This window comes from Stenella coeruleoalba (assembly GCF_951394435.1).
Source record: "Stenella coeruleoalba genome assembly, chromosome: 8".
NCBI lineage: Eukaryota > Metazoa > Chordata > Mammalia > Artiodactyla > Delphinidae > Stenella > Stenella coeruleoalba.
In genome coordinates, this window is record NC_137154.1 from 94,177,844 (window position 1) to 94,243,860 (window position 66,017).

The 66,017-nt window shown below is 40.7% G+C and overlaps 3 protein-coding genes across 4 annotated transcripts in view; all 3 read left to right on the forward strand.

The window, feature by feature from the left end:
• CD3G (CD3 gamma subunit of T-cell receptor complex) overlaps window positions 1-6,351 on the forward strand; it is an 8,686-nt gene extending 2,335 nt beyond the window's left edge. Inside the window, exons 2-7 of one of the 2 annotated variants that reach the window (XM_079929998.1) lie at window positions 657-680; window positions 1,163-1,378; window positions 2,156-2,314; window positions 2,968-3,011; window positions 3,762-3,845; window positions 5,580-6,351. In XM_079929998.1, the coding sequence (XP_079786124.1) occupies window positions 657-680; window positions 1,163-1,378; window positions 2,156-2,314; window positions 2,968-3,011; window positions 3,762-3,827 (509 nt within the window). In that variant the 3' untranslated portion in view covers window positions 3,828-3,845; window positions 5,580-6,351. The remainder of the gene's footprint in view (window positions 1-656; window positions 681-1,162; window positions 1,379-2,155; window positions 2,315-2,967; window positions 3,012-3,761; window positions 3,846-5,579) is intronic. The other variant, XM_079929999.1, reaches the window with a different exon arrangement.
• A 2,246-nt stretch (window positions 6,352-8,597) lies between these two features.
• Window positions 8,598-41,013, forward strand: UBE4A (ubiquitination factor E4A). The gene is made up of 20 exons (XM_079929224.1): window positions 8,598-9,112; window positions 14,074-14,235; window positions 19,341-19,514; window positions 20,121-20,233; window positions 21,441-21,593; window positions 22,238-22,397; window positions 22,640-22,842; window positions 23,082-23,273; window positions 24,212-24,545; window positions 25,616-25,736; window positions 27,469-27,773; window positions 29,081-29,213; window positions 30,242-30,429; window positions 31,950-32,050; window positions 32,164-32,277; window positions 33,807-33,981; window positions 36,530-36,710; window positions 37,152-37,299; window positions 38,391-38,548; window positions 39,923-41,013. Exons 2-20 carry the CDS (start codon window positions 14,115-14,117, stop codon window positions 40,050-40,052), a joined length of 3,204 nt encoding a protein of 1,067 aa, XP_079785350.1. The 5' UTR covers window positions 8,598-9,112; window positions 14,074-14,114; the 3' UTR covers window positions 40,053-41,013.
• A 3,769-nt stretch (window positions 41,014-44,782) lies between these two features.
• ATP5MG (ATP synthase membrane subunit g) lies at window positions 44,783-54,165 on the forward strand. The gene is made up of 3 exons (XM_079930149.1): window positions 44,783-44,920; window positions 50,745-50,905; window positions 52,198-54,165. Exons 1-3 carry the CDS (start codon window positions 44,869-44,871, stop codon window positions 52,294-52,296), a joined length of 312 nt encoding a protein of 103 aa, XP_079786275.1. The 5' UTR covers window positions 44,783-44,868; the 3' UTR covers window positions 52,297-54,165.
• Window positions 54,166-66,017: the final 11,852 nt, after the last annotated feature.

Consider the following 66,017-nt stretch of genomic DNA (forward strand, 5'->3'; position numbering starts at 1 on the left):
TATCCTTACTACTACAGTTTTCTTACAAGAAATAAAATCAGATCTATCCAAATGAAGAGACACATAGGGTGAGGTCTGGGAGGGTCCTGAACACAGAGCTTCCATGCCCTCTCCTTCAGGAATTAAAATACATCACCCTCCTGGCACATTGATATATTCACCAACTAGGAAGTATGAATGAGTTTTTATTGGGGTTTCATTACATAGGCATGATTGATTGAATCACTGGTCGTGTGACTGAACTCAATCTCCAGTCCTCCTCCCCCTCCTAGGGCTCAAAGCCCCAATTCTCCAATCACATGTTTGGTCTTGACCAGTCCCCTCCTGAGTCATCTCATTAGCATAAACTCATGTGTGATCCAAGGGCCCACGAAGAATCACAAAGGCAATCCTGTCATTCATGAAATTCCACGGGTTGAGAAACTCCCTCCCAGCAACCCAGGAGAAAGACCAGACAAACTCTTTGCTATACAACACCCTAAATTCGGTTTGGTGATTTAGGCAACAATCCAAAGAAATAGGTATAGATACTGTCACTCGCATGAATTAGGCTCTTGCTCTCCATGTTGGCCTCAAATGACCATGGAAATGATACATCAGGGGATCTGAATGACTCCATGCCCAGCTGATCCTCTGTCTCTCTTCTGTCTCTACAGGTACTATGGCACAGTTGAATGAAGGTAGGGGAAATGGCTTCTTTCTATCATCAACCTCTGAGGAAATTCATGGAAGTATGGCTTCCCACAACAGTAGTCCTATAGGAGCAAGTGAAGAGCTAAGAAGGGATGGGATGATGAAGGATAGACAGCAAACCTCCCCAGTGTCAACCAAATCAGTGGCCAGCCTTGACCTCCCTGGCAGCTTTCCTGTAGCTAAACAATTAGTTTTCTGGTTCTTGGAGGAGAAAGAGGACCCTAGCAACTAGGCACTACTCAAAGCACAACCTATGAACCAACAGCATTGGCATCACCTGGGAGCATGTTAGAAATGCAGAATCTCAGTCCCTCCCCAGAACTATTGAATAAAACCTGAAATTCTAACTAGACCCCATGTGATTCATGTGCACATTAAAGCTTAAGAAGCAGTACTGTCATGGTCTCCTGATGCCCTGGGACAGGGAGAATTTCAGAGGCAAGATCTTAACAGACATTTCCTTTTTCAGTAAAAGTGGATGACAATCAAGAAGATGGTTCAGTAATTCTGACTTGTGACATGAATGAAAATGTTATCAGATGGTTTAAAGATGAGGTGGAAATAAGTCCTGTAAACACAAGTAAAAAGACTTGGAATCTTGGAAGTAGTACCAAGGACCCTCGAGGGATATATTGGTGTCAAGGATCAAAGAACCGTTCAAAACCACTCCAAGTATATTATAGAAGTAAGTATCCCCTTTGGTTTGCTTGTGTGAAATTAACCAGTACTTGCTGCTCTGGTGAGCTTCTTGTCTGGGGTGAGTGTGGAAATAGATGCTAACCAGTGAAGTAAGAGCCAGTTTTCTTAATCTCAACAAAATTTTTTTTTAATTTATTTATTTGGCTGCGCCGGGTCTTAGTTGCGGCACGCGGGATTTTCATTGAGGCATGGGGGATCTTTAGTTGTGGCATGTGGGATCTTTTAGTTGCAGCATGCAGGATCTAATTCCCTGACCAGGGATCAAACTCTGGCCCCCTGAATTGGGAGCATGGAGACTTAACCACTGGACCACCAGGGAAGTCCCTCAACTTACTTCTTTTTGAATTTAACAAAGTAGCTCCCCCAAATTCTTGAAAAAACATAGCCTGTGTTGTAAAGCCTGATTCACTTTTGGGTAGGCCCCACAGATTGGAGCAGTCAGCAGTTTATATAAAGTGAGTTAGGGCAGGTGAGGGAGACAGGGGAGACTACCAGGTAAGTAACAGGAATGTAGAAGGCAGTTGAGCATGGAGAATGGGATCTGGTCTTCCTTACATTTCAATAGTTGCTGGGACTAATACTACATGGGCTCCCCCAGGACTCCTGGGGGACAGAGGAACATCAAAAAGCATTGAGTTCTCAGCCCAAGGATCTTCCCAGGCAATTCCCTTGCCATACCACCCACAGAGAGAACAGTCTTCTGCCCTAGACAGAGGTATTATCTCAGGAGAAAAAAATCCAGAACAACTTTCACACCTCGAAGGAGGCTTATCCTTCCCTTTCCCCACAGTGTGTCAGAACTGCATTGAGCTGAATTTAGCCACTGTGTCTGGCTTTATCTTCGCTGAAATCATCAGCATTTTCCTCCTTGCTGTTGGGGTCTACTACATTGCTGGACAGGAAGGAGTTCGCCAGTCAAGAGGTAAAAGAATGCTCTTAGCTGAGGGGTGAGACCACCTGGGACCCTTAGCCTTCTTCCTACCAAAATAGAACCAATAGAAAAGACTGGGTTGGCACGTGTCACTGATGAGCACGACTGGGTGGGGCTCTGGTTCTGTAGGCAGGAGAAAAGGACACTTGGTGTTTTCACAGCGTATTTGCCTATCTCAAGATCCAACTCTCTCTGATTTGTCCTCTGTGCTTTTTAAAAAACTCTTCCTTGAAGTAAAACCTACATACAGAAAAGGGCATGAATCACATACACACAGCTCAAAAAGTTTTTCTAACAAAGCAAACACACACATGAATCCAGCACCCAGTTTAAGAAAGAGAATTAACACTTGTGGTCACTTCCAGCCTCCGCTTAGTCCCAAAAGCGACCACTATCCTGACTTCTAACAACATTGATTCATTTTGCCTGTTTTTGTTGCCTACGTAAATAGACTCATACAGTAAGTACTCTTGTGTGTGGCTTCTTTTACTCAACAATATGCTTGTGACATCTATCCATAGTGTTATATGTAGATGTATTTCACTAATTCTTATTGCTATTCGGTACTCCATTGGGTGAATATATCCCAGTATATTATTTATTCTATCTTGTGTATATGTACATTTTGTTTATTTTTTGTGCAGCTTCAGACAAGCAGACACTGTTGTCCAATGACCAGCTCTATCAGGTAATGGAATGTGAAGTGAAAGAGACATTGCTAGTTAGTAGTTGTAAAATTTTGGAATGGGGGGGCAAGTTATTTGGAAGAAACTGCTTAGGACATACCAGACGATGGCATCGTTATCCCTTTGGGTAGAATGGACGAAATAAAGAGAAGGGTTGAGAGAGACTGAGATCAGGGTCTAGTGACAAAAAGTTGAAGAACACACAGAGGAACTAGATACAGAGCCTCCATTCTTGTCCTCTCCCACCCCCAGGACCATGAAGAAACCACTCCAAAGCCTTGAACATAAAAAGCACTCAATAAGTATGCATCAATAGAAAACAAACTTATGGTTACCAGGGGGTAAGGGCAGGGAGGGATAAATAGGGAGATTGGGATTGACATATACACACTACTATATATAAAGTAGATAACTAATAAGAACCTGCTGTATAGCACAGGGAATTCTACTCAATACTCTGTAATGATCTATATGGGAAAAGAATCTTAAAAAAAGTTTTTTTTAAAAAAAGAGTGGATATATGTATATGTATAATAGATTCACTTTGCTGTATACCTGAAACGAACACAACATTGTAAATCAACTATACTCCAATAAAAAAATTTTTAAGTATATATATATGAAGAAAGGTGAAAAAAATAAAGACATTTAGAGTGAAAGCTAAAAATTTTTTTTAATTAGAAAATAAATATGCATCAAATTAATTCATAGAGGACGATGGAAAATGATTATGACTGTACTATCCTTTTTAGCCCCTTAAGGAAAGGGAAGATGACCAATACAGCCACCTTCAAGGAAACCATTTGAGGAAGAATTGAGCCCAGAACTCAGAGTAGGTGTGTCTCTCTACACCAATTCTAAGAAAGTGCCTTTGCACTACCTGCCTTCCCAACTACTGCCAAGTTTATCTCCTTTCCCCAAGCAGCTATAAGGATGGGGGGTAGGGAGGATTGATTGATAATTCCTTGGGGGGAGGGGGATGACTCTCCTGTGCATTGTAGGATTTTTAGCAGCATCCCTCGCCTCTGTCCACCAGATGCCAGTAGTACTCCCCAGCTGTGACAACAAAAATATCTCCAGATATTGCAAGTATCCCCACGGGATGCAAAGTCGCCCTTAGTTAAGAATCACTGAACCTATATTAACCTTCTAATCACCCAAGCAATCAATCAGAAGTTCTAATTCAATCAACCAGAAATTTCAGTCAGTAAAACAGGGCCCAAGCATTATTTGGTTTTCTGAACCAGTTACAATTTTTCTTTTTTAATCCAGGTGTTTTCCCTTCTATCCAGTTCTCAGAAACAGAGCAATACATTTTGGAGCAATCCTAGTAGAGGTTTTCAACCCTAAATCTAGACTCAAGATTCCCAAAGGTGGCAAATGGACAGGAAAGGCCATCAGAGCAAATTCGGGTTTTTCTCAAAAAAAAAAAAAGTAAAGTAAAACTTGTATGGTGTTTCAGGAGCGCCACCTATTGGAAGTAATTTTTCTGTAAAAGAAAAACGAAAAGGTCAAATAACCTCCTTTATTTGAATACCATTTTTTTAAGTTTGCATTTTTATTTACTTTCTTTATAAGTCATAATTCACATGGTTCTAATATGCAGTGAAAGGTCGCCCTCCACCTCCCTCTCCAGCCACCCAGTTGCCTTCTACAGAGGCAAACAATAATACTAGTTTCTTACATAGCTTTACAAGATATTTAAAGTATTATATATCGGAGGTATTCTAGGCATACATAAGCAAATTCTTTTTTTTTTTATGGATGATAAATGCATCGTGATTTTTTGTTTGGTTTGGTTTTAGCTGCGTTGGGTCTTCATTGCTGCACGTGGGCTTTCTCTAGTTGCAGCAAGTGGGGGCTACTCTTCACTGCAATGCGCTGGCTTCTCACTGCAGTAGCTTCTCTTGTTGTGGAGCATGAGCTCGAGGCGCACGGGCTTCAGTAGTTGTGGCACATGGGCTCAGCAGTTGTGGCACACGGGCTTAGTTGTTCTGCGGCATGTGGAATCTTCCCGGACCAGGGATGGAACCCATGTCCCCTGCATTGGCAGGCAGATTCTTAACCACTGTGCCACCAGGGAGGTCCCCAAGCAAACTCTTAAGTACACATTATTCTTCCTTCCCCTATTTTTCACACAAATGTTATCATACTATACATCTTGCACTTCTCACCTAATAAAACCTGAAGATCACTTCATACCAATATATAAAGGAGCTCTTTTTTTTTTATGCAGCCACTTTGTACAGATCCCCTATAATTTATTTAACCAGTCCTCTACTGATGGAAATTTAAGTTTGTTCTTTTGCTCTTACAATGCCACAATGACTGTATAAATGTCGTTTTTTAAAATTGTATTGAGGTATAATTTACATAAAATTCACTCATTTTAAGTGACTTCACCTGTTCTCGGTAATTTTTAGCAAATTTACCCAGTTGTACAACCATCACCATAATCCAGATTTAGAATATTTCCATCAGTCTCTTAAGATCTCTTGTGCTCTTTGCAGTCACTCCTTGTTCCCACCCTCAATGCCAGGCAATCACTAATCTCTTTTCTATCTCTTTAGATTTGCCTTTTCTGGATAAATGGAGTCATACAATATGCTGCTCTGGACATTCTCGTACAAGTCTTCGTGTGGACATATGTTTTCATTTGTCTGGGTTGATGTCTAGGAGTGAAGAATTGCTGGGTTGTATGGTAAATTTATGTATAACATTTTAAGAAACTGCCAGTTTGCCAAACTGGCTGTTCCATTTTACATTCCCACCGGCGATGGATGAATGAGGTTCCTGTTTCTCCACAACTTCACAAATATTTGTTACTATCTTTTTTAGTATAGCCATTCTAGTAGATGTAAAATAGTGTCTTATTGTGGCTTTAATTTGCATTCCCTAACGACTAACGATGTTGAACATCTTTTCATGTGCTTATTAGCTATGCTTATCATATCTTTAGTGAAGCGTGTGTTCAAAACTCTTTTTTTTAATTGAGTTGTTTTTCTTCTTACTATTGAACTGTAAAAGTTCTTATATATTTTTGAATACAAGTCTTTTATCAGCTACATGATTTGCAAATATATCTACCAGTCTGTGACTTGTCTTTTCATTTTCTTAGTGGTGTCTTTTGAAGTGCAAGAGTTTTTAATTTTGCTGAAGTCTGTTTTATCCATTTTTTTTAATGGATTGTGCTTTTGGTGTCATGTCTAAGAAATCCTTGCCAAACCCAAGGCCACAAAGATTTCTCATATGTCTTGTTTTTACAGTTTTATTTCTAACAATAAATGTCATTTTGAACATTAAGACTATTTGTAACAAATACAAATAAATGGAATTGTAGGACCATAATGTATTTGCACCTGTAATTTAATTAAATATTGCCAAATTGCACTTCATTGAGGTTGGACCAATACATAATCCTAACAAGAGTGTCTACTGTTCCATACACAATCTAACAGTGTACTATTAAATTTTTTGAACTTTGCCAATCTGATAAGTTAAAAATGGCATCTCAGCTTAATTTTAATCTGCATTTTCCTAACCATTTGTTTTTCCTTCTCATGAAATACAGGCTCATATCCTTTGATTTTTTTTTTTTTTTACTGTTACTCTTGGTGTTTAGAATATAACCCCTTCTCTAAGTGTTATTTATTTATTTATTTATTTATTTATTGGCTGCATTGGGTCTTCGTTGCGGTGCACGTGTTTCTCATTGCAGTGGTTTCTCTTGTTGCGGAGCACAGGCTCTAGGTGCATGGGCTTCAGTAGTTGCAGCACGTGGGCTCAGTAGTTGCAGCATGCGGGCCCTAGAGTGTGCGGGCTTCAGTAGTTGTGGCGAGTGAACTCAGTAATTGTAGCGCACAGGCTCTAGGGTGCACGGGCTTCAGTAGTTGTGGCACACGGACTTAGTTGCTCCGTGGCATGTGGGATCTTCCCAGACCAGGGATTGAACCCAGGTCCCCTGCATTGGCAGGCAGATTCTTAACCACTGCGCCACCAGGGAAGCCCCTGATCTTCTTCTTATTGACTTGCAACAACCCTTTACATATTTGGGAAAATAGATCTTTTGTTTGTGGCATTAGTTGCAAATATTTTTCCAGTGTTGTTATTTAGATTTTGACTTTACTTATGGTTGGTTTTCTATACACATTTTACAAATATTTGACTGTAGTAGAATTCACTGTTCTTTTATGGCTTAGATTATTCTTTTACAAAACTTCTCCCATTAAGTCCTATAGCATTTTCCTGGTTTCACTTTATATATTTAAATCTTTGATCCACCTTGAATTAATTTGAGTGTAAAGGTCTAATACATTGACTAACGTTTAAATCCATAGCTACCCACTTATTCTGGAAGTATTTATTGAATAATCCACCTTGTGCACATTAATTTTAAATGCTACATTACCACTCCACACTCACCAGATTGTAAGCTCCAGGAAAAGTTGTATTTTTTTTCTACTTCTGTAGCTTCAGGAGCTAGAACAATGCTGGAACATAATAGGCACTCTTGAAGATTGCTCAACATTTGGTGTGTGTGTCTGTGTGTGTTACAGTATACTATTCAGTGGCATTAAGTACATTCACAATGTTGTGCAACCATCACCACTCTCATTTTCAGAATTTTTTATTATCCTGAAGAAACACTTTACCCATTAAACAATAACTCCCCATTCCTCCCTCACCCCACCCCTGGTAACCTCTTTTTTACTTTCTGTCTCTGAATTTGCCTACTCTGGGTACCACATATAAGTGAAGTCATACAATATTTGTCCTTTTGTGTCTGGCTTATTTCACTTGGCATAATGTTCTCAGGGTTCATAGCAAGTATCAAAATTTCCTTCCTTTTTAAGGCTTAATAATGATGTGTATGTATATGCCACATTTTGTTTGTCCATTTACCCGTCAATAGACATTCTGGGTTGTTTCCACCTTTCACCTATTACAAACGATACTGCTATGAACAGTGGTGTACAAGTATCTGTTTGAGTCCCTGCTTTCAATTCTTTGGAGTATTTACCCAGAAGTGGAATTGCTGCATCATATGATAATTCTGTTTAACTTTTTGAGGAACCACCAAACTCTTTTCCCAAAGTGCTCCACTATTTTACATTCCCATCAGCAATGCACAAGGGTTCCTATCTCTCCACATCCTCACCAAGACTTATCTTCTATTTTTTTTCATAATCACCTTCCTAATGGGTATGAGGTGGTATTTCACTGTGGTCTTAATTTGCACTTCCCTAATGATTAGTGACATTGAGCTTCTTTTCATGTGCTTATTGGCCATTTGTATATCTTCTATAGAGAAATGCTTATTCAAGCCCATTGTCCATTCTTTAATCAAGCTGTTTAGGTTTTTTGTTGTTGAGTTATAGGCTTTTTATATAACTGAATATTAACTTTTTATCAGATATGTGAGTTACAAATTTTTTCTGTCACTCTATGAATTGTCTTTTCACTTGCATGCTTGAAAAGTATGCTGCTTCCTTTGCCTTTGTGTACCTCAAAGTAACCTTTAGGATGTACTCGTCTTCACTTTACAAATAAGAAAACTGCACTCCAATCAAAGCATATCTTAACACATTTCCGGGTACCTAATAACAGTTCACAAGTTTCAGTTATTGTTAATGCTACTGTTATTGCTTCATAGATAATAATTATCTATGAAGAGTTACAGAAGCTGTTTCAAAAAGGTCTAAGATCGGTGGGACAATCAGCGTAAGTCCACGGAGGCCTTAGCAGTGCCAGGGTTCACCAACTCATACGTGCTGCTGATACATGGGTTTCCGAGAGCCGCGTATGCCACTGAGCTCCACCGCAATCCGCTCCCAACTCAACCTGACCCGCCCCCAATCCAACCCCAAATCCACTTCCGGCCACTTCCGCCCCGCCCAAGCCAGTTAGCGCATGCGCAGTGGGGATGTTTGCGCGCCTTCTTCTAGCGCAGGGCGACACACCCAGCTTCCGGCGCCCAGATGAGATTCCACAAGGCCCGGCGCCTTGTCATGACGTTAGCTCCGGTTGCCGTGCTGAGTCGGAAGTGGGAACGCTTCGGCCGCTGAGATTCTGTCGCGTCGTCGCTGCTGGCCCTCAGGCTCTGGTAAGAGAGGATATAGCTGGAGGGGAGGGGATCGTTGAGTCTCCAATGGGATTTTTTTTCTCCTAGTCGAATGCCAGTCCAAACGTCTGCACTCTTACCTCCTCCAAATGCCCTCTCCTGTGCTTTCCTAAACACTGTCTCTCTCCTTCATGAACTTCGACCCTGTCTGCCTTGGGAACCCCTTACAGTGCTCCAGCTACTGGCATCTCTGCCCCTCTTTGCCATTTCCCTCCTGGAAAAGGCCGAATCCTGGCCTTGCATTATCTTTGGTTTTCTTTCTCTAGAACGTGCCCCGAGTGGGTGGGTCTCCCTCTGTGCCGCGAATCCCTTATGGAACCTGGAGGGACAAAATATAAAGAGTAGACAACAAATAGCTAGGTGCAAAAGAAGAGAAAATTAAGCACGAGTCGCAGTAGTCAAACCAGTCGAATCCGTATGGCAAGGTGTTGATATTTCTAAAGGCAAGTGATCAGTTCACCACTCAAAACTCCCCCGGCACTCTGCTTCTTGCTCCCTCAGCAGTTGGGTTTAGAAGACATTTCTAAAATTGAGTAACCAGAGCTCAGGAGCTTATACTTGATGGGTCTTCTCTTTGGATTCAGTTTTTCACTCCCAGAACAAGGATATGTTTAGTCTCACTGCCTTGGTCTGTTTTGGTCTCACATGGGAGCCGTCCTGAGATAAAATGGGGCCCAGGAAGGGATGCTGTGTGCTTTACGACTTGATGAGATCCTTCTAGCTTGCTGATGTGATGGAAGGATCTGTAGCCACAACGAAGGCGTGAACGTGTAACAATGAAAACATTTTTTAAATTCCTTTTTTTGGTTTGATCTATGTATTACTCACCAGGAAAGAGACCTTATGGAGTATAATTTAATAAAGCTTGATTTTTTAATAGACTTATTTATTTCATTTTGGGCTGCATTGGGTCCTCATTGCTGCACGTGGGCTTCCTCTAGTTGTGGCGAGTGGTGGCTACTCTTCGCTGCAGTGCGCGGGCCTCTCATTGCAGTGGCCTCCCCTGTTGTGGAGCACGGGATCTAGGTGCACGGGCTCAGTAGTTGTGGCTCACGGGCTCTAGAATACAAACTCAGTAGTTGAAGCGCATGGGCTTAGTTGCTCCGTGGCATGTGGGATCCTCCCAGACCAGGGCTCGAACCCATGTCCCCTGCATTGATAGGCAGATTCTCAACCACTGCGCCACCAGGGAAACCCTAAAGCTTGATTTTGACAATCCTAGTTTTGTGAAGTATTCCAAGTATTTCTGTTTAAAAGGAATACCAAATCTGATGTTAAAACGTTTATGTGCTCACCTCTTTAAAAGCTGACAGTGCCCCTTAAGGGATTAGCAGTACTCTTTATAAACAAAAGAGTGAATCAGGGGAGGGTGAGAGGATTTTGTAGGACTGGAGATAGACACCATTTATAAATGTAGAGTCTTGCAGCATACGTATAAGAGGGAAACATGGGGCTTCCCTGGTGGCGCAGTGGTTGAGAGTCCGCCTGCCGATGCAGGGGACACGGGTTCATGCCCCGGTCCGGGAAGATCCCACATGCCGCAGAGTGGCTGGGCCCATGAGCCATGGCCACTGAGCCTGCGCGTCCGGAGCCTGCGCGTCCGGAGCCTGTGCTCCGCGGCGGGAGAGGCCACAGCAGTGAGAGGCCCGCGTACCGCAAAAAAAAAAAAAAAAAAGAGGGAAACGTGTTTTTAAAGGGGACATATTTGGGGAATTCCCTGGCGGTCCAGTGGTTAGGACCACGGTGCTTTCACTGCAGAGGGCTCAGGTTCAATCGCTGGTCGGAGAACTAAGATCCTGTAAGCCGTGCAGCCAAAAGTAAATAAATAAATAAAGAGGACGTCTTTTAAAAATCAAATCCAAAAACATCTAAGGATTGGTGGTTATATTGATTGGTTATTTGCCAAAGGCTGACAACAGGATAGTACTTTATCTTTGTATGGCAGTTGAAAGTAGGAGATTATAAATTCCTGATGACATTGAATACTAAACAAAATATCAAGGTTCCATTTTATCAGACCTTTCTTTTGGAGTGGGTACTTTTTTTACATTTGTGTGATCATTGAACAAATCTAAACTGACATCTCCACAAAGGTTCCCATCAAGTGATCAGTCCTCCTTTTTCCTGTAAAATTTTCCTGGTTGCACAGTGTTAGCTATTTTTCTATGAAAATAGTTTTTGCACTATTACTTCAAATAGATTTTAAGTACATATGAGAAAGTTGAGCTTAGTGAGGTCGGCAAAGCCCTTTTTGTTTTTCAAAAAGACAGCATAGATGACAACAGAGATTCATTTCCATTCTCTATTCTTCACGTTCTGAGATATCAAAGAGCCACAAGTGTCTGGCCCAATAGTTTGACCTTCCACTGCAACCCAGGACAAACAGTAAAACCCTTACCTTGAAGTAGGATTATGGGTGCTGCTATTGATTACAAGAAGGTCAGGAGTAATTACATGTAAGATTGAATCATTCAATACATATTTGTTTGGGATTTTATGATTACGGACTATGCCAGGTACAGAAGAAAAAAATAATCAGATATGAACCTGTGTTCAAATTGCTTACCTTCTAGTAAGATAGAAGATCTACATTAGGAATACAGGGTAGAAAGTTATACATCCTGTTAATATAGGTAAAACGTAGTGGGAAGCTAGCTTTATATACTGCAACAGTATATTATTGAAAGGAGGAAATAATGCCGTTTGTGATGATAAATCCTCTTTATCTCTCTTTGTAGTCTTAAGAGCCTGTGTCCTATGTTCTGATTGTTAGCTTTCAACTCACTTCCTTTCTGCATTGATGGTACAAGTGATGCATTTCCTTTGTACTAATCTGCACTCTTTTCAGTTGTATTGGCTTCCACAATGTAGGGAAATCTGCTGGCTTTTTTATAACTGAGAAGACTCTTTCCATCTCACATCTCTCTTCCTACAAGTTGGCTTAGTTTTAGGCTAGGCCTTCTCTAGATGGTAGAAAGATGGCAACTCCAGTTTCCTATCTTACTAGCCTAACAACCCAAGCAGGAAAAAAGAGTCCCCTTTTCTGTAGATTTAGCCAAAGGCCTGTAGCTGGTGTTCATTGATTCTGTTAGGCCTTGCTAGGGTCTTGTGCCCACTCCTGAATCAGTCACTTTGGGCAGAGAATACTGTATTCTTGTGGGCCAGGCCAGATTCATCTGCCCATTTCTAGAGCTAATGGGTAAGGTCATCCCCTTCTGTACACATGGGCCAGGAATGGGTTGGATCCCCAAAAGAAAAATGTGGGTGTCATGTTGAAAAAAGAGGTTGATATTTTGCAGACAGAAAAATAACTAGAGCTCACTACACTTTTTGCATTTCTCTGGGTACCTTAGAATAGAGGTAGGGTGGTGGTCAGCTAACAGTGACACAATTCTTGTTGCCTCTACATGAATTAGGGGTAATAATTAAGCTTATGCAATGTTTAAATGGGAGGAAAGACCTCTCAAGGATGGTTAATTCCAACACTAAATATGCTGTCTTTCTTTTCTGCATTATTAAGCTCAACTAAACTATACATAGTAGAAAGTAAAATACATAGAGCAACATCTACCAGTTCAGTTCCTTGAAGCAGTAAAGCCCAGCACCATGCTGAGACGAGATTAGACTGTCTGCCTGAGTCATTACAGCTCAGTAGCCATTAGCTCTTATGCAGAAAGCACGACAGAGGAGCATGAAGCAACTGGTAGAGATGCCTCAGAAGTGTCAAAAAGTGATAGTCTCTCTTCCTCCAAAAAATAAGGGTAACTTTTCTGACTTGCATTAGCTTTTGTTAATAGGATTCTGTAAGGAGTCTTAACTCAATTAATTAAAGGTAGACCGAACGTTCTTTTTTTTCTCCCACATTTGTGTCCCTGACCCCAACTCCTTCTAAGGCCTCTGTCCTTGTAGCAGTTCAGCATCCTTGTAAGCAGAATATTCATACCCTTTGTCTCTTCTCACCCTTTTCAGGGTTGTATTTCTGTGCTTTGGCCTTAAAATTTCAGAAAGGGGAGAAAGCCTTTCAGGGAGCTCTGCTCATCCCGTTTTGCCACTGAGTCCCCTTGGCGCTTGGATGAGGAAATGTAATCAGAAGAGTGCAAATGCAGGCTCAGTCAGCTCCTTTAAATACCTTTGAGGTATATATCTATTTCATATTATACATTAGGAATTTGTATTTCTTCAGTATTGTAAAGTCAGATAAATAGGGAAAGTTAAATATAGAATTAAGCAAAGACCATTTAGTTTTTAGAGGAAAAAATATCAGTAGTCATAAGCCTAGAAGTAGAGATAGATTGCTTAATATAGATTTAAAACCCACGATATGCTGCTAATCTGATTCCTGTCCGGGTTTGCAATTCCACATCTGACATACAGACTTACATTTAGTTTCTGTGTAGCTGAGGAATTCCCAGCTCCAACTCTTAAGTCACAGAAGCCTGTGCAAGCACCACCTTATGCTCGTGGTGAATGAGAACTAGTCGACCAGCCTAGGGATTTATGGGAGATCCATAGTTTTTGTCATATTATTTTTAAGTGCCACATTGTTGTTACAATTTGTAGCTGAGTTTCCTCTTTGACTTCAATAATTCTTTCCCCGCGTACCGCAAAAAAAAAAAAAAAAAAAAGTTACACAATAATTCTTTCTATTTAATCTATTTTTTAAAGGTATAGTAAATAGAAACATGTCAATAGATAAATGCATTCCAGCTGAACATTTTTTAAGCTTTTTGGTTTTAGCCACCCCCAAATCAAGTCAACTTGTCCAGTTGGTAGGTTTTTAACCATTTTGCCAAAAATTGTCTTAAATCTTGGAATAGGAGTTGGCAAGTCTTACCCAAACCCTTTTAAAATGTATTCAAGAAATGAGAGAAGAAACAACTATGATAATATCATAACTGTTGCGTTATCTGCCCTTCGGCGTCTAATACCTGTCCTTTCTATAGCCCCTCCCCCTAGGTCTGGATGGAGGATACTTTAAAGTGAAATGACAGACCAGGAGAATAACAACAACATCTCAAGTAACCCCTTTGCTGCTCTTTTTGGCTCCCTGGCTGATGCCAAGCAGTTTGCAGCAATCCAAAAAGAGCAGCTGAAGCAGCAATCTGGTAAGTGGACAAGCCAGTAGCAGCAGATGAGATGACCTAGAATGGGGTCTTCCCAACTTAAGTATTCTTTGGGTCCTTAATTGCAACTAGAATTTAAGTTTAGGGCAGAAGGGTTTTTTTTGTTCACATTTGTTGTTTGTTTTGTTTTGGGTTCTTCTCCCTGTCCTATCCCCTGCATAAAGAAGAGACCAGATGACAGGTGGTTCCAGAGTAACAGATGCCAGTCATGATCCCAAAGCTGTGAAGCTCTTTTATTTTAAACATGACCTAGTGAAAGATACTTAACCAGGATACTAATTTGTTTTAACATAGGAAACTGAGGTTATAGGCGAAGGTGTGGAAAGCAAGTCACATGCAGCTGTAGAAAGCAGATTTGTTGAAGGAAGAATTATAAAAGCTTTTTGGCCTGTAGAGAAATAAATGAGATTTGTTCTTAAGCCAAGTGCTTCAGAGTCTATCTCAAGCAGAACGCTTCTTTCACTCCATAGAGTGGCCAACTTTCATAACTTACTGCTTTCAGAACAGACATCTAGGAAAATCTGATCCTTAACCTTAATGTGAAAAAAATTAGGATAATATCTTACTAATCAGAAAAATGATTTTCCTCATCTGGGACCAAAATTAACATCAAGTCTACCTCTCTCCTATAAGGTTACATATGGACTAAAAGAAGTAGGATGCTGTTTCTCAAATATATTAGTCTTCTGAGGGTATTCACAATCTTACAAGCCAGAAATTGCTCCCCTTCTCCTTCCTCCAAAAAGAATAATAGTGTTATTGTTTTTAGGAAAGGAGAAATGTTTATATTTTCCCTTTATTTTGTTTATTTCAGAAGTATTCAGATATGTAGCTAAGTTGTGGCCTTACTCTTTGATTAGGATTGGATAAAAAGGAGGTCAGGGGACTTCTCTGGTGGCACAGTGGTTAAGAATCTGCCTGCCAATGCAGGGGACACAGGTTCAAGCTCTGGTCCAGGAAGATCCTACATGTCGCGGAGCAACTAAGCCCGTGCACCACAACTACTGAGCCTGTGCTCTGGAGTCTGTGAGCCACAACTACTGAGCCTGCGTGCTGCAACTACTGAAACCTGCACGCCTAGAGCCCATGCTCTGCAACAAGAGAAGCCACCGCGATGAGAAGCCTGCGCACCACAACGAAGAGTAGCCCCTGCTCACCACAGGTAGAGAAAGCCCACGCACAGCAACGAAGACCCAACACAGCCAAAAATAAATCTTAAAAAATTTTTAAAAAAAGAAGAAAAAGAAAAAGGAGGTCAGGGGAAGACACATGAGTAGTAGACAAAGTGATGGATGAAACAAGGGAGAAATACATGTAATGCTGACTTTTTTAATGTGATAGAAATAGGCAGCTCTGAGTCTCCATCTCTGAAAACTTTCCCAGATTTCTAAAATACAGGATGAGAATGGGAAACCCTGGATTAAGAGATTGTAGGAGAGAATGGAGAGTGAGGAGTTGGAAAAATAGGAAATGAGAAAATAAAGTTTTTAAGTATGTGGTTGAGGGAAATTTTGCTAATCAGCACCTATTACTCTTGGAATTCAAAAGGGAATAGAGTGGTATAGGAATAGAGTGACAGAACGCTTATCCTTCTGGCTATAAACAGACATAAGGCTGGCTAGGGTTGGGAGCATTGCAGCCATCAAGCAGTGGGGACAAATCAGGTGCATGCCCTTCTGTTACTATTTTGGCACCTCATCATCTTTGTTTACAGTGAATTTGTCAGGCCACCTGATCTAACCTGTTTTCCACCAGCAGCTAGTACTCTACCAAAACCTTTGGCCTCTTTTATTGAGCTTCACTTTTACAAAAGTCACCACAGTGAAGCAACTCTTGCTTCTTTTTGTTTTTAAGATATTTTATTTTATTTATTATTATTTTTAAAAAATAATTTATTTGGCTGCGTCAGGTCTTAGTTGCGGCATACAGGATCTTCATTGCAGTGTGAGGGCTTCTCTCTAGTTGTGGTACACAGGCTCCAGAGCGCACAGGCCTCAGTAGTTGCGGCACACAGGCTCTCTAGTTGTGGGGCACAGGCTCTAGAGCACGGGCTTAGTTGCCCCGCAGCATGTGGGATCTTAGTTCCCTGAACAGGGATCGAACCAGTGTCCCCTGCATTCAAAGGAGGATTCTTTTTTTTTTTTTTTAAATAAATTTATTTTATTTATTTATTTTTGGCTGCGTTGGGTCTCCGTTGCTGCGCACAGTCTTTCTCTAGTTGTGGCAAGCGGGGGCTACTCTTCATTGCGGTGTGCAGGCTTCTCATTGCAGTGGCTTCCCTTGTTGTGGAGCACGGTCTCTAGGCTCTTGAGCTTCAGTAGTTGCAGCACGCGGGCTCAGTAGTTGTGGCTCACGGGCTTAGTTGCTCCACGGCATGTGGGATCTTCCCGGACCAGGGTTCGAACCCGTGTCCCCTTCATTGGCAGGCAGATTCTCAACCACTGCGCCACCAGGGAAGCCCCTCGAAGGCAGATTCTTAACCACTGGACCACCAGGGATATCCCACAACTCTTGCTTCTGCGAGTTTTGCCTGGACTTTTAGAGTTAACTGCTTTGTCAGTAGAGGAGAAAAGCAGATGCAGACTTGTGTGTAGCTTTTAATGAACAACCTACTTATATACCCCTTTAGCATGAGTGCCATTCTGAGAATCTCTTGTAAGTTGCTTTATAAAAAATAAAAGGATACAATCAATAAGAAAAAAGTAACTCATTGGAAAAACAACAAAAGTTAGGAACAGGGACTTCCCTAGTGGTCCAGTGGTTAAGACTCCACATGCTCCCAGTGCAGGGGGCATGGGTTCAATGCCTGGTTGGGGAACTAAGATCCCACATGCCATGCCACACAGTACAACCAAAAATAAGTTAGAAATGATTTATATATGATAATCAAGTTACTTTAAAAATCCAGTCTCGAGTTTCTCAGGTGGTACAGTGGTTAAGAATCCGCCTGCCAATACAGGGGACACAGGTTCGAGCCCTGGTCTGGGAAGATCCCACATGCTGCAGAGCAACTAAGCCTGTGTGCCACAACTACTGAGCCTGCGCCCTAGAGCCCTTGAGCCACAACTACTAAAGCCCATGCGCCTAGAGCCCGTGCTCCACAACAAGAGAAGCCACCACAGTGAGAAGCCTGTGCACCGCAACGAAGAGTAGCCCCTGCTCGCCTCAACTAGAGAAAAGCCTGCGTGCAGCAACAAAGACCCAATGCAGCCAAAAAAAATAAATCCAGTCTCACTAATAATTAGAGAAATGCTCATTAAAAGAACAATTAGGATAGTTTTTAGTCTATGAAGTTTTGTTTTTTGTTTTTTTGGCTGCATTGGGTCTTCTTCATTGCTGTGCGCAGTCAGTCTTTAGTTGCGGTGAGCGGGGACTACTCTTCATTGCAGTGCGTGGGCTTCTCATCACGGTGGCTTCTCTTGTTGTAGAGCACGGGCTCTAGGCGCACAGGCTTCAGTAGCTGTGGCACACGGGCTCAGTAGTTGTGGCTTGTGGGCTGTAGCGCGCAGGCTCAGTAGTTGTGGGGCACGGACTTAGTTGCTTCGTGGCACGTGGGATCTTCCCAGACCAGGGCTTGAATCCGTGTCCCCTGCATTGGCAGGTGGATTCTTAACCACTGCACCACCAGGGAAGCCCCAAGCCATATTTAATATAATTAAAGGCATACTGATCTATTGGGTAATTCTTTGCCCACTAGAATTCTGTAGGGAAGATAGTGTTGCTACTATTGGCATTTTGGAATACAATTAATTATGAGTACAAAGAATAAAACTTTTGGTTTTTAAAATGTGGTAGATTTTATAGCCAGGGATTTCAGAATTCTGTATTTAAAATGTTTCCTGATATAACTCAATAGCAGAAAATATAAACAGTCCAATTTAAAAATGGGCACAGGATCTGAATAAACATTTTTCCAAAGACAACATACAGATGGCCAACAGGTACATTAAAAGGTGCCCTAATCTATGGGAAAAAAACCATCACTAATTGGGGAAATGTAAATCAAAACCACCTCACACCTCTTAGAATGGCTATTATCAAAAAGACAAGAAATAACAAGTGTTGGCAAGGATGTGGAGAAAAGGGAATTCTTGTGCACTGTTGCTGGGATTGTAAATTGGTGCAGGCACTATGGAAACTAGAATGGAGATTCCTAAAAAAAATAAATACAGAACTACCATATGATTCAGCAATTCCACTTCTGGGTATTTATCCAAAGAAAACAAAAACACTAATTCAAGAAGATATATGCACCCCCATGTTCATTGCATCAGTATACAATAACCAAGATGTGAAAACATCCTAAGTGTCCATCAACGGATGAATAAAGAAAACGATGTAATTACACACAGGCACGCACATACATGCACACACACACGAATATTATTCAGCCATAAATAAAGAAATATTGCCATTTGCAACAACAGGTGGACAGTGGTTGGACCTTGAGGGCGTTATGCTGAGGGATATAAGTCAGAAAGACGAATACCATATGATCTCACTTATGTGGAATATTTAAAAAAAAAAAAAAAAAACAAGCTGATAGATACAGAGAATAGATTGGTGGTTGCCAGAGGCAGGGGGTGGGGGGGATGGACAAAATAGGTGAAGGGTTTCAAAAGGTACAAATTTCCAGTTATAAAATAAAGAATCCATGGGGATGCAATGAACAGCATGGTGACCGTAGTTAACAGTACTGTATTGTGTATTTCAAAGTTGTTAAGAAAGTCGATCTTAATAATTCTTATCACAAGAAAAAAATTTGTAGCTATGTATGGTGACAGACGTTAACTAGATTTATTGTAGTGATCATATAACAATGACAATATATAATATATATATATTGTTATATAACAATAACAATATATATAAATATCGAATCATTATGTTGTGCACCTGAAACTAATATGTCAATGATACCTTAATTTAAAAAAAAAAGATGTTGCCTGACTTGAGATGTTCACTAATTGGATAGTTAACTTGTTTAACACCCCAAATTATCCTCCTCTTGGTTACATTTATCATGTGTACTTGGTTTTCTCTTAAAGAGAGCATTGTAACTGTTAACGACTTACATCTTCTGGCAGATGAACTCCCAGCCAGCCCAGATGACTCAGATAATAGTGTGTCAGAGAGCCTGGATGAATTTGATTACTCTGTGGCTGAGATTAGCCGCTCATTCCGTTCACAGCAGGAAATATGTGAGCAACTCAACATCAATCACATGATCCAAAGGATCTTCCTCATCACTCTGGACAACAGTGAGTTACATCTTTGCAGCTAGTGTATTTATTACTCTGCCCTTCCTGCTTGGGCTAGGGACTTGCTCCTAGAAACTTATTGTATCTGATGGTTAAATAAACCCATCATACTCCCTGGAACACAGGGTTTATATTTCAAGGAAGCTTTTAATGTGACCTAAAGCAGAATTTTGACACAGATACAACTTTCATTTCTATTTTGATACTGACTGGGCCATGTAGCTACTGCCTTTGCTACCTTAAAAGGGAAATGGGAATGGTAGCTAAATCCATTTTCTACTCAGAGGTGACCTAAACATTTAGATGAAAGCCCCAAGAAGGGTCAGATAGTGTTTCCCCTCTGTGCCCTATCTGTAGTTAAACCCCAGAATTAGTGCTGATGTCTGGGATTTACTCTTCAAATGTCATGGTGTTAGGTTTATAACAAAGCACATACTCTTCGAGGGGTAAAAGTGATTTAAATCTTTAGATACTGCTGTGTGTGGCAAGATCATTCTGATATTACCTGAGTCAAACTTGGGGTTCAAGAGAAATGCCATCAAGATCAGTTGTCTGTATAAGACAGAAGCATTATCCTTAACTTACCAGATTAAAACCATTTCCCAGGTGACCCAAGCCTGAAAAGTGGGAATGGCATCCCCAGCCGTTGTGTGTATTTGGAAGAAATGGCAGTAGACCTGGAAGATCAAGACTGGCTTGATATGAACAACGTAGAGCAGGTACCATTCTTACATTCCTTACATGTGGCTTCAGGAAAAATTAGCCTTGCAGCTGAACTCCGCTCACCTTTCTCCAACCATTGCTTTGCTTAGCTCCATCTCTTACATTGTTTGTGGTGTTCCTCTTTTGGAATCTTCTCATCTACCATGGTCCCATGTCCAAATCTACCCATCCTTTAAGACCTAGTTAAAATGCCATCCTGTTTACAAAGTTTTGCCAAGTAGGAGTTATTTTCTCCTCTGGGCTCTGGCAGTAATCTCCATGCATCTCTTATGGGAACTGTCTCTTTCTGTCTCATGTCTTGGCTTCTTTATGAACCTGTCTTCTCTCTCCCGTAGACACTAGTATTTATCAAGGCCAAGGTCCATCTCTTTTTTTATTTCTTTTCCAAAATCAAAACAATGCATTTTACCTTACAGGTGCCTAATTAACATTAAAGGAATAAAAGTTTGATAGGGAAGACCTGACAACTTGTAGTTTAACTTCATAATTGGGTTGGCCAAAAAGTTTATTCGGGTTTTTCTGGACAGTGGTGTGGGAAAACCCAAACGAACTTTTTGGCCAACCCAGTACATTTAAACTGTGTTTATATAAGTCTGAGTGAGGTCAGCAATGATGCAGAGTAGTAGATTTCACATATGAGTTTAATCTCCAATTCTCCACACCATTCAACAAATATTCTTTTAATGCTTACTCTGTGCCAGGGGCTATGCTAGACACTTAAGCTTGCCTTAGGATAACTACATAAACGATTAAATTTGTCTATGTAATATTTTCTAAAGTAATGATACACTGAGCCCTTTTTTCCCCATTTGTTCTACGTTCTGTGATTCTTATAATAACCTGTGTCAAAATTATCTTTTTTATCTTGATGTTGTAAAATAAACTTCGCAGTGGTCAGGGGAGATAAATTAGGAGTTTGGGATTAAGAGATACACACTGCTACATATAAAATAGATAAACAACAGGGACCAACTATATAGCACAGGGAACTATATTCAATGTCTTATAATAACCTATAATGGAAAAGAATCTGAAAAAGAATAGCTATATATGTGTGTGTAACTGAATCACTTTGCTGAACACTTGAAACTAACACAACATTGTAAATCAACTATACTTCAATAAAAAATACATCAAAAAAATTTAAAAATAAATTAACTTTGCAATGATTTAGTATTTTTGTTTATTTGTTTTTCTTAATAGGCCGTCTTCACTCGCTTATTACTTCAAGATCCAGGCAACCACTTGATTAACATGACCTCTTCTACAACGTTGAATCTCTCTGCTGATCGAGATGCAGGGGAGAGGCACATTTTTTGTTACCTTTATTCCTGTTTCCAAAGAGCCAAGGAAGAGGTAAAAGAATAACCCGTATTGGGTACTCTATTGTCCTCTTGGGTATGACTTTAACACATAAGCCAGAGAGTTGGATCAATGTCTTTTTTTTTTTTTTTGGCTGTGCTGTGCAGCATGCGGGATCTTCCCCAACCAAGGATCGAACCCACACCCCCTGCAGTGGAAGCACAGAGTCTTAACCACTGGACCACCTGGGAAGTCCCAAGATCAGTGTCTATTATATCAATTTATATACATCATATTATATCTGGAACTGGATATCAGAGGCACTGTTAGTTTATCTTCTAAAGTTTTAGTCTCTCCTTTCTGTGGCTTGGGGTCTACCCCTTTCCCCAATTAACAAGTGCCTCCTGTTATTCTCTCTACAAACGTCTTAATATATCACACCCTTATTAAAAAAAGGTCTGATAAATTCATTTCCACTAAGGTATATATAACAGTAGATTAAGCTTGATCACTTCCAGCATTAGAATTTCTAACAGGTGATTCCTTAAACCAAAGAATGAACTCTCATGGCTTTTCAAGCATCCACAGGAAAGCACTACTGTTTTGGGACACAATGTCTTTTCCCTTCTATTTGCTATATCTGTCCTTGTGCCAGATCACAGAGCTAGACTCTTCCCTCTCTTCATTGCTGTTTCCAGATTACCAAAGTTCCAGAGAACCTGCTACCCTTTGCAGTGCAGTGCAGGAACCTCACTGTGTCCAATACCCGAACAGTTCTCCTCACCCCCGAGATCTATGTTGACCAAAACATCCACGAGCAACTGGTAGATTTGATGTTGGAAGCCATCCTAGGAGGCCGTGAGTACATAAGCAACATCCGTGAGCTTCTACATTTGATTTCCAAGTGTAACATTCCTCTAATTGTATTAGAAAGCCTCAGAGCCACTATGGTTCCAGCGTAAATTAAGGAAGAGAGCTCACACCTTGACCTTTGAGGTTGAATACCAATAGAATTATCAAAAGTATCAGAAGAGTAAAGAGCTGTGTGTAAAGGCGTCTAAAAATTCTTATGGCCTCCTCTCTCTCTTGTCTTCTGTCAGATTTTGAAGGTGTAGCTGAGTTTCTGGATGAGGTCATCGAAGCCTTGATACTGGATGAGGAAGTTCGAACATTTCCAGAAGTCATGATTCCAGTGTTTGATATTTTATTGGGCCGAATAAAAGATCTAGAACTCTGCCAGATCCTGTTGTACGCGTATCTGGACATTCTTCTGTATTTCACTAGGCAAAAGGATATGGCAAAGGTAGGTCTGAAAGCTCATATATATTCAGTTGAGTTGGAAGCTTAATACTCTATGCTTCCCTATCCTGAGGGCAGTGTAATATTACCTATGGAATAAGAGAAAGATACATTGGTTGTATAATCTTAATTCTTTGAGGCCCTCTCATCCCATCATTTATCTCATCATACAGACATATCTCATCATACATACATCATACAGACATCATCCCATCATTTATCTCATCATGTCTTTTCCTACAGGTTTTTGTAGAATACATTCAGCCCAAGGATCCTAGTAATGGGCAGATGTACCAGAAGACCTTGCTGGGAGTAATCCTGAATATCTCCTGCTTATTAAAGACTCCGGGTGTAGTAGAAAATCATGGCTACTTCCTGAATCCATCTCGTTCCAGTCCCCAGGAGATCAAAGTACAAGAGGCCAACATTCACCAGGTGGAGCTGTTAACCGGTGTATCCCGGCCCCCTGGTCTTAGATTAAGTATCGTTTCCTCAGAAAGCAGATGCAGATAAGGCTGCCTGAGCCTCTTTGGGAAAGCAGATCAATCTGGTTGGCTGTCTACCATAATCATGTACAGAAATGGCCCTCTTTTTAGCAGGCGCTAAGAGCAGAGCACAAACCTTTGTGTGGTTTAAGAGTGAGCTGCTGCTCTTCTTTGCCCTGTGCTGTAGCACAGCTACCTGCTCTCAATCCTCATTTTTCTCACCAAGCTATTTCTTATAACTTTAGCTCCTAAAATCTTCTGACTGAACTCCAGCTTAAAAGCCAAATTATTTTCCTTTTCCTCCTTCTGCTTATGTCCTCTCTTTTTGGGCTTAGCATAAATTATGGTAGAAGTCTGGCCAACATATGACAATAAGTGGTTGAATTGGGGGCAGTTTAAATCTCCCATCATCACAACTTTCTAAAGCAGGGGTTGGCAAATTATACCAGTGGCCAAATCCAGCCTGCCGCCCATTTTTGTAAATAGTTTTATTGAACCCAGCCATGCCCATGTGTATATGTATTGTTCATGGCTTGATTTCATGCCACAGTGGTAGAGTTGAATAGTTGCTACAGAGACCATATGGCATGCAAAGCCAAAAATATTTATCATCTGGCCCTCTGCAGAAAAAGTTTACCATCCCCTACTCTAAAGCTATGTGAATGCTACCTGCAGTTTGGCAGCTCATCAGGAAATCTCTTAAAAGTTCCCAGAAAAAAAAAAAATTTTTTTTTTAATCAGAAATGGTGGCGTAAGGCACAGGGAAAGTGAGGGAGAAGATTAGGATTCATGTATTTTTGGAAATTGCCAGTGGCTAAGATTTGAGAGTAACAAATATTAGGATTGTGAAACTGGAATGTTCTGTGGTTGTGTTTTCTGGTTAAACAGTTCATGGCTCGGTTCCATGAAAAGATCTACCAGATGTTGAAGAACTTACTCCAGCTCTCTCCAGAAACCAAACACTGTATCTTGTCCTGGCTTGGAAACTGTTTGCATGCAAATGCAGGCCGCACCAAGATTTGGGCCAATCAGATGCCAGAAATCTTCTTCCAAATGTATGCCTCGGATGCCTTCTTTCTGAATTTGGGTGCTGCTCTCCTGAAGTTATGCCAGCCATTTTGCAAACCCAGATCCTCTCGGCTCCTCACCTTTAATCCCACTTACTGTGCCCTGAAGGAGTTGAATGATGAAGAACGAAAAATAAAAAATGTACACATGAGAGGTAAGGGGGAGCTGGTCTTCTCAAAACTGTGTGCGTAACATCTAAGCCATTCACTTCTATATCCTTTTTCACAGAGGTCCCTCTTTCTCAAAGAAGATGAGGCAAAAAGAAAAGCTATTATGAGTTTTAAAAAGGCAAGCTTTTTAAAACTGTTATTTTTTAGATGTTGTCCTTTAATGAGACCTTCTCTCTGAATTTGGCAGACTTGGATATTCGCTCATTCATTCATTCATTATGAAAATGAATAAAGTACATTCCCTGTCCTTTTTGAACTCAAAGTCTCCACAGGAAGGCAGATATGTTAACAGATGATCATAATATGGTCTAGGGCTAATCTACAGGAGCACAGAGGAGGGAGTAAATGATTAATTCTACAGAAGCTGGAGGTCTCCGTAGCTGAGTCCTGAAAAATGAGCTGGGTTTATCAAGCAAAGGAGCAAAGGAGGCCCTTTATATAGAGGGAAAAACAAGTATGAAGGTACACAGCTGTGAAATGTCTTAACTAAGGAACAGTGAGAAGCTCAATGTGGCTGGAACAAGGGGTAGATGGGGGAAGGGGTATGGGAATTGGCAGGAAATATTAGCCTAGGGAGGAAGAATATTGGGGAAAACTCAAATAATACAGAGAAGTGAAAAGAAGAAGATAAATCACTCTTAATTCTACCACTCAAAATGAATCGCTCAATCTTGATGTATTTCCTCCCAGTTGTATAACTCTTCTAATTATAAAAGTAACATGCTCAAAATCAAATAATCTTAAATACAGAAAAGCACAGAATAGATACAAATGATCCATTATCTATCCCCTGGAAAAATCTACAGTGCTATCATTCCTTTTAATTGTTGGTGATTTCATGATCAAGCTAAAGAGATTTAACTGCATTTCTATAGACTGAGAAGCCAAATTACATTTTTAGACAAGAGATTAGGAATGTGAGAAGATGTGTTTTTAAGAAGATATTACTTAATTCACTAATAGCAGGATGGAAGTTGAACTAGAATAAGGGGACACTGGAGCCAAGATAGATGTCTGTGGCAAGCCATTTACTCTTCCTTTTAATTTCTTTGAGGTTTGGACAAAGAAACCTGTTTGATCCCAGCTGTACAGGAGCCAAAGTTTCCCCAGAACTACAACCTTGTAACAGAAAACCTTGTCCTGACAGAGTACACCTTGTACTTGGGATTTCACAGGTAACTCCTCTGATGTCATTAGGAAAGAACTGCTTGGTTGTGTTGATAACCAGAAGGTTGAAAGTGCGTCTTACAGATAACAATCTCACTTTATTCTGAAGGCTGACATTAGGATCTAGTAGGAAAAGGGCATTATATGCATTTATTTGTGTCTACATGAAGTGGCTTTATCCATATAACTTGAATTTATTTTTAATTTTTGACCTGTTAAACTTTTTAAAATTAAAGATACACCTAGTATTTTTCTCTAAACTTGCAAATTTTTAAATCACTATCTTCCTTTTGTCATCTGCTAAAGTGGAATTGTTTTCATTTAACATTTCACATTCTGCTCTTGAATTTTCATTACTTATTACTCCTGATGAAAAAAGAGAAAGCTTTATTCTATGGTTTAGAGACAAAATTGACAAAATTAAATGTTTATAAGGTATTTCAATAAGATCAGTAGGAACATAAAAATCTATGTATCAAAGATAAGGAGGATTCTGGAAGTGTGAAGATTTGAGAGCTAAAGTGTATGACTTCCAAAAATTGTCTGGTTCTGGCTAACCGTATGTTATTCTATGATTTTTTTTTCCCTCTGATTTAGCTGACTGTGACAAGTATAAATAAGGGGAGCAAATAGCTACTCACTCACAGTCTATAGGAAGGCATATTGAGGACAGCAGTTTTTAATGCCTTTTCAGGATACTTAAACGGACACAGCATTTTTCAAAACTCAGCAGATTTTTGGAAAAATGAAATTATATCTTTATTAGAGGCATTTTCTATCCCTATCATTGACATTTTAAGTGAGACAATAGATAACAATTTAGCATGTGTTTAACCTGTTCAACCACCTAGATTTAAACACAAAAATGAACGTCATCTAGTTTCCCAGTATTGGCTAGCTAACCCTAGACGTTATCCACAAGGCCAAGAATGACTTTGGACTGTACACATAGACACAACTATCTATAACATTGAATTATGGGTCTTCCTTTCATTAGAGAACATTTGGCTGACCCTTTGTGAAGAATCATTTAATTTTATATTGAGCATCAGAGGACTGGAAGCTGCTCTTAGGCTGCATCATAGGTGGCTACTGGTTGATATGTGGTCATTAGTAATCTAGACTCCTTTCTCACCAGCTTTAGTTCTCTACTAACCATGGAAAGACTGTCCATATAACCACATCCAGGTACAATCATTGCACTTGTGTGGTGTCAAACTACCCTGCTGGGCTTCTTGTACTTTGCCTGATCGTTATATATTGTACATAATAAAAGCCCAATCTACACCCTGCTCAACCGAGCCATTCTATGGATGGTGCATTTCAGCCGAAGACAACTAATCTATGTAATTAGATTCAATTCTTGAATACTTGGTAACATTTTCCCGGTGCTATGCTCCCACCTCTGTCCTGTCAGTAACTTTTGTGATTGCTTTCTGTGTCATCACAACTGCAGCTCCCTACATCCTAAAAGGGAATAATAGAATAAATAAGTGAGGATTTGGTTTTCAAAAATGGTCTGTAAGGAAGGATGGGAGGGAGGTGCAAGAGGGAGGGGTTATGGGGATATATGTATACGTATAGCTGATTCACTTTGCTATACAGCAGAAATTAACACAACGTTGTAAAGCAATTATACTCCAATAAAGATGTTAAAATTTTTTTTTAAAAAAATGGTCTGTACTCAACTGTCCCTATATGAGCCTCCTGACCCAGTCTTTTCTGCTTTCTTGGGGGCAGGTTGCATGATCAGATGGTAAAAATCAACCAAAATCTGCATCGGCTGCAGGTAGCCTGGCGGGATGCTCAGCAAAGTTCTAGCCCAGCTGCTGACAACCTCCGTGAGCAGTTTGAACGACTGATGACCATCTATCTTTCTACTAAGACTGCCATGACTGAGCCGCAAATGCTGCAAAACTGCCTAAATTTGCAGGTGTCCATGGCTGTCCTCCTAGTTCAACTGGCCATAGGCAATGAAGGCTCACAGCCGATAGAGCTAACTTTTCCTTTGCCAGATGGCTACAGTTCTTTGGCTTACGTGCCAGGTAAGCAGGCTCTCCCTTGGGAGCTTCCTATTTATAGCCATCTTAAGTTTAACTGGGTCACGTTGGAAGTTTAATCCTCAAAATATCCTTCCTTAGTTATCATTCAGCTGTTTTTGGAGAAACAACTCAAACTTGTAGGTAATGTCTGTTGGCTGAAGCCTGGGGGAACTGATAGCTTGTTCCTCAGCATTGTGTCGCCACTGCTGTGCAGATAAGAAAATAGTCTTCAAAGGACGAAGTGCAGTCAGGGTTTTCAGAGCTGTTAGTTTCTATCATTACTGTTGTTTGTCATTCAACTTACAAATTTATTTGTCTAACCCACCCCACTGTGCTATTCTTTAGGAAAAAAAAAATCGTCTCCTCTTGGTTAACCCAGAAGTGAGAGTGTGTGTGTATGTATGTTGGTGAGGGGCCGGCAGAAACTGTCCATCAAAATCAAGTTACATGTTCTTGATCACTGTACTGGTCATCTATTGTTGAGTCACAAATTACCCCAAAACATAGCAACTTAACACAACAGACATTATCACACACAGTTTCCACGGGTCAGTGATCCAGGAGTAGCTTAGCTGCATGGTTCTGACTCTGGTCCTTCGTGAGGTTGCAGCCAGACTGTCCACCAGTGCCATGGGAATCTGAAGGCTCGATCAGAGCTGGAGGATCTGCTTACAAGCCTAGTCGTGTGGTTGTGGCAAACCTCAGTTGCTTACTGGCTTCTTTTCCAGGCCACACAGGACTCTCCTTAGTACTGCTAATGGTATGGCAGGTGGCTTCCCTCAGAGCAGGGAACCAAAATGGAAGCTGTAGGCTTCTATAACCTAATTATGGAAATGACATGCCATCACTTCTATGTGCCCCATAGTGTGTCTTCTACCGTGGAATAGTGTAGGAGGAGATATACAAGGGCATAAATACTAGAAGGCAAAGACCAGTGGAGGACCCCAGAGAGTGAAGACCATAGTCATCTAATGTATTCATTTCTATTCAAGATTCTTTTTCATCTAAAGGGTTATTTTAACACACTGTTAACCTTGAGTGTGGAAGTATATGTCTATCAGTATACTTTCTTAAACTGCACTGGTGTGTTAACATTTTATGTCTCTACTATTCTGTTTACTTGGATAAAAATAAAAATTGACTTACATTCAAAGGAGATTCTGTATTAATTTATCGTCATTTCTAGTACCTACAAGACATTTGGGGTTTTTTTAACCTTCACTAAGTAGAGTAAAAGGGAGGAATTTAAATATTGCATAATACAAAGAGTCAGATGTTTGGCTAATTCCAGTGAATATTTTCTTTCTCAGAATTTTTTGCAGATAACTTGGGTGATTTCCTCATTTTTCTCCGCCGCTTTGCCGATGACATCTTGGAGACATCAGCAGATTCCCTGGAACATGTCCTTCATTTTATCACCATTTTCACTGGAAGCATAGAAAGGTGAAGTGCTGAAAGCGTGGCTCTGTCACAGTTTAGAGCTGCAAAACATTCAGAAGACTTCTAAACCAAGAAATAAACAAGCCTGAATCATAAGGGGTTGCCTTCAGAAGTTGTGTTAACATTAATGAATCACCTGACTATCCTTATGGGTAGCCCAAAATCCCACACTTGAGAGGCATAATAAACAAAGGACTTTGCCCACAGAGAATTTGAACCTGCATATAAGGTACCTGATGGGAATTTCACTGCTAGTCCCTGGTTAAAATAGTTACCTTAATGCCAGAGACCTTGCCAGGTGCTAATGATCTTCTAATGTATGATAACAAAGTTTGCTCTTAAAATTCTGAGTTGGATGAGCAGTAAACTTGGGTAAATGCTCTCTGATCTCAAGTCTTAGCATTCATAGCTTCTAGTCCTCCTTCCCAAAGGAAGATGCTCATTGACCTGTAGAGTTGCTTCTCTGATTTTTTGTGGTAGGCCAAAGGGAACAGTATGTATGTAAGTGAGAATTTGCTGCACAAAGAAGAGATCCACAATCCCCTGAGCCGTGTCAGTGAGACATAGGTAGAAGCCAGTCCTTCACTGAACTGAGCAGACCTAATGAAAAATCATAAGTCAACAAGTATTAGGCGCACATGGTATGCATTATAAGTAACGTGGAATAATTATATCCTGGCCCTTAGCCTCAGAAAGCTTGGAAAGGCAAGTTTATCCCAGATGAAGCTGTCAGAGAATAGTAAATAGTAAGTCGTGCATTGTTATAGTGAAGTAAACAGAATGGCAGAGCATTAAATAGAAACTTAAGTACTCATCCTCGTAATTGGTAAGCTGTGATCTTAAAGAGCTGAATGGTACACTCTGCATATCCCCCAGAAATTGACCGACTTAAAACTGTGGAGTCGTGTTTTCTCCTGTAATTCTCTGTACAGATGATATGTGATGTTTTGACTCCTCGTATGGAGAGAATAGTTATAAATTTGGGAGTTAAATTTTCTGCCTGCTCAGTTTGATTTCTGCCCTATTCATAGGATGAAGAATCCCCACCTAAGGGCCAAACTCGCTGAGGTGTTGGAAGCAGTGATGCCCCACATGGATCAGACCCCAAATCCCTTGGTATCCAGTGTGTTCCACCGGAAACGTGTGTTCTGCAACTTTCCCTATGCATCGCACCTTGCAGAAGCTCTAATCAAGGTCTTTGTGGACATTGAGTTTACAGGTAAAGCAGTCTAGAACCAAGAAACTGATCGCTGATCAGTTTTTAAATGTCAGGAAAATAATCATAAGCCATTATTTATTGAATACCTACCATGTGCTACCCTTGATGCTAAGTGCTTTTTTCACATTGTTTCCTTAATCTGTCACCATCTGGAAAGTTTTACTCTATTATCCCCATTTACCTATGAAGACATGGATGCTCAAAAAGATTAAATTATTTGTTTATGTCATACAATTAAGTGGTAGAATCAGGTCTCTCTCACCTTAAAAAAGAAAAATGCATACTGTTAACAACTTTACTATAATTTTTGATAGAATCATACTCAAATAAATTAGGCTGTCCAGTTAAAACCCCAGGTCTTTATTTTTCTCTGCCTCAAAATTACAGAATGGTGGATAATGAGACAGTGTGCTGATTGAGATATTCTTTTGTCTTATCCAGACGGTCTAACTCTCATACAGTTTCATTGTTAGATTAAGAATAACAGCAGGCAACATTCCCTTTCTCTCATGCCCTTTTGAGCTGTAACCCTGAGATGCTATGTCTGAGTAAACAGTACCCCCTCTCAACCAGTAAACAAGATCAGTTACTTAAGACCCCTTTTAAAGGGGATGTCCTACCAGCCAGTGATAAATACAATTAACATTAAAGAGACATTTAACACTTTACTGACTGTTTTTCCATATTTGAATTTTGACTTTGTTACTTGCTTACCTCTGAGACTTAGTTTCCTCATTTGTAAAAGGGGTTGAAGTGATGGTTGAGGCAGTGTATGTAAATCTTTATAATATATAAGAAGTTGCACAATAAATCATTGCAGTTATCTCATTATACAGCCACTATGACCCTCTGGTTGTAATATTAGAGGGTGTATTATAATTCCTGTTTTATTTTCTGAGGAAGTGGGAGTTGAGAAAGAGTAAGAGACTTGCATTAAGTGGAGCCAGAAGGAAAACCTAAGTCTCCTGACTCCAAATCCCATGCCCCTCCCTTATTATATGACCCAACCTGTAGAGCTCTGGTGGTACCTGTGGCATGTCAAAAGCAGTATAAGCCTCAGATTTTTAGCTCCTGGCCTGATTTTTCAGAGTAATCAAGAACCAGTTAGCCACACAGTTGGGATGTTATCCATGAAGAATGTGGGGATTACTTTTTAGTAGCCCATCCTGCACGTGGCTGGCACTGCCACAATGGCCAGCTCAGAGGCCTCATTCAAAGTCTGATAAGTAGTCTACGTTTGGATGTGGAAGCATTTGTTTCCCTTGGCTTTTATTTTGCAGCTCAGTCCTTGTCCTTTTCTGAGTACTGTATCGTTTATATGTCCCCCTCTTGTTCTGTCGGTAAGGAGATAAACAAACACTTGATTATGACTCTAGGCCTTCATAAACTCCCGCGGCAGGTCTTGCCGGTAGCCTTGACACATTCAGAATTTTTATAAAATGGCTACACATAAACATAAGCCCTTGCCTTTTCTCTGATAGCACCACCTTTGTTGATGTTTTGCTCTTGCCTTACTCCAGGAGACCCCCATCAGTTTGAGCAGAAGTTTAATTACCGCCGCCCCATGTATCCCATCCTCAGGTACATGTGGGGAACAGATACCTATCGAGAGAGCATTAAGGTGAGAATGTTTTTGGTGAAACCAAAATTGAGTTATCTGAGTTTTGCTCCACATAAGCCCCAATGGGTTGTGATTCAGTACTAAAATGTTTTTTTCTTGGGCTGGACTTACAGGATTTGGCTGACTATGCCTCTAAGAATTTAGAAGCCATGAATCCCCCACTTTTCCTCCGCTTTCTTAACCTGCTAATGAACGATGCCATCTTCCTTTTGGATGAAGCCATACAGGTAAAAAAAACAAACAAACAAACAGATTTAACTGCCCTTATACCATCATACATACTTTTTACCTCTTAGCCATAATAGAGCAATCCTTATGCTAGCAATCCCCTAGTACCAGTCTTGGACACCAAAAATTTGCAAGTAGTAATGTACCACCAACCTTGCCCTTGTAGAGTTTGATAGGTATTGTTCCATTAGAGACCAAGACCAAGGGCCTTATGAGCTAGGATGATATTCTGGCAGACAGTGGAAAAGAAAGTGTGAAAGGCCAAACTAAGGTACCCTGGCAGAACTAATCAGTCTAGCACTACAGAAAGAAATCAGAGGATCTTCGTTCAGTTAGTGACTTTCAGCTTTCTTCCATCCCTAGACATCAGTAACAGTGACTGACCAAGGCAATGATTCTTAGCCCTCTTTCCTAAAAGATTCTGACTTTTATACCACTATTTGGAAAAAAATCTCTGGTTTGGGTTATTTTTTCACATAAAGACTCCAAGTCATCAGTACTCTTCATCTGTCCACTGCCTCCCAAATCTTTAGCTATATCTGAAACATGAGTTTTACAAAGTATACACCTGGGGGTCTCTCAGTTCCTTCAGCTTAACCCTCCCTTGTGGAGCTGCTTATTGCTGCTATAAAAACTTCCCTTATCTGCGACAGGTGTAAGATAGGGCAGTGACCCAAAGGGAGACAAAGCAGGTAAATCATGAGGGTAGCCTGTTGGATAACCCACACACTCCTCGTATTGATTAGCAATCTCCCAGTAACTTGTATTTAATTTGTGAGCAAATGTTCCTGCTTTGTTCATAATCCCATACTTGAAGATTTTAGATCTGTTGCCTTAGAAAACAAGTCCTGTAATAAATAGACGTTTCTAAGGAACAGTTATGTGACAGAATGACACAGACGGCGTTTTCATGGGACTGTAAGTTTAACATGCTTGCTACAACAGCAAGAGTGGTGAGAGGCAGAGGGTTTTAAATATTTATGGTTCTCCTTCCAGACATTTTGCATATGTGATAGAGCTTTGTTTTTTGATAAGCAGTTTCCCATCTTTCATCTTTTTTTTCCCTGTAGCCTGTTTGCTTTTACCAATATTTCATATACTATTTATCCTCGTTTCTATTTCATAGACTATAATATTTCCAGGGGAATTACCCATAAGTCTACCCAGGCTGAAACAATTTTTCCCACAATTTCTTTTTTATCTTTTTTTGTCTTTTTTTCATCTTTTTTTTTTTTTTTTTTTAAGTCTGTGCCTTGTGGCATGCAGGATTCTTAGTTCCCCGACCAGGGATCGAACCCATGTCCCCTGCTTTGGGAGCATGGAGTCTTAGCCACTGGACCGCCAGGGAAATCTCCCCACAGTTTCTTTTTAAACTTCAGCCCTGTGCTGAGAAATAAAGCCTCATGTCTCTTAGGTAATCTGTGGTTTTCCCAGCTTAGTAGACTAGATTTTAAATAGGACCTCTTAAATATCATCTTCCCTTCAATACACTTTGTTCTCTGATATCTTCCACCTCTGGTTTCTATAGTATTTGAGCAAGATAAAAATTCAACAAATTGAGAAGGACCGAGGTGAATGGGACAGTCTGACTCCAGAAGCCCGCCGAGAGAAGGAGGCTGGCCTACAGATGTTTGGACAGCTGGCACGTTTCCATAACATCATGTCCAATGAAACAATTGGTACCCTTGCCTTTCTGACATCAGGTAAGGATACAACACACTGCTTTCCCAAAACATGCAGTGGTTAAGATCTGCTTCATTTGAGGGATCAGCCCACTGAGACTCTGGTGACAGTATCCTCCTCCACAGTCTGAGAGGAACTGAATCACTAGAAAAGCTTCAAAAAGAATGATGTTGTCCATTCTTGACATGGGAATGAGGAAATGGTCATCCTCACACAGCTGCCAGAAAGCATAAGTTAGTATCATTTTTCTTGAGGACACAACTTACCCATATCAGTATAGCTGGGGGTGTTTGTGTTACCTGAAAAAAATATTCTTGAATCTGGTTAAATGTGGTAGATCAAACAGAGATATTTATCTCTACTCCCTCTAGAGCTGCACTGTCCAGTTCAGTAGTCACTCGCCACATGTGGCTCTCAAGCATTTAAACTTTGGCTAGTCGGAATTGAGATGTGATATAAGTAGAAAATACACACTGCAGGACTTGGTATTTAAAAACAAAGTAAAACCTTTCATTAATAATTTTTATATTGATTATATATGAAATGACAACCAAGGATCACCAGACATTTGAGGAAATCCTGTAATGTGAAACACAGATAATAGATGAAAACTCTTTGAAACAGGGGTCCCCAACCCCCAGGCCGCGGACCAGTATCGGTCCACAGCCTGTTAGGAACAGGGCCGCACAGCAGGAGGTGAGCGGCGGGCGAGTGAGTGAAGCGTCATCTGCCTCTCCCCATTGCTCCCCATCACTCGCATTACCACCTGAACCATCACCCCACCCCCACCCCCGGTCCGTGGAAAAATTGTCTTACACTAAACTGGTCCCTAGTGCCAAAAATGTTGGGGACTGCTGCTTTAAAATATCTTTATAAACTCAGAGGTATGAGAGAAGATACAGCATACATAAAACAGAAACAAAGAGGCAACACAAGGGATTATGCAAAGAACAAGAAGGAGCTCTTGGATATTGAAAATGTAACTTCAGAAATTTTGAAAAGTCAGTAGAAGGGTTAGAAGATAAATTCAAGGAACTCTTCCATGAAAGTAGAACAGAAAAAGAGATAGAAATTAGAAGAGAAAACAAGAAAATAAAGGATCAATCTAGGAAGTATCAAAAGAGAAAAATGAAAGGACGTTATCAAAGAAATAATACCCCCCAAATTCCCCAAAACTAAGTCTAAATTAAAAGGAGCCACCAAGTACCCAGTGCAGGGAATTGTTAAACCCCCACACTAAGGTATATCATTGTGGCATTTCAGAAAATCAGGGTACCTAAAAGGTTCCAGAGAAAGATCAGGTCATGTACAATGGTTTAAACATCTTTGAATTTCACAGCACTGACGTTTGAAGCTGGAACACAGTCCTGATGGAAAATATCTTTTCAGCCTAGAATCTTATTGCCCACCAAACCATTTTACCCTGTTTGAGGGTAAAATGTAAGGACATCTTCAGACATGAAGGTATCAGATTTACTTCTGGTGTACCCTTTTTTGAGAAGCTACAAAAGGATAAATATACTCCATCAAAATGAAGGAGGAAAGTGGAATCCTGTAAGAGAGATGCAAAGGAAGTTCCCAGGCTGATGATAGAGGTAGCTTGTATGACCACCACACCATAGGCCTATAAAACAAGGAGTCCAGATTGGAGTGAGGAATGGAAGCTTCCAGAAAGAACATCTCCAAAAACTATTTTTGAGAGTTTTACATTTCTGGTGGAGAGTTTAGAAAGATTTAATGATAGGTACTCTGAAAATAAGCAGGAAAAAAAAGTATTAAAAAGTATATATAGGGGCTTCCCTGGTGGCACAGTGGTTGAGAGTCTGCCTGCCGATGCAGGGGATGTGGGTTCGTGCCCCGGTCCGGGAGGATCCCACATGCCGTGGAGCGGCTGAGCCCGTGAGCCATGGCCGCTGAGCCTGTGTGTCCGGAGCCTGTGCTCCGCAACGGGAGAGGCCACAACAGTGAGAGGCCCACGTACCGCAAAAAAAAAATAAATAAATAAAAGGTAGGAATCATCACTATCCTATAGAACTTTATTTGATGGACATGTTCTATAAATCTAGACTGTCCAATACTATAGATACTAGCCACATGTGGCCATTGAACACTTGAAATGTGCGTAGTGTATCTGAAAAACTGAATTTTTTACTTAATTTTAATTAATTTAAATAGTCACATGTAGCCAGTGGCTACCATGTTGGACAGCACAGGAACCTATATTTACTGAAATGGTAAGGTATTTACGATATCATTAATGAAAAAAGTAAGTTACAGAATATGTACAACATGATAATCATTTTGTTTTATAAATGTATATGTATGTAAATATGGACAGGAAAACTAGAAGGATATATTAGCAAAATGTTAACAGTGTTTACATCTGAGTAGTAGTTTTTATATTTTGTTTGTTTGCTGTTCCTTGTCTAATATTTTCTAATATTACTGCAATGAAAATGTATTTTAAAAAATAGCAGTCCCCAGAGGTCTCCAAGTAAAACTCTAAGACATTGTAAGTTGAAGATTGCTAATGGATTGAGTTTTCACAGACTTTGGCTTTTTTTCCAGAGATCAAATCCCTCTTTGTGCATCCTTTCCTGGCTGAGCGCATCATCTCCATGTTGAACTACTTCCTGCAGCACCTGGTTGGCCCCAAGATGGGGGCCTTAAAAGTCAAGGACTTCAGTGAATTTGACTTCAAACCCCAGCAGCTCGTTTCAGATATCTGCACCATCTACTTAAATCTTGGGTACCTGAGATTTAATTGGGCAGGCCAGAGGCCTTGCTCGTGTTTTAACTGGGGGTTTTGACAATGGAATGACTAGCTGGTAATTATGTGGAAATAGAAAGGAAATGGTTTGTTTCTAGTTGGCTGATGACGGAATCTTCTATAGTTTTAAATAATGAGATTTTGTACGACCTGTGGGACGTTATTTGGAATTTCCAACATTCTGCCTTGATCTGTGCAAAGATAAACTTTACTGATCCATTGTTTGGAAAAGCAGTATATTTTTAAAGTCATGGGATAGTTCATAAGACTTCCTTCCTAAAAATTAGAAGAAATCATTCTATATCAAAAGAACATTCATGGTATATAAGTGATGGGGAACTTTGTTCCTCAACCCATCCGTTATTGCCCTCTTTGACCTATCCTCTGATGCTCAGTTTCTTTCTGATGCTGACCTTCTAGGGATGAGGAGAATTTCTGTGCCACTGTGCCCAAGGATGGACGTTCCTATTCCCCAACTCTCTTTGCACAGACAGTCCGAGTCCTGAAGAAAATAAATAAGCCTGGGAATATGATTGTGGCTTTCAGCAACTTAGCGGAGAGAATCAAGGTAAGGAGGAGGATAATTTGCTTATTAACATGTTCAATAAAAACTATGTCAACTCAGCCGTTCTGCTTTTTTACCCGATTTGAGGGGGGTAAAGAGTATTGCATTGAGAAAATATAAATAGCTGATTCTTCCTGATTAGTCAATAGCTAAAACTACCATATTCTTTAATAGTACTACTCTTTTCAATATGAGGGTGAGAACAGAAAAATAATTTAAGAAGCTTCTACTAAAAAGAATTTACAGATTTTTAATAGGCCGTTTTTATGAAAACTTCTCTGTACAGTGTTACCAATAGACTTGAAAATCTACGATATTTATACAGAACTTTTTAGAATACAATTCAAGATTAGTAGCTTTTAGTCATTGATTTTAATTGATTTTTCTCTGTTCTCTCTATTTGTAGTTGGTAGTTGGCTTATATAGGAATGGCCATACATTTTAAAGATTAAAATACTGTATTGTACTCAGCTAATCCCTTTCGTTGGAGCAGCTGCATTTGCATTTATGAAGAAGGAAAAATTATGGCACGGAGTCTAATGGAAAACCTTCCTAATTGATAACAGTCTTCCCTTCATTGAGTTATTTATTGAATTGGGCTTCATCTTTGCCTAGAGCTTAGGCAGATGGATCGCTGAGGAACTAAAGTTCAAGCAGATGTTGAAGCCACTTTTAAATTCCCATACCTGTTTGTTCCTAAAACCGGAAACTGCTTTTCATACACAGACTGCATGGGTAACTCTGTAATTATACAAATAATAACCCCCTCCAACCCCCACCCCTTACAGCCGGGTTGTTGTCAGAAGGATGGATGTTGAGTGTGGTGTGGTTTTTTTCCCCTGTTAACATTTAGATCCATTTCTGGTCATGGCTGCTAGCAGCTGAGCCAAACTGAAGATTCAGAGTTGGGGCTGAATGTTAAATTTGCTCCTATAGTATCCATATTGGCTTGTTTAGAACATAAAGCTGAGAATTGTTACTGTCGCCATAAAGGTTACTAACAATAACCCTTGACGGTTAAGGTATAGTCATTGAGCATTTTGAGTTCAGCTGCTTCTGTGATTTCCCCGTAACTGCCCGGTATTTGTGCTCAGTCTCTAGCAGACCTCCAGCAACAGGAAGAGGAGACCTATGCAGATGCCTGTGATGAGTTTCTGGATCCCATCATGAGCACACTGATGTCTGACCCTGTGGTGCTGCCGTCTTCCAGAGTCACTGTGGATAGATCCACCATTGCCAGACATTTGCTCAGGTAAGCCAGCCCCCAAAAGCAGCCTCAAGAGTGCAGGTGTACATTTGTCTGCTATCATCTTTTTCTCCCAGTACAGTGCACCCAATAGGTACTCCACATTGTTGATTTATTAACGTATTGTGTTGAGGAGGCATTTTGGTAGAAGTATATCACTTGATTGTTAAGGATTTCAACATCCAAAACAAGACACCTGTTGAGAAATGCTGGAGCTAACTTTACCTCTTCCTTCCTCAAGGAAATAATTTCTATCAATTATAAAATATGTCAACCTTGGGCTTCCCTGGTGGCATAGTGGTTGAGAGTCTGCCTGCCGATGCAGGGGACACGGGTTCATGCCCCGGTCCGGGAAGATCCCACATGCTGCGGGGCGGCTGGGCCCGTGAGCCATGGCCGCTGAGCCTGCGCGTCCGGAGCCTGTGCTCCGCAACGGGAGAGGCCACAACAGTGAGAGGCCCGCGTGCCGCAAAAAAAAAAAAAAAAAGTCAACCTGGAGTATAAGTTGACTTGACATTGTCTTAATTTTACTTTAGTTGTAAAAATATAAAAGACAGATTGAAAAAAAAAATTCAGGTTTTACACTCATCGTATGGGTTTACCCACATTCTGTTGCAGCTGTTGCACTCAGCCATGGTGACTACAAGTTTTCCCCAGCCTGCCTACTCTAAGTGCAGCATTAGAAAGAAATGGGTACTGAGAAACTCTGCCTATTTAAAATGAAGTTATATAAGTTGACCCAGATCTACGGAAATAATGTTTTTTAAATATTGGAAAAAAGGATGTTCTACCTGATGGTATTTGGTATTAAGCACTCGCTATATGCATGATGCTGTGCTGGGTAGTATGTCTTTTCCAAAGTGTCAGTGAGAGTTTATATTTTTATCGTGGCTTGAGAGTACAGAGAGAAGGTATATCATTTTACCTATGAGGAAGCCATAATCTGCATTTATTTGAAGAGCAATCAGCTAGCTAAATCGAGTGTCAGCCTACAAAGCTTTATCCCTTAACACCTTATACTGTTTCAAGAGTCTGTCACTAAAACTACAAACAGCTCTTTATGCCGACATGATTGTTACAGGGTCTCTGTCTTGGGGAAATGGAATCAAATACCATCTGAAGAGCAATGTTGAGATAAAGTTTGTTAAGCGGAGAGACAAAGTAGCTAAAAAATCTGCAAAAACAAAAAACAAAAAAAAAAAAACCTCCCAAATCACTCTCTGTCATCCCATTCTTTCTAACCTCAAGTCAGCACTTGATTCAGAATCATAATACACTCTAGCTTCAGTCTCAAGGTGGGATGCCTAGGTATTCTCTTTTTGGCTGAAGATGTTAGAACTTACGGAAATAACCCCATTTCTCTTCTTCTCTTTGTCTCAGTGACCAAACAGATCCCTTTAACCGTAGTCCCCTCACCATGGACCAGATCCGGCCAAACACAGAACTAAAAGAAAAAATCCAACGGTGGCTTGCAGAGAGGAAACAACAACAAAAGGAGCAACTTGAATAAATACTGTGACCTAAACAAACCAAAAACCAACCCCAGAGTGTAGATAAACAATTGTTTGTGGTTTCTCTCTTTCTGGTTCTGTTCCTTTCCTTTTCCTTGCTTTCTTTTTTATTCTTCACCCTTTACTAAATTAGAGAACTGCTCTTTCTCAAATTATGATAATTAAAATTCCTAAGAACTTTACAGTGCTCCTGGCTTGCAGGAAATTATACTTATAGCATCACCATGTTTGGAAATCATCACTAATTTTTACCCTTTGTTATATCTCTTCCTGTTCGTTCTTCTTCCTTTTCTTACCTTAAATTACATTAACTTCAACTACTAAAACCTCCTGCCACCCTACTATTTCTCTTCCAAGAACTGCTCAGACATCTTTGGTGAGCACTGCTTTTAAGTATATGATGTCACGTATTGACAGCTGATATCAGAAAGTCCTGTGTTATCAAGGTATTTACTAGACTTTATGACCCAGACTTCAGCCCTTTTCCTTGTTACAGCTCTGCAATGTTACAGAATAACATTTTGTATAAAAGCAGATACCTTGATGTTTGAGTAGATTTTTGAATAAGATGAAAGATGACATGAAAAAAAGGAATCTTATGCAACTTCAGTTGGTAGCTCTTAGTTTTGTGTTACATTGTAACTCAAAGATATCTTGGAGGCCAAACACTCCCCCATGGAGTTGTCATTACCACAGAAAATTTAGCCCTATAATATTTTTAGGAGGATTGGTAGAACAAATTTGCAGTTTTGACACTTTATTCAGAAAATTCTGAGGTGAAAAAAGAAGGTTGTTGGGCCCTTTTCATCTGCTGGAAATCAAGGATTAGGCTTGAGTAGAAAAGTTAGGCAACAAATATTGTAACTATGAAAAATGTCATTTTAAGGCACTAATATCAGCAGTATATCTCAGTGTATATATATATATATATATATATATATACACACCTACATACACACACCATGTACATTTTTATATTGGTCTAGTGTAAACAGAGTACCAATTTATATTGTCTCTTCCATGGTAAGATGTATGCAGTGTGTGGCCATGTTTACTAACATTATTCTAGACAAAATTCTGAGACTGTAAAATGTATATAGTTAACGTTTGTCTGGGCTTAAGACCTGACTTCTAAGAGCTGCTTCTAACTCAGCCTTAGGTCATCAATTACCAGAGCAGGAATTTGAGCACAACCTTGTCCACAAACCATTTTAAATACCCACTTAGGCCTATGTAGTTAGTAGATGGATGGGCCCCACTTTTACAGGTTGAGCTTGAGTTCCCTACTCAGTTGTGCAGCTTAACATGCTGAGTGAGGCACATTCCCCTATGGACTGTCTATATCACTATCCCTCTAAGCCCAAAAATATAACTAACAAGAAAAGTGGTATGATCTAGAAACAGGGGTCATTGCTTCATTTAGAGGATATTATTGTTAACCACGGCCTCTTTCAAATAAGATGGTAGTTTTACGGTAATCCAACACAAGTTGTTATAAGCAGTCCTTGATGTGTTTTTGATGGTATCAGCTGGAAACCCTCAAGTCAGAGGGCATCCCACACTAGATATAAAGTAGATGTTGCCTGTTGCTGTGCTTATAAATGAAAAAGGCAGTCTAGGACTCTCGCAAATGCCAGAATGTAAGATAGTAATTCAGTATGCTCCCTGGGTCTTTAAGGCATGGGTTGACAGGATGTGTTTATTTTCTTAAAATGAGCTTCTTTTCATATTTATTATCCTCCTTTACTTCTCTGAGAATGAGCTGTATAAAATAAGCTTCAATTTATTTGCATTTATCTTCCAAACCCAATGTAGAAGGATATTTTCATTTTTAAAAGAAGTGGGGAAAAGACCAGAGTTTTATAGGAGAAAATTGGAGGAAAAAACGGGCACAAAACCTCAGAAGGCAGCTGTTCCCAGCAGCTTTCTAGTTAACAACCTCTATGCTGCCTCTTGTATCTGTGTCTGTATTCTACTTCTGTATTAAGTCTTCAGATTGTAAGCCTTTTCTGGCAAGGTTTTTTGTTTTTGTTTTTGTTTTTTAAAAATCTCTTTTCCTGAAACTTTTTATGAATGGCTATGGCACCATTAATGCTGCTGAATATCTATAAACATCACAAAGGCAAGTGCGTAGCTTAAGGCCACTATTGGTAAGGAAACCAAGTGTCCTCTGTGCCTTTTTCCTTTCCTTGAAGTAATTTAAGACATCCCAAAAATGCGACTAAAAAATTATGATCGTGGTACAACATGGTGCGTATGTGCACTCAGAAGCTTAAAGAGGGCTTGTGTTTTCTGGAACTCAGCAAGCTCTAAATCTATCAGAGCAGACTTTCTGACATACCTAGTTTTATGTGTTGGCTTTGCTAGCGTATGATAGGAAAGTGAAGACTCTAATCAGCTCTAGTATTGCTTACTAAGAGGGTAATACTAAACTTGGAAAATTAAGTAGGTTTTATCAAGCAATCTGGGTTTGTTTGTTTTTAATATAGTTTTTAATGGATATGTGAAAACTGAAAGAAATGTCGAAGGTTTTTTAATGGTGCAGGTGAAGGTGCCAGTTGCTATTTGGTATCACACTCTACAAAAGCTTCATTACTTTATTTGATGCTGGTTACTAAGCAGCCATTGCACAGAGCATAAGTCTACTGGGTGCCTTTACAAGCCAGAGGCTGATGCTGCACTGTTGATGTCATGTGAGGAAATAATGCACATGCTCTAACTGCTTGGAAAAGAAAAAGAACCTAGAAACAAAGAAAATGAAGAACAAAACGACAAAAAGTTTGATTGAAATAAAACTTGATCAACGTAACTGTATTTTGGAACATTCCAGGAAGGTTACTTCTTGTCATACTTGCCTGGGGGTGTTTGTTCAAAGCTTGTATTTAATAAATGAACATCTGACTTAACCTTTGTTATCACTGCTTTATTACAGTATCAAAAGCTAGTGGCAGTTCCAGAAATCCCTCTGAAAACTTAGAGGGCTCTGAACTTTACTTTTTTTTTAAGGTCGTATCAAATGTGTGGCCTGGCTGACCTAACCTGCCTTACCAGGCTTTTGGACCCTGGAGTTATCTTCAGATGAGTCTCAGGGCATGTTTCTTCCTAAGCAGTTCACTTTTGGCTTCACTTTTCTTCATCTGGCCTAAACCCCAGGTCTTTCACTTTAATCATTCACTATCAAGTTCCCCTTTCTTGCCCCTTGTTTCTGTACCTCTGCTATGCAAAACCTCAGCCCAGATTAACCCAACCATTTCCCTCTGCTCCAATATCCCAGCTACAGGCTACTGTTGGAGAAAAATGACACAAACTTTAGAGTGGTGTGACGAACAACCCTTCTGTGTGTCCTTAACTTCCACAGCTACTCCAAACTTTAACTTCTTTCCTTAGATTTTCTCCCACCCTCCCACTTAACCCTCACACTCAGATGACCTTGCCTTCTACTTCACAGATTTCAGAATTTCCACTTTCAAACTTCTCTTCCATCATCGCATCTGTGGAAAAGGCCCCACAGCTTCAAGGCTAATTCCTCCAACCTTATTTCCAGCCTCATCAGGAATCTTGTCAATCCCGCTTCTCGATCTTCAATCTCCCCCTTGAGTTTCGTATCTCACATTTGGTTTTCTGGCTGGTCTTCCTTTATAGCCATATTTCTTCACTCTGGCTTCTATCCTAATTGAAACTGCTCTAGCTAATGTTTCTATATTGCTACATTAACTTCCTCATCCTTAATTTTACTTCTCTGGAGTATCAGGCAACTGAATCACTCCTTCACTGAAGCGCTGTTATTGACTCCTTGATATCACTCCTAGTTTTTCATTCCACCTCTAACCATTCCATCAATCAGAGTTTTACTTCTACTCAGGCTTCCCCGGGTCCATTACTTATTGTTTTTTCTCATCAAATGCCACATCCCTACGTATATCTTTCCTTCCAGTCATATTAACTATAAAGTTCAACTCCGTAGGACACAGCTGTTCTGTTTTGTATCAACCCAAGGATCTCCTTCTCTAGGAAGTCTTCCCAGATCAGCACCACGCCTAATCCGATACTAATGCCTCTTCTCTGTTTACATTGCAACCTCATCAGATCCCAACTCTGCCACTCACTAGCCACTGTGGCCATTTACCAATGCCAGTCTTAAATGGGCACACTACCTAACAAAGGCTTTCTTTAAATTCCAAAATGCCTGACAGACTGAAGGCCCTCAGTAAATGTGATTTTGTTCCTTATATCCCCATAGTTCCTTGCGGCTGGATAGGGAATTAGGGGAATTGGATTCCAATCCTAATACAGGATGCGGGGGAGACCAGGATTACACCTAACTGTCCGTGTTTGGCCTAGGACCCACCCTCTCTGCCTTTGTAAGGCCATCGTGTTGGCCTAGAAAAGTCGCAGCGGTGCCTTCCAGCCCTAACTTGCCTCGTTCTCTCTGAAAAGCTGCAAAATCACCCTGCGCAAAAAATAAAAAAGTGGAGGTCTGCGCCACCACAGAACGCATGCGCCATCCATCCTCGCGCCGGCCTTTCGGACTTCCCTGAGCGGCTGCCCCAAGAAATGCCTGTTTCTCTGCGGAATTCCGTTGTATTTTACGTGATCTCTGGTCTCATCTTCTCGTACCCACTTTCTCATCTGTGACTGAAGAAAATGAATTGGCCCACTGAATTCCGGAAAAATACTAGGACACCTAAATATCTTGGACCGGCGCGGAAAGGAGAGGCCTGACCTTGGAGGCGGAACGGGGTCCTGCGGCAGGTCCTTCCGGGAGGGTGACATTCAGCCGGCCGGTCGGCGCGACGGGCTTTCCGTCCTAGAACCATGGCCCAGTTTGTCCGTAACCTCGCGGAGAAGGCCCCGGCGCTGGTCACCGGTGAGCGCGGCATCAGCCCGGCTACGCGGGTAGCCGGGCGGGCGGAAAGGCCTGCGAGGGCCCGAGGGGAGGACACGGGAGGCGGTCACCCGAGCGGCCGGCGGGAGCCGCGGCGGGCACGGCCTGAACGTGGAGGCGGGGGTGGGGGGAGGAGGCGGATTGGCGGCTCTTCTCTAGCTTTTCGCTGGCCAGGCCTGCGGCTTGGGTTCTGTCTACAACATAGAGATTCTGAATTCTGACTGCAACAGCGAGCGGAGGGAGTGTGTAGGCAGCCGGGGTTGCCCAGCAGCCGCCGCCATGACGCCCTTCGACCTCCAGGAGGAGGAATAGAGAGGGGATGGCTCCGCTAGGAGAGCGTGGGAGACGGCAGGCAGAGGTACATGAAAGCACAGAAATGCGGCCGCATCAGCTTGTCTGCTTCTCAGTGGAGTATGTGGAAGTCTGCAGAATTTTTAAGGATGGGTGACCTTTGGAACGTTGTCTTTGTATTTTATCCTGGTCAGATCCTGAGATACTTCGCCTTTAATTTAAGGGAATTTTTAGGTGAAATTGAGCTTTACGAACGAATATTCCTGCCCCGGTAAGCATAGGAAGGGATATTGGTAAGCAGCAATGTTTATTACCATAGGTTAGCGTTCGTGGGGATTTTCTGTTCGAAAAAGCTGGCTGTATCCTTACTGGTAGAACGCTGTATTTCAGAACAACCCTGAGTAGTCACAGCCCAGGGTAGTAATTTTATGTCAGTAAATATTTCATTTGTCTCCTGTAGCAAGCTATTCATTTTATCCCCATAGTGAGATCAGTTAAGTAGACGGAAGCTTCTTCGCTAGATGTGCTATATTCTAGTAAAGTGGTTGAAGCACAGGTCTCTGTACGGCTTTCGCTCAAATTTTGTTCGTTGTCTCCTCCCTTTTCTCCATCAGTAGTCGAACAGTGAGTTACTAAATGCCTGACAGTGTCAGATACTTTAAATACTTGATCCTCTTCTCCTACAGAACCCCACAGTCCACTACTATTATAAGTTTACACACTTTACCAAAGAACTTAAGTTTACAGCTTGAGTAAGATAAAGCTCTACATTTTTACATAATGCAAGGAGAAGGAATAGTGGCTTGATTATTTGGACTTTGTGGATGATTTGAGGCAAATTTTTTTAAATTTCAGGTGGATTTTTTTTCTCCTACCAGGGCTTTCACATCTTTTCGGTGATGCATCTTGGGGAATTGCAAACTAATTTTAATGATAATTTACAAAAAGAAAAGTAATGTGAAAATAATTATGAAATATATCAACCATTTCCTCTGTTACTATGAATAATTAAAAGATACAGGTTGTTATTCTTCCAGAAGTATTCAGAAAGGAGAACTCAACTGGGGCCAGAATGTTAAAATGGAGCTGTATTTTGCTTCGTAGCTTAACTCGGTGTATTAAATGTTAATGTTAAATATCTAAAATATTGCTAACTGTATCTGTTAATTCTCCTGGAGGACAAAGACACTTACAGAAATAAGTAATTTTAATTTATCAAACTTCCTCGGAAACGTCATAGAGTCTGGGGGTTTTTTTGGTTTTTGTTTTTTTTCCTATTAACTAAACTTGAGACTTTATTTGGATGTCACCAGCTTTTTGAGTTAATCTCTGTCTGTTCCAGGAACCAATCCAGGGTACCACAGTGCAATGAGTTGTCTATCTCTCTAGTCTCCTGTGTGACAGTTTCCCAACCTTTCCTTACCTTTCATGACTTTTACAGTCTCAAGATGTCTGTGTAGGTATCTGTCTAGGTATCCTTTAGATGTTCCCCATTTTGGATTTGTCTGGTGTCTTTGTCATGATTAGTCTGGAGCTATGGGGCTGTTGTTGTTGTTTTTTCTTTTTTTTTTCTTTGGCCGCACCTAGCGGCATGGGGGTTTGAACCCGTGCCCCCTGCAGTGCAAGTGCAGGGTCTTAACCACTGGACCGCCAGGGAAGTCCCTGGAGCTATGGATTTTGAGAAAGAATACCACAAAAGTGAAGTCCCCTAATCACATATCATGATGTAAGTGATATCCATATAACATCACTAGTGAAGTTAGCTTTCATCACTTGGTTAAGGTAGTTTCTCTAGGTTTCTCCTAAAGTTACTGTTCTTTCCTTTCCATACTGTATTCTTTAGAAGCAAGTAACTAAATTGGGGGAGGCAGGGGCAGGATTCTTATTTCCTGTAAGAGGGAATATTTACATATATTTAAATAGAATTCTTCTGTGAGAAAGATTTGTCTCTCCTTCCCCATTTTTTTATTCAGTCATTTATTGTATGGACTCACGTACATTCATTTCAAACTTTGTACCTCCAGTAGTACAGTAGTATGTTATTTATTTTGTTGCTCACATTGTTCCAGCTTTGGTCATTGAGAACTGTCACTTTGGCACCTCTGTCCCTTCGACATTCCCCTTTACTTTCTGGTACTACAAGATGCTTCAGACTTTTTTTTTTCTTCCCCTGCCATGCCACATGGCTTGCAGGATCTTAGTTCCCTGACCAGGGATTGAACCCGGGCCCCGGCAGCGAAAACGCTGAGTCCTAACCACTGGACCGCCAGGGAATTCTCCAGATTCATCTTATGTATCCTCTGCCCCAGCCTTAGAATTAGCCATTTCTCCAAGGAACCCTAGTTCCTTTTATTGGACAATTGTATTTTGAAACTAAGATCTAGGTACTGGATATGTTCCTTGCCACTAAACTATGCTGACCCCTTATTCATGGAACGTAAGTTCCAAGACCTCCAGTGGATGCCTGAAACCACAGATAGTATTGAATCCTATATATGCTGTTTTTTTCCTATACATACATACCTATGATAAAGTTTAATCTATAGATTAGGCACAGTGGGCTTCCCTGGTGGCGCAGTGGTTGAGAGTCTGCCTGCCAATGCAGGGGACGTGGGTTCGTGCCCCAGTCCAGGAAGATCCCCCATGCCGCGGAGCAGCAGGGCCCATGAGTCATGACCGCTGGGCCTGCGCGTCCGGAGCCTGTGCTCCGCAACGGGAGAGGCCACAACAGTGAGAGGCCCGCATACCGCAAAAAAAAAAAAAAAAATTAGGCACAGTAAAAGATTAACGACAATAACTAATAAAACAGAACAATTAAAATACTGCAGTAAAAGTTATGGGGGGGGGCTCTCTCAGAATATCTTATTGTACTGTACTCACCCTTCTGATGAGTGAGATGTTATAATGCCTACATGGTAGGATAAGGTGGGGCAGATGTTGTAGGCATTGTGACACAGCATTAGGATGGAACAGGGACAGCACGAAATTTCATCACACTACTCAGAAAGGCACACAATTTAAAACTTACGGATTGTTTAGTTCTGGAATTTTCCATTTAATATTTTCGGACAGTGGTTGACTGCAGGTAACTGAAACTATGGAAAGCAAAATCAGATATGGGGAGACTGTCGTACTAGAATATCATTGCCTCTAGGCCCTCTCAGTGGACAAGGAGGTGTGTGCGTATAGGTATTCCTCTACTTAGAATAAAATTACGTACCAGTAAACCTATCACAAGTTGAGAATATTGTAAGTCGAAAATGCATTTATTACACCTAGCCTACCAACATCATAACTTAGCCTAGCCTACCTTAATCGTGCTCAGAATACTTACATTAGCCTACAGGTTGGGCAGAATCACCTACCACAAAGCCTATTTTAGAAAACAGTGTTGAATATCTCACGTAATTTATTGACTACTGTACTGAAAGTGAAAAACAGAATGGTTGTGTGTTGGTTGTTTACCCTCATATCACATGATAGACCAACTGCAGCTTGCTGGCACTGCCCAGCATTACAAAAAAGTATGGTACCCACTATCGCTAGCCTGGGAAAAGATCAAAGTTCAAAGTATCATTTTTATTGAATGTATGTCACTTTCACCCTGTAAAGTTGAAAAATTATAAGTTGAACCATCAAAAATTGGGGACCATGGGGCTTCCCTGGTGGTGCAGTGGTTGAGAGTCTGCCTGCTGATGCAGGGGACGTGGGTTCGTGCCCCGGTCCGGGAAGATCCCACATGCCGTGGAGCGGCTGGGCCCGTGAGCCATGGCCGCTGAGCCTGCGCGTCTGGAGCCTGTGCTCCGCAACGGGAGAGGCCACAACAGTGAGAGGCCCGCGCACCGCCAAAAAAAAAAAAAAAAAAATTGGGGACCATCTGTATATTCACCCATGGGTGTGTACACACACACACACACACACACACACACACACACACACACACGACCATTGGACAATGTGGGGATTAAGGACGCTGACCCCCATGCAGCTGAAAATCCAAATATAACTTTACAGTTGGCCCTCCATATCCACAGTTACACGTCCACGCATGCAACCAGCCTCAGATCGTGAAGTACCATAGTACATATTTATTGAAAAACCTCCACATATAAGTGGGCCTGTGCAGTTCAAAGGTCAACTATAATTGTTTCTTATTGATCAATCTGTATATAAAACTAAACATGGGTTCATAATGAATGTCTCCAACTCTAATCCAGTACCACAAGGTTTGTTCTTTTCTTCCACATCTATAACTTCCCTCTCTTACAGTGAGAAACCTGGCTCCCATCATCCACCATTCATTTACTTATATTTTGTTCATCCCTTGTATACATGTAAAGCAGTTTCAAACTTTTTAACCTAAACTCCCTGAGAAACAAATTTACCAACTAAAGTACAGTGTTTGTGTACATTGTACTGATTTGTTTGTTTATAAAGAAGAACATATCTGTATGTTGAAGATAATTTTAAAGACTGTTGACTGTTAAACAAGACTTTGTTCTCTTTGATGGCGCCGTCTTACAGGCGTTGGCAGTTCTATTTAGAACTATCTGGTAGAGCTTTGGGTCTGCTTAAAGATTTACCCATGGCCCTAAGCCAGAGGATGATGGAGATAGTAACTTTAAGAGTAGTGAAATACCTAAATACAGGCAGTTAATAATAGGGAAAGTACCAGGAGCTTTGGGTTATCTGTCTTTAAGCAGTAGACACTTTATGGATGTTCATGCATTTGTGCTGTTTTTGTCATGCTGTCTTGTAATTTTTTATATAAAATACCTTTTCTTTTGCTGAAATCACTACCATAGACTCACATCTACCCTGGTCGTTAAAAATTTTTTTTCCTGAAATAGTAAATACCTTGAGGAATTTCAGCTTAATAACAGTTAAGTTTTGGCTGCTCTTAACAATACATGTAGGCTTTATTTTTATTATTTGTGGTATTTTGAAGGAGGAGCAGCTGTGCTTTTGTTAATCCAGCACATATTGATGAGGATACCAAAAATGGGTACTAATTGGTATAATTCTATCTGGATTTGTGGCCAATATAGTGACAAGTTTTAATCTTATTCTTAAGGATGCCATTCTACAGAGCTCCTTCCCTCCCCTTCTGCACCTCTTCCCTCCAAATTTTTTGGTCTCTACAAGACAATATGATTACATTGCTGCTGTTTTCTTGTTTTTGAACACAATTTCTGGTAACTTTATAGTTAACTAGATTTGCCATTCATAAATGAAGTACTAGTACTCTGGTACTGGCCACTAGTGAAGTCCTGGCATAATTGAATGTGCTTATAGCTTCCTGCCTGATTGAACTGCCCTGTGACACAGGTGTTCTGCATCTTTAAAAGCCTCTGGTTTCCAGGGAGCTGCTTTGACTTTTCACACCGGGTGCACATTTGGTACAAGCATTGAATGAATGTGATGCATGAATAAATATTTGTGTCCAGCCCACACATCTGCTTCTTTCGGTCTCTAGTGAGTTCATCCTGGTTTTTTGTTTTGTTTTGTTTTCCAGCTGCTGTGACTTACTCGAAGCCTCGATTGGCCACATTTTGGCACTATGCCAAGGTTGAGCTGGTTCCTCCAACCCCTGCTGAGATCCCTACAGCTATTCAGAGCTTGAAAAAAATTATCAATAGTGCTCAAACTGGTAGCTTCAAACAGCTTACAGTTAAGGTAACTATGGGCTAAATGAAAACGTATGTGCATAAAAGAAAATGTCTCCCCTTGGGATTTTTCTGGTTGTTTTGATTAATATATGTATTTTTCAGTGAGGCTGAAACCAACATAATGAGAGATAATCTCTTTTTTGACTGTGGAGAAAGATACTTTGTAATTTTGTCATCTGGGTTGAAATAATTGGGCTGTTTTATGTCTTAGTTTCCTATTAATCTTATAACAAAGAAGTGATCACTTTTACTGGGCAGCTTTTTTTTTTCCTTTCCTATTTGTTTAGTGTACTAAATAGAATGGCTTGCTTTGCTGATTCTGTACTTTTTTTGTCTGTAGTCCTAAAACTATCCCCGATTTGGCTAAAAGCTCTTGGTCTATATCACAGTCAAGCAGCTAACACTCATGGAGGGTAAAAATACCAAAACCTAGAAGCATGTAATATGATGTGAAGGGTGGAGATAAAATCTAAAGACTTAAGAATTCTAAGGAATTGGAACTTGAGGACTTCCCTGGTGGTCCAGTGGTTAAGACTTCTCTGTGCCCCCAGTACAGGGGGCACAGGTTCTGTCCCTGGTCAGGGAACTAAGATCCCACATGCCGCTCAGCACATCCAAAAAAAAAAAGGAAAAAGAATTGGAACAAATTCACTTCCAGGTGCTAAAAGGAAAAGGCCCAGTTTTGTTGTGGAAAGGTATTTTTTTCAACTGGAGTTTCAAGATCCATATTTGTGCTTGTGTGAACGCTGTTTTCTGGAACTGCTGTGTGTACTTTTTAGGGCAATAAAACATTGATCTGTGAAACTAATTACTGAATACTTGGAAAGAATTAAACCAAATAATAAATGATTAAAAATTATGTCTAAAGGGAATGATAGAGCCCTTCAACTTTCAACAGATTTTCTTTGGCCAGACAGAAATGTCTGTTCAGAGACTTGCCTTCCTGTAGCCATCCTTTCATATGGATGCCCTGTCTAAATGTGGCAGCTATTTCCAGGATGTGGGTTGTTTTAGGGCTCATAAAGTGTCTCATAAACTAATAATGAAAGGGTTAAGTCAGTTCAGGTCTTTAAAGAATGCTTTGAAAGAATTTATAAGCTCTGGCCTACTTACCTTACATAATTGAAAGTTCAAGGGTTCTCAGCAGTTAAAGTTAACATCAGTAATTCTTCACTTTGACTAAAACTCCCCTTTAATTTGAATAGCATCCTTATATTCTCTGTCACTTAATCCTGGAAAAGAATAGTTTTAAATATATAAGAAAAAAATGTACATTAAAATTTGTGCTTCTTTTTTCAGGAAGCTCTACTGAATGGTTTGGTGGCCACTGAGGTGTGGATGTGGTTTTATGTTGGCGAGATCATAGGCAAGCGTGGCATCATTGGCTATAATGTTTGAAGACCAGTCTTTGCTTTATTATTTGGGTGTTCTTGGACCATGTGTGAGCAGACTGCTATTTGAATAAAATAAGACAATGTGTCAAAATCAGTGTTTTCTCTGTCAAGCACTACATGGAAGGTCACAATTTCTCTTGATATTAAGTTGGGTTGTCTTTTGCTTTAATACATTAATACATCTCTAAATGCATGTCTTTGCTTAGCCTGAAATTGGAAAGGTTAGATATGAATATACCAACCTGGTACATGTATATATGAGGATAGCATTTTACTTTGAAGTCTTGAAATAAATGATATTTAAGCTTAATTTTAGAAAAGTTGGGGAAAGGCTTTGAGAAAACAAGAACTTGTTCCAGTAGGAGAAAAATAATACCGTGTGCCAAACATGGTATATACTAGTTAAATCACCTAGTATAAAGAATACAATTTGGACTGTTTTTCTTTGCTAAAATCAGAGAAAGACCCCTTTGACAACAGCTGTGTCTGTAAATGTAGGGGTACTTTTTGTCAATTTGAATATAGCTTCCCCAAAAGAGACCAGCTGGGTGATATTCTGTGTGTCTTTGTAACATCTTTAACACTAGGACAGAGAATGAAAGCAATGACCTATGTTTTCAGTTTAATTTTGATATGTTATTAACCTGTCTTTTTTTTTTAAAGACCTACCTTTACAAAAATAAAATATCCTATAGATATTTAACAGGATTATAGTTTAGTATCGTCCATGGGTCAAAATAATATATTATGTCCTGAAATAAATACAAGTGATTGGTATCAGTCTGTCATCTTGAGCCACTTTATTGAGGATTTGGGAGCGACTTAATCACTCATTGGCCTTTCCTGGGGTTCTTACCGTCTATGAATGTCTCGTTGGTATGTTTCTAAATCTGTTGTAACTCTCTTTGCAGCCACTGCACAACATGGAATCCCAGCTGATGATAAGCAAAAGATGATTGCATATTGGAAAAGCATCATGGCTCACAATATAGTATTAATCCTTTAATAGTATTGAACCTTTATCCAGTCAATCCCAAATTTACCAACTGGTTTTGAACACTGCTGCTTTAGCCAATAAAGGGCACAGCTTTTCTTTGTGATAGGCAAGAACTCACCAAGGAGAGACTGCTACTCTCTGAACTGTGAAGTAATGCCTAACTTACTGCAGGTGGTCAAAACTGAAACTACCTCTTTTCAGAAGGCATTCAGTAACTTAAAATATGCATAGCAACAGACAGAAAAGACACTACTACAATAATGGTGATTTTCATGAATTTTTCTATTGCATATGTGAGTTAGCAGTGCAATTAATTTTTTAAAAATTTAAAGGTATGAGAGAGCTAGCACTAGTAAGAACCTACAGAGGCCAAGTTGATTCATGATATGTAATGTGATTTTACTTTAACTACATGGTCACAACAGAAAGTCCTCAAAATAAATGTTTACTACTCACTCCACTGCTACTTCCTCCTCCTTTGCCATATGGCACACCTCTGGTGTAGGGTGGCTAATAGTGTATGTACAGAATTTCCTTGATTAAAATAGCAGTGGACTCTGAAGCGGCCACTTGACTTCTGCAGGCCTGTTACTTTTTGTCCTCCTAAACCCCAAATGTCTTGCCTCCTAGCAGAGAACTGTTCAGACTGTCTTTCACTGAATTTTTGCGTGCCAGGTGTTTGCCACTAGCAACATAAGTGAAGTTAAGTTTGAAGTCAGATATTTTTGGTGCACCTTCTAAATCCAGGTATGCTAAATGGTAGAAACATTCATGAACAAGACTGTTACCTGTTTCACAGAGCTTGATCTGGTGAGACGGGTAACTAAGCATGCAGCTAGAGTACCATGTGGCTTGTGAATGGAAACCCATTGAAGGACTTAGACAAGGCACAATCCCTGCCTTCACTTTGTATAGTCTAGCAGCAGCGGGCAATTTCAAATCCATTAACAAAAGCTAGGGTAGAAATATGCATGGGGTGCATGTGGTCTTAAAGTTATTATACATAAATTGTCAATAACAGCAAAGCCTTCCTGAGGCTTGCATTTCAAGACCACATTGAATGTGATTCTGTCCATGTTGCATACTTAATCCTCTGTTGTATATGCCTCAGCATTACTCTCCTTGGATAAGCTTCTTTTTTCTTTTCCACTTATCTTTTATATACCTAAGTACATATTCTGCCCTGATTTCTAAGGATAGCTCAATATAATTTACTTTTTTAACATCTCATGTTTGTTTAGCACTTTACATTTTCACTATCTCATTTAGCGCTCAACTTCCCTCTGAGGCATGTGGCACAAATGATAGACCCACTTAAGACATTTTTGGTCAGAGGCATACTACAGCCACAGGAGTTAGTTTCTGCAAAAAATCCCCTGGTCAGTAATGTGTTAAGAAGTCAGGAACTAAGCTGCAGAAACACTCAGTGATTTGGCTAGGATCCCATGAGTAATCCGTAGAATCGCAAGTTGGGCCCAGGTCATGATCCCATGTGTAGCCTCTGCCCTGCCTTCACTCCTTGTAGACTCCCTCACGTTTTTCTTGGTTCCATTCTGCAGTGCTTTCTGTATATCCTCAGTCCTTTGCCCTACTGTCAAGCTGTTTAAGCTTTCTTGGCAAATCAGATGTCAGCCTACCTAATCTTATATAAAGTGATATCTAGCTTTGTGAGACTTAAGTATTTCCTAATTAATATGGTTTTCATTTCTACTGGAATACGAATTGGTATGATCAGGATGACTCTTGAGATAAATACAGTAGCAATTCCACCAGAGATTCCCTTACCAGGGAACTTAACAGTAGGCCTGCTTACCAAATGAAAGGCCCCGATACTATTAAAATACTGATAAATACATGCAAGGCCCTTGACAACATGCCTTCGGCCTTGGTGTAATCACATTTTGCTACCAACCAGGGTTTCAGCCACACAGCTTCTAACCAGTCCCCGTAAAAACTCAAAAGCTTTAAACCTAGTTTTCAGATTATGTACCCACTGCCCCTGATGGTTGCAGTTTTTTACCAGTCACCAGGCCACTCTTCTTTATTTCTTGATAAATATTTTTTCTCCTGGCTTTCTGTCAGTCTACAAAACGGGTTCCGTCTTAATTCTTGGCCATTTCAACATACACGTGGATCAGTAGTTTTCAAAGTAAGGAAACTTAGTAATGAAAATTCTCAGGTTCTACCTAGGAACGGGGGGTGGGATCTGGCAATCTCTGTTTGAATTGGCTCTCCGTTTAATTCTGATGCATGCTAAAGTTTGAGAACTATTGACATAAATTGTCCTTCCAACAGACTGGGCTCAGTTCCCTTAAAAAGTCCAATGATTATGTCGCACCTTCCCTGGGCATTCATTCCTGTCGTTACCAAGGAATTTCAGCCACTCCATAGTTTCAGTTTCACGCATCCCTCTCTCTGACCACCTATAATCTTTCCAGCCCATTCCCTGTAATATCCCAGCTATATTAATTTGGAGTCACCATGACCATCAATAAATTGATGCTGCCATCTCCTTCACCACCTCGATGTCCCCTCTTCTCCCGGCTTATTTATATTCCATGGTCAATCGGGATCACTCTTTTGAATAAACCCTGAACTTCTTTACCTCTCACTCATTTTGTTGTCCTCATTTGCGAAAACCACATCCTCGGCTAAGTCTGTGCAGTCTGTACTTGCACCCGTGTAGCTGAATGTAGCTGGGGGAAACAGCCAAGGTGGCTAATCTCACTTTATATTCATGATCAGAATCTTCAGATGGTACCTAGTACTACCTGACAACCACACTGTGTTTCCTTGGGCCACGATTATTTCTGTGAGCAGGTGACCTTGCTTACTACTTAACTAAGAAAACTAAAGCAATTGGAGAACTTCCATGGGCTCCCACAGCATCATTCTCACAAACTGTCTGCACCCATAAATATTCTCCACCTTGCCTATACTAGATAGTTCATGTGCCTTTTTTTTTTTTTCTCTTTCCTTTTGTTTGTTTTGGCCCTGCGGCTTGTGGGATCTTAGTTCCCTGACCAGGGATCGGACTCAGCCCCTCGGCAGTGAAAGTGCAGAGTCCTAACCGTCGGACCACCAGGGAATTCCCAATTCATGCTCCTTTTTAAAGCCAATCCCTCCATTCAATGTCTTTGTGCTATCATTTCTCCCCTTTTCCTGTTGTTTTGTCTGTTGTTCCTGTGAGTGTATACACATCCCGTCTTTTACAAAATTAGCCCCCTTTTGCACCAAAACACCTCAAAAGTTGTCAATATTCAGGGCCTTCCCTGGTGGTCCAGTGGTTAAGACTCCACGCTCCCAATGCAGGGGGCCCGGGTTTGATCCCTGGTCGGGAACTAGATCCCACATGCCACAACTAAAGATCCCTCATGCTGCAACTAAAGATCCCACATGCCACAGCGAAGATCCCGCGTGCAGCAACTAAGACCTGGTGCAGCCTAAATAAATAAAATATTTTTTGAAAGTTACCGATATTCAGTGTCTCCAAATCTGTTCTCCCTTCAACCCATTCCAATCCAGCATTCATTCCTACCACTCCACTGAAACTGCTCTCTGACACTTTAAATGGGTCACTTCTCAATCTTCATTTTACTTGCTCTTTCAGCAATATTTGACTCAGCTGACTCTTTCCTCCTGCTTGATGCACTTTCTGATAGACTTGACTTCCAGAACTTTCCTTTGGCCTTACTTCTTCCTTACCTTTTGTTCACTTCTCAGTTTCCTTTTCTGGTTCCTCCTTTCCCTGGCAGCCTGTCTTTGGAATATCCCAAACATAAGGCTCAGCTCTCTTGCTCTCTTTCTCCCTCTCTCTCTCATCATTCCACTGGAGATCTCATCCAGTCTCCTGTTTAAATGACGCCTCTTAACTGATGACTCTCAAATTTATAGCTGTAGTCCCTACCTCGCCTCTGAACTCTAGGCTTATATACCACTACACCTCCACTTGGGTGTTTAATAGACATCTCAAACAGTATATCCAAAGTGAACTCCTGATTTCCTTCCCCACCCCCATCCCAAACCTGTTCCATAGTTTTCTCCCTCTCAGCTGATGGCAACTCTATCCTTCCAGTTGCTCAGGCTAAAAACCTTTGGAGTCATCCTTGACTCCCTGTCTTTCATGTTCTATATCAATCCTTCAAAAAGTCCTATTGGTTCTACCTTCAAAATACGTCTATTTCTTACCACCTCCACCACTAACACCAAGGCGCTATCATCTCTCACTGGGATTGCTGAAATGCCCTCTTAAATGGCCTCCTGCTGCCAAGCTTGCCTGTCTACAGTCTATTTACATCAGTCAGAGTGATTGTATCAAAGTGTAAGTCATAACCATGTCACTCCTCTGCTCAGAACCCTCAATGGCTCCCGCCTCACTCAGATTTGAAGCTAAAGTCCTTACTGTGGGCCACAAGGCCCACCCAACAAGATCTGGCTTTCCATTATATCTCCGACTTCATCCCCCTCTACCCTTCTTTCTCACCCTGCCCCACTGGCCCCCTTGCTGTTTCTCAAACTCACCAGGCAACTCCTGCCTTAGCACTGACTGGTTCCGCAGTTTGGAATACTCTACCCCAAGATCTTCCCAGGGCTGGCTCCCTCACCTCATTCAGTATTTTCAGTGTGGGCTTCCCCAAACATCCTAATTATAATTGCGAGAAACCTTCCTCCAAATACTCTTTTCTCCTAGCCTGCTTTTTTATCCAAAAATTTCAACTTCTAATATTCCACATGATTTACTGGATTATTATGTTTATTGTTTTACCTTGCTAAAATAAATGCAAGCCCCACAAAGGCAGAAATGTTTAAAAATCTATTTTGTTCACTGATACTATCCCAAGCTCCAAGCACATAATCACTCAATACAGATATGATGAATAAATTAACTTATCCATTAATGAATCTATACCTTTATAAATGCTGTTCTCTCGGCCCTTACCCTGTCTCTTTCTACCTGTACATCTCTGTTCCACTTTGAGAAGTCTTTTCTGATTTTCCCAAACGCTTCCCTTTCCCCTCCTGTTGGGCCTCTTCTAGCACACATCACTGTACCCTAATGACACATTTGCATTTGTTTATTCCCCTTGCTAAGCTTTTTAAGGAAGGTACAGTATCTAATTCACCTTTGTAATCCTAGCCTATCCCATTATCTATCTGACTTGTCTATAGTAGGTTTTCAAACAGTAAAACAGCCAACTCTAGCTTACCGTGTTTGGTGCTAGGTTGATAAAACAGTTTAGTGGCAGTTTGCCACAGAGGGAGATGCAGGCCTAGGGGACTCATTTCCTGAAGGCCTGCAGTCTGAGACTGCTACAAAGCTGATGCCAGCTGAGTCACTCCTGCATCTCAACCTCTAACTCTGAAACTCAGAGATCTCGATCCCTGATTATCAGCCCTTCTCTACTAAGCAAGGTTAGTGCAGTGCTACCTTCACATAAGGCCTAGGAGGGAAGAATGAGAGGGTGGGCAGCAGAAGATCCTTGACAGAAGACCTAGCCTGAAATCTGAAAATCCCAGAAATCCCTTAGGAACTGATCATCTTAGCTTCCTCTTTCTTTGCCACACCTGCCTTTCAGGAATTATACCCTTCAGAGAGATGAAAGAAGCACATCATATATAAGTTTATAGCACCACGCTATTCCTCATAGGATTTACACATGCAGCCTATGGGTGGATTTTTTTTTTAACATTTTTATTGGAGTATAAGTGCTTTACAATGGTGTGTTAGTTTCTGCTTTATAACAAAGTGAATCAGCTATACATTTACATATATCCCCATATCTCCTCCCTCTTGTGTCTCCCTCCCACCCTCCCTATCCCACCACTCTAGGTGGTCACAAAGCACCGAGCTGATCACCCTATGCTATGCTTCCCACTAGCTATCTATTTTACATTTGGTAGTATATATAAGTCCATGCCACTCTTTCACTTCGTCCCAGCTTACCCTTCCCCCTCACCGTGTCCTCAAGTCCCTTCTCTACATCTGCGTCTGCGTCTTTATTCCTGTCCTGCCCCTAGGTTCTTCAGAACCATTTTTTTTTTTAGATTCCACATATATGTGTTAGCATACAGCATTTGTTTTTCTCTTTCTGATTTACTTCACTTTGACTCTAGGTCCACCCACCTCACTACAAATAACTTAATTTCGTTTCTTTTTATGGCTGAGTAATATTCCATTGTATATGTGTGCCACATCTTCTTTATCCATTCATCTGTCGATGAACACTTAGGTTGCTTCCATGTCCTGGCTATTGTAAATAGATATGAATTTATATAAGAATTATATAAATTTTTTATAAGAATTATAAAAAGAATTCTTATAAGAATTATATGAATTTTTATAAGAATTTTTTTATAAGAATTATATGTTGTACTTCTTGCACAAAGTAAAAAAGGTTATCTTTAGAGCCTCGAAGTTTTAATGCATTCCAGTGTTGTCAAATCCAAAAGCAATTCGAACACTGTTGTGTGGTTTTGAATTATAGACTACTTGTTAAAATAGCTATTGTTTCCCCTAAGGATTGCCCGCATTTTTACCTTGATGTCATCTCACTTTGGGTCTCAAGAGTTTAGGGAAGTTAATAGAACAAGTGAATAACTATAGTTCTGAGATAACAGTGAATTCTAACATGATGGTAGAAAAGTGATTACCACTTTTTTTTAAAGTGATTACCACTTTTGATGACCTTCAGGTGGAGTAATGGAAAGAAAACCATGTAAGCCCAGGATTGTTGTTTTGGGGAGTTTTTTTAAAGTAATGTGAGCCAAATAAATATTGTCAGGAGTGATATTTTGATCATCATTACTTTGCTTTGTTTGTTCGTTTTTTAATATTTAGTTAGTTAGTTGCACTGGGTCTTAGCTGCAGCACGTGGGCTCCTTAGTTGTGGCATGCAAGCTCTTAGTTGCAGCATACACGTGGGATCTAGTTCCCCGACCAGGGATTGAACCCGGGCCCTCTGCATTGCCAGTGTTGAGTCTTATCCACTGCGCCACCAGGGAAGTCCCTGCTTTACTTTGAATTCTGTTATGGTTTCATCTGCCTTGAATATTGAGAGCAGAAGAATGCTTTATTATGTGATACCCACGTTACTGCTACATTAGGGAAACTGATTTCCACTTCTGTGCAGGCTCCAAATTTCACCCCCACTGCACTAAGGGTAAACACTGAAGCCAAATGGCCCTGGATTTGAGACCCTTGAGTTTGTTTGCTCTACCTTCACCGTCTGACACCACCCCCCCCCCCACCGCCTGCCACCGCGAGCCACCCATCCCAGAAGAAGGCTGCCTCTAAACACTGAGTAGCAAGCCTCTCAAAGTTGTCTGTGGAAAGGCCCACCTAAAGAACACATCAGCAACGAAACCCTTTTTCTTTTTTCTCCTAAAATGGTATCCGTAGCTGCATGTTTTCCTTATTGCCAGTCTCAGCTAAGGCAAAGGCCTGGTGCAGGTTAGCAGAAGCCACTCCGCTTAGACGTTTTGAAACAAAATGTTACTCTCCTCACTGTTCAGTGCAGAATGAAATGATGTGGAACCATTCGCGGTGAGGTGAGTGAGTCAGGGTTGAAGGACTGGAATGCAGGACTTGATTCCTGGTTTCCTAATTCTAACTACATCCTCTATATGCTTGGATATTTAACCTGGTCATTGCACCGTTAGGGGCAGGAATGGGGAAGGGGGATGGTTTGCTTTTTATGTGTTTATTCAGAAACTTACATCTGAACTCTAACCTAACCCACATGTAAGACACTTCATTTCAACTCTAGCAGGAGCAAGTGATGATTCATAACGTATTCTTTGTGTCTGAGTCCCATGATTTTTCCTGGGTCTTAAGCAATAGGATTGTCTAGATGTTAATAGAGAGGACTCAGAACAGAGAAGAGAATGCGGCTGAAAAGGCTAAACCCTAATTCTAATTATCTTAAAAGTCAAGTTAACCAGTGATCCTTTAACAACCTAGTCTCTACCCATAATGTTTCAAAATAAATTCTCAGTTTTTAAACTTGGTATCAGAAGCTCATGTAACTTCACCTGTTAGAGACATTAATAAGCGTAGCTTTTAAAACAGGTTTACTTTTTTTTTTTTTTTTTTTTTTTTTTGCGGTACGCAGGCCTCTCACTGTTGTGGCCTCTCCCGTTGCGGAGCACAGGCTCCGGACGCACAGGCTCAGCGGCCATGGCTCACGGGCCCAGCCGCTCTGCGGCATGTGGGATCTTCCCGGACCGGGGCACGAACCCGTGTCCCATGCATCGGCAGGCGGACTCTCAACCACTGCGCCACCAGGGAAGCCCTGGGCTTACATTTTTGTATCAGATTATGAGGTCTGCCTTGTGCAATGATGGCCATGCTCTCATGGTTTTGTTTGTTTGGTTTTTTACTTCAGTTATCTTCCAAAAGATATACAGTATTTTTTTTTTTAAAGATGTTGGGGGCAGGAGTTTATTAATTTATTTATTTTTACTGTGTTGCGTGCGTCTTCGTTTCTGTGCGACGGCTTTCTCTCGTTGTGGCAAGCGGGAGCCACTCTTCATCGCGGTGCGCGGGCCTCTCATTATGGCGGCCTCTCTTGTTGCGGAGCACAGGCTCCAGCCGCGCAGGCTCAGTAGTTGTGGCTCACGGGCCTAGTTGCTCCGCGGCATGTGTGATCCTCCCAGACCAGGGCTCGAACCCGTGTCCCCTGCATCGGCAGGCAGATTCTCAACCACTGCGCCACCAGGGAAGCCCCTACAGTGCGTTTTTTTAAGTCTAGGAATAAACTAAACACAATGCATGCGTTGTATTATAGATTCAAAAACATGTCAAAACAAGCTTATTCATCTAGCCTTGAAAAAGATAACCTTTAGGAAAACTTCCAGGCCAGTCATGATTGCTGGAGAGAAAATAACCAAATGCTTATTACTCAAAAGGCTTCTTCAAGTGACCATAAAGTCTAGTCTTTCAATGCTAACACCTTCACTTGTGGAAATTCATCTCAGAATCAGGAATTGGTAGCTTCCAGTTCCTCTGAGAATATTCCTCAATCAACAAGTTGTCCATCTAGCTAAGGGACAGCTTCCTGGAATTAAGACTGAAGAACCTAGGTTATAATTAACTCAGACTTCCTCCTCCTCTTGTACCTTGGCCATGACCTTAATCCTCACCTAGAGTTTCCACCCCATCTATGGATAAAAATTTGTTCTAATTTAGACCAACTGAACTCTAGTCTTGTTAGCCTAAGGTGAGTTAGCATTGGTGGCTGAAAGGAATCCTAAACCAATTTCAGACCATTTAGTTAGACTTTAAGCATGACTCAAGAAAATCTAGACATATCGGTGGGAGGATAACATTGCTCAGTATTACCCTTTTTCTGTCTGTAGTTAAAAAAATTATTTTTATTTGGTAATGTTAGGTCTAGTGAATTTTTTCAAAGTAATTTGGAGGCAAACAAAATGTTTCCAGTTCTAGGAACTGCAGCATTGACAATACACAGAAGTAATTAAAAGGAGTGTTAAAATGGGAAGGGCTTTGGAATTTAGCAGCTTTCAGCGACATGGATTTAAAGTCATATTTAAGTGAGAATCAGTAGGTCCATTGACTTATCTAAAGATCCCAAAGCCTTATATTATATGATCTCCTTGGCTCTTAAAGTTTCACAAGAGATAAGGTTTATGGGATAAAGAATATAGAATCAAGTGTTTGGCAGGCATGGAATTTGAGATTCAAAGAAGCCATTATACACCTTCGTTCACATGACAGTCTTTGAGAAAAGAGGAGTGCCTTACCTATTACATTAAGGAAAAATAGAAACTATCTAGCAAGGACTCCTTCAATTTCCTCCCCGACCTCAAACTGATCTATTTCTTCCCTCCTTTCTCCTGTCCTAGAGGAAAACATTTAGAACACTCTTTCCGAAATTATCCTTCTACATTTGCTCTTGCTTCTCTGCCTTTCCACTCTTCAGTGATCTGAAGACACCTACCCATTCCCCATTTTCCTTTGTTCATTTATTTATTTGTTCAACAAACATGTATTACACTCTTGTTATAGGGCATATTAAGTGCTTGGGATACTGAAAATAAAAGACACATATCCTACCTTCAAAGGGCTCAAAGGGAAGGGGTAGCAAAATAAACAATTACAAATCACACAATTATGATACATCATGTAAAGATCAACAAGAGAAGTCTGCATATTATGCTATGGCTGTATACACAGGAGAGGTTGAAGAATGCTGGGGTAGAGGGGCTGGGGCCTGAGATGGGTCTAGAAGTTAGCCAAGAGAACAAAAGGGGAAAGAAGGACTTTTTAGACGGAGGGAATAGCATATGCACCAAAGCAGGACCGTAGGAGAGAATTCAAATTTAATAAGGCAGGAACACAAGGAATAGATGTGTGTTGGAGGAAGGGGTGAGGGAGAGTTAGACCAAATAACACAGGATCTTCAAGATGATAAGGAATTATTAAAGTATTTTAAGGATGGAAGTAATATGGTCAGATTTGCATTTTAGGAAGATCAGTCTTCTATCAGAGGATGATTAGACTGGGAACTATAGCAGTTATCCTGAAAAGAAATGAGCAATTGGAAGTGCACAGTGGTGTAATTAGAGGAGGCTGTACAGAAAGAGGCAAACTTTGGTGTAAACAGGAATTTAGTTTAAGGACATACAAGTGAAGATGCCCAACAAAGTGTTGGTTCTGTGTGTCTGAAATTGGAAAGAGCGGTTAGTGCTGAAGATGTAAATTTGGAAGTAACAAGCACACTGCAGGGACTGGGGCCTGGCTTCTGAGATGAGATTGCTTAGGAAGAATGGGAAAGCTCCAGGAGGGGACAGTAGGTGTTTCTGTAGGTTTTGTTTATTGCTGTATCCCCAGCACCTACAGCTGTGCCTGGTATATAGTCAGCACTCAGTAAGTATTTGAATACATGAATGAAATAATGAAAAGAAAAGAGGATTAAGAACATAACTCTGAGAAACATCAACATTTAGGGATGGACACAGAAAAGAAGCCACTGAAGGGATCTGAGAAAGATTAGAGAGGTGGGTAGAAAAGCAAGAAGGAGAGAGTGGGGTCATGGAAACCAAGGGAAGAGAGCTTCCAGAAGTTCAACCATGCTGCAAAAAGACTAGGTATAACAAGAACTAAAAAGTCTCCATTAGTTTTAGCAACTAGAAAGTCATGGGAGTTTTTTAGTGGAAGCAGTTTCAGTCGGGGTAGTGGGTGGCCGGATGATAGTGTTTGAAGAGTATGTGGAAAATGGGAAGGAAGTGGAGGCTCTGAAGGTAGATGATTCTTTTCAGAAACTTGGCTGCATCTTCATTAAGCAATTTTTTCTTTCCTTTTTCATTGATACTTTCCCTGAAGCTATAGATAGGCTCAAGTCTCCCTCTCTTAAAAACAAACAAAAACACCACCTTCCCTTTAATTCATTCTCAAGCTATTGACCTATCTTTCATTACCCTTCTTCTCAAGCGAATGGAAGTATGTGAGTGTATCTTGAATCCTCTTTCTTCTGTTAACTTTCCCTTTCATTTATTTTCTGACCTAGGCAGCCCTTGTAATGTATCACTCTGTAATGACTATATATATACCATTAACTTGTTCATTTACTTATCCATTCATCCTTGCCTCTTTTCTTTCTCTCCCTACATTTAGTACATCAACAAATCCTTACTCTATCTTCAAAATATATCCTGAATCTGTCCATTTCTCATCACCTCCGCATTACCACCCAAGGCCAGGACATCCTCATCTCTCACCTGGACCACAGCAGTCACCTGCCAACAGATCTCCCCACCTTCATCCTTGCCTCTCTATTATCTATTCTTATACTAGCAGCCAAAGTTATCCTTTCAAGTATTAAGTATTTTGTCAGTCTTCTATTCAGAACCCTCCAGTGGCTCTTCATCTCATTTTAAGTCTCTGTATGAGCTGAAGCACCCCCTCCCCCATTGCTTGGCTCAACACATTTCTACCACTGTTCCCGCCATTGACCTGACTGCAGCCACACTGGCCTCTTTGTTGTCCCCTAAACACACTCTGTCTCAGCCCATCTGCATTTGGTTTACTCTCTCACTTCCTCAGCACTCTGTTCAAATAGCCCCTTAACCCAAAGGTCTCCCCTGGCCAGCCTTCAAAAACAATTGCACCTTAGCCTCTCCCAGCTCTCTACCCTCTTCATCGTACCTACATAGCACTTGTCACCAGCTGACTTATAATAGTAACTTATTTGCTGTCTGTTTCCCTTCACTAGACTCTGAGCACCTACAAAGTGTTCCTACCAAGAGCACCTCCCTTGGAGAAGCAGAGACAAAGATAACTGAGGAACTATTCCTGCCCTTGAGGAACCCACACTTCAGTGAGTCATACAACCTAACAAGTAATTAGAATGGAAATGCTCAAAGCTGTCTGAATGCAAGAGTCAGGCCCCGGGGAACAGTGTGGTTTGGGGCAGCAGTTCGGGCACTCTTCCGCCTGGGTAGTAGTTACAACCATGAGTTCACTCTAAGAGAATGTGAGAAACGAAAAGCACTCGGGAGGCATCAGTGTCTAAGGGGTGAAGGACAGAGAAAGCAGCCAAGAAGAATCAAAGAGGTGAAGAAGGGCTGGAAGAATGGAAGAAAGACAAGACAGAAGCTCACTGAGGTTGAAGCTACTATATTGTCTTTCTAGAATATTACTACTAATCATTGCAATGAAAACATTTATTAACAGTTGGCTACGTGCTGTTACTGTTCTAAGCATGTTC

What these genes read in the sequence shown, in the direction of transcription:
- UBE4A (XM_079929224.1), top strand. Translation starts at nt 14,115, where the DNA reads ATGACAGACCAGGAGAATAACAACAACATCTCAAGTAACCCCTTTGCT. An exon ending in GGAAGCCATCCTAGGAGGCC is followed by an intron (nt 22,398 to 22,639) that starts GTGAGTACATAA and finishes GTCTTCTGTCAG; the next exon opens with ATTTTGAAGGTGTAGCTGAG. An exon ending in TTCTTTGGCTTACGTGCCAG is followed by an intron (nt 27,774 to 29,080) that starts GTAAGCAGGCTC and finishes TTTCTTTCTCAG; the next exon opens with AATTTTTTGCAGATAACTTG.
- ATP5MG (XM_079930149.1), top strand. Translation starts at nt 44,869, where the DNA reads ATGGCCCAGTTTGTCCGTAACCTCGCGGAGAAGGCCCCGGCGCTGGTC. An exon ending in GGCCCCGGCGCTGGTCACCG is followed by an intron (nt 44,921 to 50,744) that starts GTGAGCGCGGCA and finishes TTTGTTTTCCAG; the next exon opens with CTGCTGTGACTTACTCGAAG. An exon ending in TCAAACAGCTTACAGTTAAG is followed by an intron (nt 50,906 to 52,197) that starts GTAACTATGGGC and finishes TTCTTTTTTCAG; the next exon opens with GAAGCTCTACTGAATGGTTT.